General features: G+C 40.5%; 5 protein-coding genes across 6 annotated transcripts; 3 read left to right on the top strand and 2 right to left on the bottom strand.

Annotated features, from left to right (window-relative positions):
* Positions 1–31495: 31495 nt before the first annotated feature.
* On the bottom strand, positions 31496–32330 carry LOC122003974 (PRA1 family protein F3-like). The gene has a single exon (XM_042558930.1). It carries the CDS (start codon positions 32252–32254, stop codon positions 31649–31651), a length of 606 nt encoding a protein of 201 aa, XP_042414864.1. The 5' UTR covers positions 32255–32330; the 3' UTR covers positions 31496–31648.
* A 1124-nt stretch (positions 32331–33454) lies between these two features.
* LOC122006495 (aspartic proteinase-like) lies at positions 33455–38337 on the top strand. 2 transcript variants are annotated; one of them, XM_042562024.1, is made up of 15 exons: positions 33455–33475; positions 33554–33608; positions 34314–34673; positions 34845–34905; positions 35207–35301; positions 35394–35506; positions 35601–35769; positions 35860–35899; positions 35979–36043; positions 36885–36998; positions 37074–37138; positions 37234–37387; positions 37470–37589; positions 37815–37903; positions 38024–38337. In XM_042562024.1, exons 3-15 carry the CDS (start codon positions 34329–34331, stop codon positions 38106–38108), a joined length of 1515 nt encoding a protein of 504 aa, XP_042417958.1. In that variant the 5' UTR covers positions 33455–33475; positions 33554–33608; positions 34314–34328; the 3' UTR covers positions 38109–38337. The 2 variants fall into 2 exon arrangements, with proteins under 2 accessions (XP_042417958.1, XP_042417957.1); XM_042562023.1 differs by having other exon boundaries at positions 33470–33608.
* Positions 38338–38757: 420 nt separating this feature from the next.
* Positions 38758–46774, bottom strand: LOC122006494 (GTPase HflX-like). Its single transcript, XM_042562022.1, has 13 exons — positions 46333–46774; positions 45457–45599; positions 44982–45098; positions 43977–44091; positions 43246–43383; positions 42660–42755; positions 42476–42589; positions 40937–41005; positions 39972–40042; positions 39786–39879; positions 39457–39582; positions 39282–39371; positions 38758–39084 (listed from the first exon to the last, which is right to left on the bottom strand). Exons 1-13 carry the CDS (start codon positions 46738–46740, stop codon positions 38989–38991), a joined length of 1677 nt encoding a protein of 558 aa, XP_042417956.1. The 5' UTR covers positions 46741–46774; the 3' UTR covers positions 38758–38988.
* A 1408-nt stretch (positions 46775–48182) lies between these two features.
* Positions 48183–48790, top strand: LOC122003972. Its single transcript, XM_042558929.1, has one exon. It carries the CDS (start codon positions 48278–48280, stop codon positions 48521–48523), a length of 246 nt encoding a protein of 81 aa, XP_042414863.1. The 5' UTR covers positions 48183–48277; the 3' UTR covers positions 48524–48790.
* A 785-nt stretch (positions 48791–49575) lies between these two features.
* On the top strand, positions 49576–58680 carry LOC122006493 (RNA-binding protein FUS-like). The gene is made up of 8 exons (XM_042562021.1): positions 49576–49838; positions 50727–50807; positions 50892–50980; positions 51063–51137; positions 51228–51346; positions 51418–51603; positions 51684–51749; positions 58274–58680. Exons 1-8 carry the CDS (start codon positions 49713–49715, stop codon positions 58372–58374), a joined length of 843 nt encoding a protein of 280 aa, XP_042417955.1. The 5' UTR covers positions 49576–49712; the 3' UTR covers positions 58375–58680.
* Positions 58681–71428: the final 12748 nt, after the last annotated feature.

Raw genomic sequence — 71428 nt, 5'->3', positions numbered from 1 at the left:
GACTCATCACAGCTTAGAAGTTTATTCAAACAATACCTATTTATTGAATCCAAAGCTAAACTTGAATTTAACACAAAGTTAAATCCAACCCTAAAATTCAACTTATCTCATAAAAATATAGGATTTCCTGATTGAAAATGTAAATTGAGTGAGATGATTAAGGATCTAAATTAAAACTTAAATTAATAATTAAAACTTAAAAGTTAAATTAAAATTAAAATTAAATTAAGACTTGAAAATTAAAATTAAATTTTAAAATTAACTTGAAACTTAAATTAAAAGTTAAAATTGATGAATTAAATTAATAATGACTTCCACCTTTTATAAGAAACTAAGTGGATATTAGATAGTAGTTATTTCGAACACATGACTAGGGATCACACCAAATTCACTCAACTTATTTACAAAAGCTTAGGAACGGTTGTCTTTGAAAACAACAACAAACTTAAGGTAATTAGAATAGGTGATATCGAACTCAAAACTGACTATATTATTTAAAAAGTATTGCTTGTTGATAATTTTAAATATAATTTTCTTAGCATCAACCAGTTGTATGATTTAGGATATAATATTAGATTTCTATCTTCTGAATGCTTAATTAAGCACATAGATAACCTTAGCATAAATCTAAAAGTGTTTAGGAAGGACAATATCTATACAATTAACCTAACAATATCTTCAATTAAGTGTCACTTGACACAAAAAGTAGAAACTTGGTTATGGCATAGAAGAATGCCCCCCACACAAACTTTAGAAATCTAACAAAATTAAATGGCTTAGTTAGAGGCTTACCAAAATTGTCTAACTTAGACTCAACAATCTATAATGCTTGTCAATAAGGGAAGCAAACCAAATCAATTCAGAAGTCAACAAATCAAACTCCAACAAACTCAATACTAGAATTGCTGCATCTAGACCTATTTGACTCCCATGGAATCAAGTCAATAAGCAGTGGAAGTCTTTACTGCTTAGTAATAATAGATGATTACTCAAAATTCATTTGGGTAAAATTTCTAAAAAAATAAAGATGAAATATTTGAAGTCTTCAGTAACTTTTGCAAACAAACTAAAATAAAAAAGATTAAAAAATCAAATGAATTAGAAGTGACAACGAAGGTGAATTTAGGAATCATAATTTCAATACATTCTGTCTAGAAAATGACTACCATTATAAATTTTCGTACCCTAAAACACCCCAACAAATAGAATAGTTGAGATAAAGAATAGAACTCTACTTGAAGCCTCCAGAACAATGTTGAATGAATATCTTCTTCCTAAATACTTTTGGACAAAAGCTATTAGTACAGCCTGCTATGTACAAAATAGAACTAAGATAAATAAGAATTATAATAAGACATCATTTGAACTCTACTATAATAAAATACCCAATATCAAATATTTTAAAGTGTTTGGATGCCCAGCCAACATACTAAATACAAGAGAATACTTTGTGATCATGTCCGAATAAAGAAAGCTGGAAAGCCAAGGCCCAAGGATGGAGTGACCACTGACGGGAAGAAGACTTCGATCCTGCAAAACAAAATCAAACCAAGAAAGGGGTCCCTGGCGTTGGTCCTCCAACGCTCAAGCCAAAATCAGGAAGAGAGAGTAATCAAGAAAAATGATAAATCTTGCCTTCCTCATATCTGGCGTACCCTTTTATACCTTTTTATGTGATCATTCATCTACCCTTATTTAATGATATTAATTGCCAGAGGAAGGCTTATTTGTCTTAACTTCGGTGCATTGATGATAAATGTAGTATTTATCTTTGTCTTGGCTTCCTCATATTTAATGATAGACGGTGTGTTCTCTTTTACTTTCTTGTCTCCTCTTGTATAATGTCATTCCTTGCACCGGACGGGCAGTCCAAGTGGCTCATTTCCCTGCCGACCGGCCCATGATGCCCCGACCGGCCGGGTGATGTCCGCTCGGCCACTCCTTTGCTGACTAGGATAACTGTAAGCCCAACGTTGACCGCCTTGACTTTGACCGATACCGTGTCAATTGACCCGTGACAGGTGGGCTCTCCCTTATCGCCACATCACAAGCCTCCCCCTCAAGTCTAGTAGAAGGAGGCTACAGGTCCGATTGACTGGACAACTGGTTCCTTGGCGATTTCTACGTCCGATCGGATGGTGTTCGGTCTCTAGTATCTGATCGGCGCAACAACCAACACCGTTCGGTCGTTGTCCAATCACGGAGAGTGGACGATCAATCTAGTAACTCGTATGCAAAGCGAAACGACGATCGACAATACTTTGAGAATTTTCCAAATATGCTTCATCGAGTGAGCACAGTCGTCGCCGATGTCATCCATATTTCACAAAGCCCGTGCGAATCCTTGAAAATTATGGCCGAGCATGCGACCATCCCTTTTAATTAAGTTCATTAAATGCTACCCGGTGATCGGATGCCACATGTCCCTCATTCTGCTACCAGACACCTGACAAGACAAGTGAATATCCTCTGCTGATGTAACTAGCGCCTTTTTGAATTCCACGGTCAGGTCCTCTTCTAGATTTTTGAAACCATGGATCGGACGGTTGGTAGTCACCGAGCGTGAGGTTTATAAGCCTCGCATGGGTCGTTATCTTCTCCACTTTGCGTCGTCGTCTTCGTCTGCGAGCATCTTGGCGATACCGCGCTTTTCTCCTTCATGATCTTCCTCCGGCGATCTCTACAATCTTTCTAGTAAGTCGTCGTCCCCCTTCGATTGAAGTTATTTGTTGCTCTTAGTGTCCCCTTTTCCAGTCGCATTGCTTCATTGTTTCCCATTGATTTTTAGCTTCGATGGCAAGGTCCTCATAGCCTCATGCTTCTGTCCCTAGGCTCTGGTACACATCCCTTGAGTCCAGGTTCAACGGAGGCGATGCTGAGAGTTAGAGAGATGTTTTTGAAATTCCTTCTGATTACCAAATTGGCCTGCCCTCGGCTTTCGACCGTCCGGATGAACGACCTCCTAGTTTCGTAACCTTTTTTAGGGATCAATTTATCGCCGGTCTATGGTTCCCGATCCACCCTTTCTTTTCTACAATTTGTAAATATTTTCATATTTCTCTCCACCAACTAGTGTCGAACTCCTTTCAGTTGTTATGCGGGGTCATCATTCTGTTCCACCTGCACGGCATTCCCCTTACTCCTCTGCTCTTCCATTATTTCTATTATCCCAAATTGTCCAAGTCGGGGACTTTTCTTTTCCAAGCCCGAGTGGGCCTTGTTTTCTTTGATAAGATGTCATCCTCCAATAAACATTGGAAGGAATAATACTTTTTTGTTCACTTTCCCGAACGGTCGGAGGCGTTGAATCCTCCAGAGCTCAAGAAATGCAAGAGCCAATCGGACTACCTCCACACAGCTTCTCAATTGGTCGGATAGAAATACAGTATACACAAGTTGCTGCTAGAGGATGTTCTGTACGTGTTCGGCCTGAGCCCGATCCGCACAAGACTTCCGTGTAGCCTAGGTACGCTCCTTCTTGGCCTAACTTTTGAATCTAACCGATTTCTTCCTTTCTTTTGCAGCCGAAGTCATGTTGCATGCTCGTCTAGCCAGTAAAGCCAAGCTTGCGGATGCTGAGATCAATGTCGTGGTCGTGGCTGAGTTGGAGAGTCACGGTTTATGGTCGATCGACTCACAAGAAGACCCGCTCGGAGAGAGCGAGAGAACATTTGCACTAGTGGGCAAAGGGATAGTCAGTCGCACACCCAGCGGTGAAGTAGTTGGTACACCAAATCCTCTCTCTGCATGACTACCGATGATTTTAGTCGAGGGGGCATCGAACTCGGCCTCTTCTAGGGAGACACTGATAAGCCACAAGAGGTGTCGGGTGGAGGCAACATCATGATCTGCTTCCTTCGTGGTGCGGACCCCCACCAGAACTAGTCTGCGCCTTCCTTCTGCCGAGCAAGTTGAAACCTCGACACCATCTCCCTTCATAGAGACCGTTCCCCCAACATCATCTGATTAGACACCATCCCTATCAGGTCTACTCCAAGGAACCATTTGTGTGCCGCCAGTTGCCTACATGCCGCCACCGCCAAAGATTCAAAAGTCTGGCATCCGACTGGCATCATCGTCTCAGCCGTCTTGCAGAGTCACCTCGGCCTAATCAGTCCCGAGCGGCCAACGCCACATAACAGCGATTATCCATCTTCCGACTGAGAAATGGCGTGAGTCGGATGATGTTGAATCCCAAGCCCCCAAACACCAGATAATCATTCAAGGGTCGCTCGCATAGATATGGGTGGACGCCCGAGCCCGTGCAACGGTCATGCCTCCAGGGGCGCTCGCGGACAACCATACCCAAATGTCCACTAGGGTAAGTTTTTTTATATATTCTTAATTTATCCCTAATTGGCTTATAATTTCTTGATTCCTCGTAGTATTGGGTAGAGAGTCTGGTCATGTGCCAAAGGCTTACTTTTTTGAAGCATGAAGTTAACTAGCTGCGTGTGTCGAGCGGTCAATCATCTACTTCTCAGGTGCAGCTGAAGCAGATGAATATTGAGATGGCGCAACTAAGGGTCGATCTGGCTAAGAGCGTCGAGCTGCTAGAGACGGAGAAAGGCAAGAGCGCCGAGCAAGAGACACAATTGGCTCATCTCAATAAACAAGCTGCCTCATTTGAGTCAAAAATCCACTCGGCCAATACCAGAAAGCTCCGGGCCATTAAAGATCTAGAGATTAAAAATAAGGATTTTGGGTGTTGTCCCAAAACTTGAAGGATGCTAAGGCTGCCTTGAAGGTAGAGCGGGATGGACGATCGGGCGAGCAGACTGTAGCAAAGGCCTAGCTTGATGCCAAGGATGAAGAGCTGACCAAGCTGAAAGAAGAGCTAGAGGCCTCCTGAGCGGATCTAGAGACTTATCAAGGAGTCAAGTCGAGTAGGTTTGATCTCATGAAGCAAGCCTACATTCGATCGGATGCTTTTAACGAAAAAGTCACCGATCGGGCTCTTTGTCTGTTTGACCTTGCCATCGAAGGGGCATTCGACCAACTTAGAAAAGACATCTACCTCTCCGCTACTCTATCAAGCAAGGCTATCAGTCGAGACAAGCTAACTGAGTCGCTGCCTAATGATGTCTTGGATTGTCTAGAGTAATCTTGCTTGAGTGAATGTTTTTTTTATTATTTTTCATGCATGTTTGTAATCCTTATCGTGTTAATGAATTGTCGTCCGTCTGGCGATCTTTTCTTATTTGTTTATCCCCTTATTGCCTTGCGGTATCTTTTGGTTTAACTTTAAGTGCGACTTTATAACCCTCCACTTAGTGACAAGCAGTCGGTAGAAGGGTCACCATATTTTGAAAACTTGGAGCTTTTTTGGGTAGCGCGTGTTCCTGATCAACCATTTTAGTCGATACTATTCCTCAACGGGTCTGAGTTTAAGATTGACACCTGACCGTTGATGATGACAGGGGTTTAAGGTTGTCGCTCGACCGCTGATAAAGAAAAGGGTTTAAGGTCACCGCTCGACCGCTGACGTAGATAGGGGTTTAAGGTCGCCGCTCGATCACTGACGTAGACAGGGATTTAAGGTCGTCACTCGACCGCTGACGTAGACAGGGATTTAAGGTTACCACTCGACCGCTGACGTAGATAGGGGTTTAAGGTCGCCTCTTGACCGTTGACGTAGACAGGGGTTTAAGGTCGCTGCTCGACCGTTGATGATGATAAGGGTTTATAGTCATCACTCGACTTTTAACTTGGCCTGATCGGCCCAAGAGTCTAGAAAACTTTGATTTTTATTCACGTTGGCCCTGTATCTAGAAGGTATAAGTACATTTATATTTGTTCACGCACCTGTTACCCAGTCTTATAGGATTGAAGATGACCCGCGCTCCACGACCGCTTGAGTCATCTCCTTGAGTCATCTCTCATTTTCGTCTTCTAAGTAATAGGCCCCCAACCAGAGTTTCTATATGATCTTGTAAGGTCCCACCCATGGAGCTTCAAGTTTGGTGACGTCGTCGACCGGCTTGATTTTCTTCCACACTAGATCACTGACCTAGAAGGAGCTCGGGATCACCCTCCTATTCTAGTTTTGCCTCATCTGCTATTGGTAAGCCATTAGCCGAACGACCGCTTTTTCCCACACTTCATCCACCAAGTCAAGCTCCATTAACCTTCGCTCACCATTTCCCTCGTTGTAGAGTCGTACCTAGTTGGATTCTACTCCAATCTCTACAGGAACTAGCGCTTCTCCTCCGTACACCAGCTGGAATGGTGTTATGCTGGTTAGCTCCTTTGGAGTTGTGTGAAGTGCATGCCCACAAGACACTTGAGAGCTCGTCGACCCAGCTACCTCCTGTGTGGTTGAGCCAAGTTTGTAAGCCTTTGAGAATCTCTTGGTTTGTGACCTCCGCCTGGTTGTTGCTCTAGGGGTAGGCAACTAAGATGAAGGCGTACTGGATGTCATAGCCCTCGCACCACTCCTTGAGCTTCTGACCCACGAACTACCTCCCGTTATCAAAGACAAGACGGCGGGGGATGCCAAATCAATAGAGGATGTTCTACCAAATGAATTTAATGACCATCTGCTCACTTATTCTTGCTAGTGGCTCGACCTCCACTCATTTTGAAAAGTAATCCACAACGACGAGTAGGAACCTCCGCTGACCGGTTGCCATGGGGAATGACCCCACAATGTCCATGCCCCATTGGTCGAACGAGCAAGATACAGTGGATGACATCATTTCTTTGGTCGGTCGATGCGAAACATTGTGATACTTTTGGCAGGATAGGCATGTGGCTGCCGTCCGAGTGACATCATCTTGGAGAGTTGGCCAGAAGTATCCGGTCAGGAGAATCTTTCTAGCTAATGAACAGCCACCCGGATGGCTCCCACAGGAGCCTTGGTGTACTTCTTGCAAGATGTACCCTAGAGAAGGCTCTTTTATACAGTTGATCTCCGACCAATGTAAACTATCTGGTCCTCTTCTTTAGAAGACGTATCACTTCCTGGTCGGCCGATGTACTTCTCGATCAGAGAAATTTGATTAATGGTGTTCTTCATTCGCTTGTAAAGACAACTCCCTCCATCCGGTCAATATGCACCACCAAAGAAACATGTTCAATCGGCTGATTGATCACAACCAATGATAATGAACTAGCTAACTTAGTCAGTTCATCTGCTGCTTAATTGTCTGATCGAGGAATCTTCTGGACAGTGACTTCTCGAAAATTTTTCTTTAACTTCTGAAAGGCTTCTGCATATAACTTGAGTCAGGGGTTGCTAATCTCGAATGCCCCCGCCAACTTCTGGGCGGCCAACTAGGAGTTCGAGTGAATGAGGACCTTTGTGGCTCCGACATGCCTCGCTGCTTGCAAGCCGGCTATCAAGGCTTCATACTCGGCCTCATTGTTAGTGGCGCGATAATCTAGCTGAACGAAAAATTGCATTCAGTCTTCCCTTGGAGAAATGAGCAGGATGTCGATCCCACTGCCTTGCCGGGTGGAAGAGCCATCAACATATATTCTCCAAGTTGCTTCTAACTTGTCGCTATGGATTTCTGTGATGAAATCAACTAAGGCCTGAGCTTTTATTGTCGTTCAGAGTTGATATTGAATGTCGAACTCACTTAGTTCAGTGGTCCACTTGATTAGCCGGCCGGATATTTCTGGGTTGAGGAGGACTCTTCTCAAGGTACAATTGGTCATCATGATGATTGGATGGGAGAGGAAGTATAGGCAGAGTCTCCGAGCTGCTAGTACTAAAGCGTAAGCTAATTTTTCCAAACCAGTGTAGGGGGATTCAGCATCTTTCAATATATAATTTAAAAATACACGGGATATTACTCTTGCCCATTCTTCTTAACTAATGTCGAGCTGATCGCATTTTTAGTGGACGACAGATAAATCCAGAACGGTTCTCCTGCGCTCGGCTTAGCTAATATAGGCAAGGAGTTGAGATAATCTTTGAGTTCTTCGAACGCCCGGTCGCACTCCACATCCCACTGGAATTTAGTCGTCCGACGTAGCACCTTGAAGAACGATAGGCTCCGGTCGGATGATTTAGATATGAATCTGGATAGAGCAGTAATATGCCCGGTCAGCCTTTGGGCTTCCTTTAAGTTGCGTGGTTGTGGCATATCTTGTAGAGCCTTGACCTTGCTTGGATTCGACTCAATCCCCCGCTCGGTGGCTATATATCCCAGGAATCAACTGCCTTTGGCACCGAACAGACACTTATTTGGGTTCAGCTTTATTCCATAAGCCCTCAGAGTTTGACTGGTCTCTCCTTGATGTTTGTGCAAATATCAATAGCTCTTAGAGATTTTATTAGTATGTCATTGACATATACCTCTATGTTTCGGCCGATCTTCTTTTGGAACATCTTGTTCATGAGTCTCTAGTAGGTAGCGTCGGCGTTCTTTAGTCCGAATGGCTTGACGTTGTAGCAGAATGTTCCATCGGTCGTGATAAAGCTGACCTTTTCTTGATCTTCTCAGGCAAGCGACACTTGGTGATAATCTTGGTATACATCGAGCATGCAAATCAGCTCGCAGCCAGCCGTAGAGTCCACCATCTGGTATATTCAGGGCAGCGGATAGAAATCCTTCAGGCATGCTTTATTCACGTCGTGGAAGTCTATGCAGACCCTCTATTTGTTATTCGTCTTAGGGACAAGTACGATATTAGCAAGTCAGCTCGAAAATTGTACCTCCCGTATGTGACCGACCTCCAGTAATTTCTCTATCTCTGCTCAGATGACCAAGTTCTACTATGTACTGAAGTCCCTTTTCTTTTATTTTACTGGCCGAGCGTCTGATCGGACATGTAGCTCATACTGAGCCACACTTGATGAAATACTGGAAAGCTCGTGTGTCGTCCAAGCGAATACATCATGATTCTGTCTGAGGCAAGCTACCAGTTCCATCTTTCTCTCATCCTCTAGATCGGCAGCAATGAAGGTAGTTGCTTCAGGGTGGTCAGGATGGATCTAAACTTCTTCTTTTTCTTCATAGACCAGAGTGAGGGGTTTTTCAATGATGGCATTCGCCTCCAGGCGAGGGGTCTTCAGAGCGGCTCTTACTTCCGTTCTGACCATCTCAATGTAACAACGTCGAGCGACCAACTGATCTCTTTGACTTTGCCTACTTTACCGTCAACCGATAATTTTATCTTCTGGCAATAGGTGGACACCACTGCTCGGAACTCATTGAGTGTTGGTTGGCCCAAAATAATGTTGTAGGCCGAGGGTGCATCTACCACTATGAAATTTGTGGTCCTTGTTCGCTTCAGGGGTTCTTCTCCGAGTGAGATAACTAACTTGATATGGTCAATCGACAACACTTCGTTGCCTGTGAAGCCATAGAGCGGAGTCGTCATTGGCAGCAGTTCACTCTGGTCAATTTGCAATTGATCGAATACCTTTCGATATATGATATTTACCGTGCTCCTTGTATCAATAAAAGTACGATGGACTGTATAATTAGAGATCACTGCCCGGATGATTAATGCATCATCGTAGGGGACCTCCACTCCTTCCAAATCCTTAGGGCCGAAGCTAATCTCAGGTCCCTCAGCTTTTTCCTTGCTGCAGCCAACAGCATATATCTTGAGTCGTCGAGCATGCAACTTTCTTGCTCGATTAGAATCTCCGTCGGTCGGCCCTTCGGGGATCATTCCTATCTCCCCTCGAGTGGCATTATTCCTATTCTCTTCTTCCCTTATGGACGGTCTGATCTATTCAGAAGAGGTTCGGGCAAGGGTTCGGTCTCGATGGCGGTGGCGTGGCTCGATTGTCCTTTCCTTCTTCCTTCTTTCTGCAGATCGACTTCGATGATGTCGAACTGGAAGTGCCGATCGGTGGCGGTATCCACGCGGAATTGACCTATTAGCTGCCAGGTCGTAGCAATCCCTGGTGTTGTGCATTGTTGACTGGTGGAAACTACAAAATATTGGTGCCCACCTCTTGCTTCGAGCAACCGCCACCTGCTGTACGACATGTGGCTTAGTCTCCTAGTGTGAAGGGGCTCCCGATCAGACCCTTTAGGCGGTTGATGACTGCTCGATTGGCACCGCTCGGATGCTACTGCGGGAGCGGTGGTCATCTCTTTCTTCCTTGCCACTTGGGCTTCTTCCACATTAATGTACTCATTGGCCTTCTTTTGGAGATGACCAAAGTCCTTCGACGGCCACCGAATGAGCAATCGAAAGAACTCTCCCTCGGTGAGTCCTTGGGTGAAGGCATTCACTAATACATTTGAGGAGACCGCTGGAATGTCCATCGCCACCTGATTGAAACGCTGGATGTAGGCCCTCATGGCCTCTCGGGGCCCTTACTTTAGTGAGAATAGATTCACGCTAGTCTTTTGGTGGTGGCAACTACTAGTAAAGTGGTGTAGGAATGCCGCTCGGAAGTCCTTGAAGCTGTAGATCGAGCTGTTCGACAATTATTTGAACCACCGTTGCACCGATCCAGACAGAGTAGTAAGGAAGACTCGATATTTCACCTCGTCTGTGTACTGGTGAAGGGTGGTCACGTTGCCAAATTTGGCCAAATGGTCGTTGGGATCGGTTGTTCCATTATACTCTCCGATCATCAACGGGGTATAATGCTTCGACAAAGGGTCATTTAGGATCCCTTCCGAAAATTATTGATTGACCCGCTCGGGCGAGTCGTCTTCCCTCGGTGCACGGGCGCCTAATCCGAGGAAGATCCCAAGTCTCTATCCGCTCAGCCTCTTCCTACTAAGGGAGCCCATGATAGCGCTCGGTTGAAGGGGATTAGCGTATTACGGGCGTCCCCATAGGAGTCGATCGGTCTCCTATTTGGCTCCCGAGCAAAAAGTTGATCCTCTCGATCTTCTCTTTCTCTTTAAGTCTGTCGACCTTCTGCAGAGGCAACGGGCTCATGCATTGGCCGATCGGCCAACACCTGTTGTTGTTGCTCCAATATTTTCGTCACTCAAGCTTGTATTAGTGCATCGAGTTCCTTTTGTGTCAGTGTCACTATTGTGAGTTGTACAATGTCTTCCATCTTCTTATTTAGATACAGGCAACGTTCCCACATGCGACACCAAATTGATCCTGTCTGAATGAAGGAAGCTGGAAAGCCAGGGATGGAGTGACCACTGACGGGAAGAAGACTTCGATCCTGCAAAACAAAACCAAACCAGGGATGAGGTCCCTGGTGTTGGCCCTCCGACGCTCAAGTCAAAATCAGGAAGAGAGAGTAATCAAGAAAAATGATAATCTTGCTTTCCTCATACTTGACGTACCCTTTTATACCTTTTTATGTGATCGTTCATCCGCCCTTATTTAATGATATTAATTGCAGGAGGAAGGCTTATTTGTCTTGACTTCCGTGCATTGATGATAAATGTAGTATTCTTCTTTGTCTTGGCTTCCTCATATTTAATGATAAACGACGTGTTCTCTTTTGCTTTCTTGTCTCCTCCTGTGTAATATCATTCCTTGCACCGGATGGGTGGTCTGAGCGGCTCGTTTCCCTACCGACCGACACATGATGCCCCGACCGGCTGGGTGATGCTCGCTTGGCCACTCCTTTGCTGACCTGGATAACTGTAAGCCCGACATTAACTACCTTGACTTTGACCGACACCGTGTCAATTGACCCGTGACAGGTGGGCTCTCCCTTATCGCCGCATCACTTTGGAAAATTTACCTCAAAAGTATAAAATATAATCTTTATGGGGTACTCATTAAACAGTAGAGGTTACAAAGTATATAACAAAAATACACTAAGAATTGAAGAAATCACAAATGTAAAGTTTGAAGAATCTACCCTTAACTTAGAACAAACTCATATTCAACCAATTAATCTTATTAGAGGTAGTACCAGTCAAGGGGGAGAAAGTGAAAATCTGAGTTAAGAACATGAAGAAGAACATCAATCACAAGAAAATGAATCAACTAGGACCATAAGAGTTAATCCAAACCATCCACTTGAACCGATAATTGGTGATCCAGATCTAGTCCAAACTAGGTCAGCCTTAAGAAACCTAAGCCAAACTATCCTAATTTCTAACATTGAACCCAAGACAATAGAAGAATCACTAAGTGACCCAGATTGGATCTTAGCCATGCAAGAGGAATTAGCTCAATTTGAAAGAAATGAAGTATGAGACCTAGTTCCATTACCATAACATAAAAAGGTAATAGAAACAAAATGGATTTTTAGAAACAAACTAAATAAAAAGGGGAAAGTTGTTAGAAACAGGGCCAAATTAGTAGCAAAAGGATTTAACCAGATTGAGGGACTTGACTATGATGAAACCTATGCCCCCGTTGTCAAACTCAAATCAATTAGAATAAAAAAAAATGTGGAACCGCCACATCAGCGGCCCCCCCAGAGCCGATCCCACGGATATGGAGGAAGGCAAATGCAGGTACACAGCTGAAAGCGCATAGCCGGGATGCTAACCCCAGGCAATGACACCCCGAGGATCGAACCCTGGACCTTTCGGCCACGAAACCATGCGCCCCCAACTATGCTACGCCCTGGGGACAAATTTGTTCAAGGAAAAAGAAACTCAAATCAATTAGAATGTTGTTAAGCTATGCGACTCATAAGGGTTTCAAATTATATAAAATGGATGTAAAGTCGGCCTTTTTCAATGGATTAATTAAAGAAGAGGTATATATAGGTCAACCCCCAGGATTTGAAAGTTTAGAACACTCTAATCATGTGTTCAAACTAAAGAAAGCCCTGTATGGTTTAAAACAGGCTCCTAGAGCTTAGTATGAAAGGTTGACCACGTACTTAATCTCAAAAAGCTTCAAACAAGGTCAAGTAGAGCCAATTCTCTTCATAAAAACAATTGATCAACATTTTTTTATAGCCCAAGTCTATGTAGATGATATAATATTTGGGTCAACTTACTCAAAACTTCTACAAGAATTTATAACGCTACTAGAACAAGAATTTAAAATGCGTCTAGTCAAACAATTAATATTATTTCTAGGTCTACAAATCAAACAAATGAATGAAAGAAACTATGTTCATCAATAAAAATATACATTTAAATTACTCAAGAAATTTGGAATGGAAAACTTCAAAGATATTAAAACTCCAATGGCCACTAATGTAACCCTAGAAAGTGACCCAAATGGAAAACCTATAGACCTCAAATACTACAGAAGTGTCATAGGGAGCCTACTATACCTAACAGCTAGTCAACTTGATATTCTATTTACAGTCAGTATGTGCGCTAGGTATCAAACTTGCACCAAGGAATCACACTTGGTAAATGTTAAAAGAATCTTTAGATACTTAAAAGGTACGTCTAATGTAGGAATGTGATACCCTACAATAATCAGTTTCAAACTTATAGGGTATTCTGATTCAAATTATGTCAACTGCAAACTAGATAGAAAAAGTACAAGTGGTGGTTGTCAACTACTTGGATCATCACTTGTCAACTGGTTTAGTAGAAAACAATACTGTATTGCACTATCTACTACTGAAGCAGAGTATATAGGGATAGCAGAATGTGTTACACAATTACTATGGATGATACACACCCTAAAAGACTTCAATCTAAACTTCAAAAACACAAAAGTGTTAATTAATAATATTAGCTCAATCAACTTAATAAAAAATTAAGTGTATCATTCAAAAACTAAACACATTGAAATTAAACATCACTTTATCAGGGATCATGTCGCTAAAGGAGATATTGAACTTAATTATATTGAGTCCAAACCAAACTTAGCTGGCATATTTACCAAACCACTCCCTGAAAATAAATTTAACAATTTATGTCGACAATTAGGATTATGTCTCATAGACTAGGCCTGCTATTTTCAAAATATTTTCTAAATAATTTGCAAATTCTAGGGAAAATTTCTTACTTTCTAAAAAATTTCCCAATTCCTTAGATTTTTAAAAATTGATTTTAGCCTTCATCTAGATCAAATTCATAGAAAGCATGATCTTATAGACGTATGACTTGAGCATCTCACTGCCACACTAGGACTCTCTTAATTGTATATTTAAAAAATTAGAATGGTGTAACATATGTATGTAAATTGTCTGAACTTATGATGCTTATATTAGTGCATCGACATAAATTTGGGCAGAAAATACCAAAACTACAGTAATCAAGTTAGGTAATCCATCTTAGTCAAACACTAACTGGATACGTGTACTTAACTTGACTAAACAAGTGAACACTGCTATCTCATAATAGTCAGCTAGTAACTAACGGCTAGACATTTAAGAATAATTTCTAGATGTTTATTTTCCTTAACATATATCAGGTTCAGAGGGAGAATACTCTCAAAAATATTTTTTTAACTTACAAGAATTTTTAAAAAAACGTGCGATCTTTGAATATCTTTCTAAAATAATGTCAAGTTCAATTAAAGCATAATTTCAAAATTATATACTAAAATTCTATTTTTAAAATTCAATTAAAATATAATCTCAAAATTGTATAATCTCAAAAAAAATACTATTTTAAAAAAAAAATTGAGAACTGTGTTTGAAAATTGCTTTACAATCTTTACTTAAATTTATTTTTTAAATCATTTGAACATATTTCTAATGCACAAATTCCAGCTCAAAATTACTTTTTCTAAAAAATATTTTACAAATTATTTCATACATCAAAAATTGTGCCTAAAATTCATGTTTTAAAGTTAAGACTATTAAAAAAATGTATTTTTTGATAATTTTGAAAACTAAAATCACTTTTAAAACCCGAACAATTATCTTAACAAAAACTTTGAAAATATCAGAAAAGGCTATTTAGACTTTAAAACCTTGACAATTATTTGACAAAAGCTAAACTTTCCCAGCTTGCTAACAAACTTTGGTAGACCTCTTTCAAAACCAAGTACAATTTTTTTTGTACTTCTCCTCTTAATAAATCTAAAAATTTTGTATTTACTTTGCCAAATTCTTTCCAAGCTTATTGTACAAAGCTTACTACATTTCTTCTCTCTCTGCATAATTTTTGATGAATATCAAAGGGGGAGGGTTAGGGTTTAAGTTAGAAATTCAAGAAAATCAGAGAACTTAGCCCCTAAAATGATAAACTACCTTACTCTAGACTTCTCTTACGTCATTCTATAAATTTTTATATATTTTTCCTAACTTTAACTCAGATTGTCATTTCATCAAAAAGAGAGAGATTTACAGTTTGCACTAACAGTCTAATTTAAGTTTTGATGAATGACAAATAAGTTAAGTTAGGTGTATTTGTAATCTAAGTACTTTACCAAGTGTGCAAGAAATGATGGGTTCGGAGGACCTGACACTAAGCTGAAATCCAGCTAAGTCTGTGGGACCGGATAGCTGATGTGAAGTCCAGATAGGTCAATGGGCTGACCTAATATCTGGTAAAAAGTTTAGTTGGGTTCGCGGGACCTAACAGCCAGCAAAAGTCCAATTAGGTCTACAGACCTGACAACTAGCATGAAGACCTGGTGGGTCAAGAGACAAGTCAAACCGACTGTGAGTTGATAAGTAAAGGTAAGTCACTGGAGGAAAGTGACTCAGTGAGGATGCGTCTCGATTGAGGGACAGTAGGTGTCGGCCCAATTAGGTCAATTTCAGACCCCTAAATTGAGACCTTGACTAGATCCTAGTCTCAGGGAGACAGAGTCTAATTACTACTCAGTATTATTGTGCTAACACTTATCTTGCAGGTTATTATTTGGTTTATTGGACTAACATACTTTGCAGGACAAGAAGAGCACAAAAAATCTTGGGTGAACAATACCCAAGGAGCCTTCCAAGGGAAGGAAGGAGCCTTCATGAAAGGCGCCTTCAGGCATTGAAGGTGCCTTGGCACTATTCATAGAAGGCGCCTTCAGTGCATAGAATGCAGCTTCCGTAGGATAAAAGTTTTGAATTCATCAAAGATAAGGACCGACCTTTTGGGATCAAACTTGCTACATTGGAGGTGCCTTCAAGGCTTTTGAAGACGCCTTCCGTGCTCAATATAAGGGGTGCTCACCTAAGCCATCAAAGTACACACTCATATGAACATCTATTCTTCCGATCGGACTTCCGAACGCTCCAACTTCCTACTACAACTCTGCTATGATGCTTCTACACTCGTCTACTACTAAGAAGTTGTCCAAACATCGAGCTCAAGCTGACCATATTGAAAGAGTGTTTGGTAATCTTTTTATTTGTGTACTTAATTATTACAAAAGGACAAGTGCAGTGTGTTGCACTTGTTTTGAATTCTTTTGTACTCGATTCCCTCTTCCGGAGGTACCGAAAGAGGTATTTTAGTGGATTATCTATCGATAAGTCTGTGGGACCTAGGTCTTGGAGTAGGAGTCGCCAAAGGCTCCGAACCAAGTAAAACCAAACGTGTGCTATTTTACTTGCTTTTCTATTTCGCTTTCTTACTTAGTCTTCCACGGCGCACTTTGTTTTTAAAAAATGAAAAAGATTTACTTTTGAAAACCACGTGATTCATCCCCCCTCTCACGTGTGACTCGATCCAACATCTACTTTAGTAGAAGCTCATTATGCAAAAGGATGATATTCTTGTAACCCATTATACAACTCCTTCACTTTATTACTGGAAAATATTTTCATTCTAGAGACCTATGAGCATTAGACAAACAAAAAAAATATTTATAAAATATATAACAAATATCATAATGCTAGAATATAAATTTCATATTTTAATACTAACCAACTCTACAAAATGTTGATCATATGTATAGTTATAGGACAACGAATTATAATGGTAGAATATTTTTACCTTAGTGTCCATGACCATTAAATGATAATATGCACGATCAGTGTTTATTGGTATAAAAATATCCCGAACTTCTCAATCAACCGGATTTGTTTTGATAATTATACATAAAATTATTTCCCATAAATGTTCATATGATGACTACAAAATTCAATATATAATCATAAATTAGTGTAATTATATCACAAACATAAAAAAAATTATAATATAAAGTCAAATATTTACCATGAATCCAATTGAGTAATATATGGATTTATTATACAACCTATTAGATGAGGAAGCTTCAGACGAGGAAGTTTTCCTGAAAAGTAATGAAATGAATGCATCAATTACTTCTCCGTCGGTAAATATGTTACCTAAGACACATGTGAGGAAGCCATTTATAATCAATGAGTAGTAGCCTTCCTCCCATAGGAAATGGGAAGTAGGCCATTGGTTAGCTCAAACTTATTGTCATGAATGAACTCCAAATTAATAAAACATTGAAAACCCTCTACTACAAGAGAATGATATAGAATATGGCCCAAGTCGAATCTCTCAAGGAAACTAATAGAGGATGTTTGTTCAAGATTAAAGTCATTTTTTGGGGTTTTCTTAATAGAAATAGGGGTTGCTGGATTTTTGGTTTAAATCCTAGATTAAAGAAGAAATTTCAACTAACAAAGACAATTGCAATAAAACGAAATCTGTCCTAATGCAGGAATTAACCCTAGCTTATAACTAAGCAATGCAACAATCAACAAAAGAAGCCTCCATAACATGAATTAAGTTAATTGCACTTAAGAAACAAGTAACTGACATGAATTTATCTAAGCAAAGAAATGCTAGATTATAAAATCAAATAATCAAATGAAGAGAGTAATTTTCAAAACAAAGAGAGAATGAATAAGCAGGAAATTTTGGAATTAATACTATCTAGTCTCAAAGCTAGAATTACGGAAACATAAAGAAGCAAGACTTGTAGTACTGAATTGCATACGAAGTTAATAGAACAAGATCTTCAAAAGCTAAGTTACAGAACAAAGTGCAGATCTAAAATGCGAAAACAAAATCTAAACCATCTCCAAACCAAATCGTTTCTCTAACAAGTCTCTCCTTGTCATATAACAAGTCTCTCTTTGTCATCACACAAGGATCTTATATGAAATCCTCACTTTAGAATTGGAGAAGGAGCACACAACTACTAGACTCAGCTCGACCTTCAACAGTACTAAAGAAAACCCCTTCAGCATTGTTGATGTAGATCAGAACTGCCAAACTCTATCAAATCTGTAATTCTATAATTCTGCAAACTCTACTCCGATGTGGCGCTAGAAGGAGGGTGGAAGGTCGTCGGGAGGGATCTAGTGACACTGGAAGAATGCCTTCGATATATTGTTGCTGTGAGATGGAGTCGCTGGAACACAGGAACGCCGTCGTTCAGTGACTGAAGTAGAATCGTAGAATCGAATTATCACCTGAGGAACGTCTATCAGTAAGCCCAAAAGACCGGAAGTTGGACGCTAATAGCTGAGAACATTAATGTCAATGAAATCTACTAGAAAATGAATTTGGAAATAGAGAAGGGGGTTGTGATCGCAATGGGGAAATGTCGGGGATGAACAGTAGTGCAAGCCACCGTTCATCCACAAAATCTTGGGTTTTATACAGTGGTTTAAACCCAGCTTGAATATGAATTAGGGATTTGGAGTAGGGTTAGACTTGGGTTTCTTCACTTGAATCATATATCAATTCCATAGTCCTACAAGACCAAATTCAAATTATGAGGAATATAACATGAATTAAGAAAGGAAATACAACTGAGCTCAAAACAATTCTCAATTTGTGAACAACCTAAAATGTGTCAATTAACAACCATAATTAGCTCAAAATCCCCCAATATAAACCAAAAGGATGTGTCAAATAAATGTGTTATCAGTCATCTCGAATTTTAAATGAATTATATCAGGTAGGTTATATGTTCTTCTCATTTTTTTATTTTTTTCTGTTTCTTTGAATTTTCCTTTCAAATACTGCAAATAAATCAAACTCAATGTATTTAACATAAGCAAAAGATAAATTAAAGATAATGCAATTAGTTCAAACAAACTTAAATATATTTGCATAAATGTCAACTTGAATAGCACTGAATCTCATAATTTCCATTTCCTTCTCCCTTACTTTTTATTTTATCAGCCTCTTCTTCATCATCAATTTCATCGCCAACTAATATAGTTTTATCTTCTTCTTTCATTTCGAAATCAACCTCCCTAGACTTTATCTCCAAGTTACCCCCTTCTCCCTTCTTTATTTTTCTCCTGGTCCTCTTCCTACTTTGGACCAATGCTAGCCAATTAGGTGTATCTTTAGGGATCAACCTAAGGTTATAGTGACTTCTTTCACGTCCTCTCCTCTTCAGATTGGTTGAAACAAGGTTAGGATGAAGATCTTTAGCAAAATGGCTAGTTAGATAAGAATAACCTTCCCTTTCTAGAATGACAACTAATTCTCGATTAACTTTCACTAAGCTTTCATTATCATGGATAAGCTTTTGGATTAGTTTTTCCTTTTCAATACAATAAGCACATCTAATTTCTTTCTTTGAGTATATGTGAAATTATGAAGTCGATGTCTTACCTTGTTATGGTGTAGACTTAAATTTAATAAGGAGGGGTGCTAAGTAAATTTACTTCCTCGGTGATGAATAAGTGAATAGAGAAGAAATGGAAGAGGAAAGAGGCTCCATTGTGAATGAGACTTTAGTCCCACATTGAAAGTTTCAAGGCAATTTTGTTGGTTTATATTGATTCACATGCATTGAGGTTGTGAACAAATGCATGGGGAGAGACTCTCCCTCACGCGTGGGTACGCAGGGGGGGTGCAAATCCAATGCCCGGATTTGCACTGAACCAAGTTGACTCATGTGCGAGCGCGACCTGCGCACACGAATGTCAGACCAGTCAAGGCAAAAATTTGCCCAAGTGATGCATTAAATTCGAGATTAATGTAGAATAAAACCTGCCGAGTAATAATAAGTGAAACGGTGATCGTTTCACTGCTCGGCTAATAATGACCATTAAGGTCATTAACTCTGGCCACTGATCCGAGCTCCTATATAAGGCGGCTCCAATCATAGGCAGAAGACACAGAAAAGCAAAGGCTCTCCATTTTTCCCCTCCTCCTCTATCGTGCAACTCCTACTCGGCGGAGTGTCCGTGATAGCAATCGGGTGTCACTCAGTTCGCTGTGACCACCAGTGCTTGGTCAGATTCACGGTCGGCCATTGTATCCTAAAAAACAGACGACCCTTGTAAGCCTCGAAGCATAGCTGGAGGTGGGGAAACTGCGACTCTCGCAGGCCTCGGTCAGTTTTCTCGGTCAGTCAATCTCCTCGCCCGATCTGTCTTTTGCCAGATCAAGTGACGCTCTGGTCTGCCGCTCTGCAGACCTACCTTGCTGCTCTGCAGACCTGCCCTGCTGATCTGCAGACCTACCCTGCTGCTCTGCAGACCTGCCCTGTCGCTCTGCAGACCTACCCTGCCGCTCTGCAGACCTGCTCTGCTGCTCTAGTCTTCAGCTCTGCAGATCAGCCCTGTCGTTCAGCTCTGCAGATCAGCCCTGTCGTTCAGCTCTGCAGATCAGCCCTGGTTTCCCGCTCTGCAAACCTGGTCTTCCACTCTGCAGACCTGGTTTCCCGCTCTGCAGACCTGATCTTCTGCTCTGCAGACTAGCCCTGTCGTTCCGTTCTGCAGACCTGGTCTTTCGCTCTGCATGCCTGCTCTACCTCTCTGATCTTCTGCTCTGCCTGCAGACCTTGTCTTCCACTCTGAAGATCTGGTCTTCCGCTCTGCAGACCAACCCTGTCGCTTCGCTCTGCAGACCTGGTCTTCTGCTTTGCAGATCTGGTCAGCCACTCTCCAGACCTGCTTTGACGCTCTGGTCTGCTGCTCTACAGACTTGCTCTACCGCTCTGTAGACCTTCCCAACCGCTCTTTGGCACGTAGAAGAAACCATCCCCTGATGGCAGCCTGAGATTATCCGCTCAAGTCATTTCGACTGTAAGTTAAATTTAATTTAGTGTAGCTTAAATTCAACTAATACCCATAAATCTCCGGCATTAGATTGTTTGTGTCCAACAATCTTGAAACATATTCGACTCTATTGAGATGGCCACAGAACGAAATGTTGAGGTGCAACAGACTCAACACGTGCATGCCCCCTCCGCCCCGATTGGAACTGTGCTAATCAACCACGGGGAAAAGCCAGAGAAGTTTAGTGGACTGAACTTCAAGAGGTGGCAGCAGAAGATGCTCTTCTACCTGACCACGCTCAACCTGGCTCGGTTCTTGACCGAGGACCCTCCCAAGCGAGCTGAGGATGCTAATGCACAGACCATCAATATAGTGGAGGCATGTACTCATTCTGAGTTCCTTTGCCAAAATTACATCCTCAACTACCTAGCCAACTCGCTGTACACTGTGTATAGCATAAAGAGAATGGCTAAGGAGCTGTGGGAGTCCCTGGACAAGAAATACAAGACGGAGGATGCAGGGGCAAAGAAGTTCATCGTAGGTCAATTCCTGGACTACAAGATGGTTGACTCCAAGACAGTGATAAGCCAAGTCCAAGAGCTTTAGGTGATCTTGCACGAGATTCACTCAGAAGGGATGGTTCTGAGTGAAACCTTCTAGGTGGCTGCTATCATTGAGAAGCTGCCTCCCAGCTGGAAGGACTTCAAGAACTACCTAAAGCACAAGCGGAAGGAGATGAATGTGGAGGAACTCATTGTTCGACTTCGCATCGAAGAAGACAACAAGAGTTCAGAGAGGAAACTGTTCTCTCAGGCTACTGTGAAAGACAACGTGGTCGAGCATGGTCAAAGCTCAAAACGGAAGAACCCCAAGTCTTCCAAGATGGGACCCAGAGGAGGCATCAACAAGAAGAAGTTCTCTAGGAAGTGCTTCAACTGTGAGAAAGTGGGTCATAAATCTTCGAAGTGCAGAAAGCCGAAGAAGAAGCAAGAGGCCAACCTGAACGAGGGACCAGAAATAGACGACCTCTGCGCTGTGGTCTCTGAGTTGAACCTGATCGGTTCAAACTCGTGACAATGGTGGATCGATACTGGAGCCACCAGACATGTGTGCTGCAGTAAGGAGCTGCTCCATAACTTCGAAGAAGTCACTGGAGACAAACTGTTCATGGGAAACTCAGCAACCTCGGACATCATGGGCCAAGGAAAGGTGGTGCTGAAGATGACCTCGGGCAAGGATCTCACTCTGAACAATGTGCTCTATGTTCTGGAGATTCGAAAGAATCTAGTGTCTGAATCACTGTTAAGCAAGCATGGCTTTCGCATTGTCTTTGAGTCGGACAGAGTTGTATTGTCCAAGAATGGAGTGTTTGTAGGAAAGGTCTATGTATCTGATGGGTTGTTTAAGCTCAATGTAATGGTGATTAGGCCTAAGATAAATAAAACTGAAAGCTCTTCCACTTATATGCTTGAGTCTTCGTGTTTGCTGCATGATAGACTAGGACATGTTAACTACGATGTATTGCGTAAATTAGTTAATATGCAAAGCATACCTACATTCCACCTTGGCCCAAAACACAAGTGTGAGATTTGTGTTAAAGCGAAAATGACAAGATCATCATTTCAACATATTGAAAGAAGTAATGAACCACTTGACCTAATCCACACTGATGTGTGCGACCTAAAAAGTACACCAACACATGGTGGTAATAAATACTTTATCACTTTTGTAGATGATAACACAAAATATTGTTATCTATATCTTCTCAAAAGTAAGGATAAAGCTATAGAGAAATTTGTTCTCTATAAGAATGAGGTTGAAAACAAACTTAATAGGAAAATTAAGATGGTTTGAAGTGACCAAGGCGGTGAATATGTGTCACCGTTCACTAAGTTGTGTGTTGAACATGGGATCAGACACGAAACAACAACTCCTTATACTCCTCAACAAAACGGAGTTGCTGAGCGAAAAAATCGAACTCTAAAGGAGATGATAAATGCTCTTCTATTGAGCTCTGGATTACCAGATTCCATGTGGGGGGAAGCTGTGTTAACAGCTAATTACCTTTTAAATAAGGGGCACCGAAAGAAAATAAATAAGAGCCCTTATGAGTTGTGGAATGGAAGACAACCATCCTACAAATATTTACGAATGTGGGGGTGTCTTGCCAAAGTGTTGGTGCCTGATCCGAAAAGGATTAAGATAGGACCAAAAACTGTTGATTGCATATATATTGGATATGTACAAAACAGTACCACGTATAGATTTTGTGTGTATGAGTCACACAGACCGGAGATACACAAGAACTCGATAATCGAATCGAGAAATGTCTCGTTCTTCGAGCATGTGTTTTCGTATAAGACCCGAGAGGATGCTAGCTCCTTAAAATGGGCAAACGAAACACAAGGCGAAGAAGAAGATGATGATGACGAGGAACCCGTGGAGGTTGAGCCTAGACGGGGCAAAAGAGCTCGGGTAGAAAAAACCTATGGATCAGATTTTATCACTTTCATGTTGGAGAGTGAGCCCCGAAGTTGCTCAAAAGATGTAGGCTCTTTTGATAGACCTCACTGGAAAGAGGCAATTGCATCTGAGATAGAATATATCTTGCAAAATCACACTTGGGAACTTGTGGATCTTCCTCCGGGAAGTAAACCACTAGGTTGCAAGTGGATCTTCAAGAAGAAAATGAAATCAGATGGCACAATCGATAAATACAAGGCCATATTGGTATTCAAAGGATATCGACAATGAGAAGACCTTGATTACTTCGATACATACTCTCCGGTGTCGAGAATAACTTCCATTAGAGTATTGTTGGCTATTGTTGCTCTATGAAATCTCGAAATACATCAAATGGATGTAAAAACAGCCTTTCTAAACGAGGATTTAGAAGAGAAAATCTACATGGACCAACCTGAGGGGTTTTCTGTGCCAATACAGAAAAACAAGGTCTGTAGATTGGTGAAGCCATTATATGGCTTAAAACAAGCACCAAAGCAATGACATGAGAAATTTGATAATGTCATGAAGGAATGTGGATTCAAGATCAATGAATGTGATAAATGTGTCTACATAAGAGTCATAGAGAGTGACTATATCATCTTATGTAGATGATATACTTATCATTGGGAGTAATGATAAGATAATCAAATCCACTAAAGACATGTTGAACTCAAAATTTGACATGAAAGACATGAGCCTAGCTGATGTGATTCTAGGAATCAAAATTCTTAGAATGACAGAAGGACTTGTTCTTAGTTAGTCTCATTACGTGGACAAGATTCTTGAGAAATTCGCCAAGGGTGATACTGCATTGGCACGAATGCCGATAGATACGAGTCAATATCTATCGAAAAATCGAGGTTGTTGGTTGATCCTAGGAAGATCGTACTGATTCCACTGTACAAAAATTTTGTACAAGTGTCGAACCTTTCCTAACAACCTATTGTGTTCTTTAGAAATTAAATTCGGAATCACAAATGGAACTTAACATTATTGATTCCAAATTTAACTTATCTGTTCTTAATGGTTTAGACTTGGATCGCAAGTGGAACTTAACACTATTGATCCAAATATACCTATGTTACAAATTCAATTAAATATTTATTTCAGAAATTGGCTCCCAGGTCAAACATGGCGAGGCACATGACCTTCTTGGGTATGAGAGCATCCACCACTGCCTTGACAAAGCCTCTTAATGAAATTCAATATTTAATTTCTTAAAATAACATTAGGTTTAACAAAAAAAGAACAATCGAATCACAAGATCGAAAAAATTTAAAAAAAAAACACACAACTTCGAATATCTAATCCGAAAATCTAGAATCATATGCCTCTTGTGTTTGAAATTCATACAAAGAAAAACTAGTATGATGCGGAAAATAATTACTAGTTATACCTTTCTTTGTATGCAGCGACCTCTTGATCTTCTATCGTATTCCTCTTCTTATCTCGGGCGTTGTGTGGACAACGATCTACCGAGATGAGAACCACCCAAGCCCTTCTTCTTCCTCACCAAGTTTCGGCCACCAAAAACTCCTCCAAGGATGTAGAGGTTCGGCCACCACCACCAAGCTCCAAGGGATGCAAAAAACAAAGCCTCCTTTCTCTCCTTCTTCTCCAAGCAATATCCGGCCACCTTCCAAGCTCCAAAGGATGAAGAGTTTCGGCCAAGGAGAAGAAAGAAAAAGGAGAAGGGAGGACTAGAAGGGCCGGCCACACCACCAAGGAAAAGAGGAGGAGAATAGAATAGAGTTCTTATCCATGAAGGCACCCCTACCCTCTCTTTTATAATCCTTGGTCTTGGCAAATAAGGAAAATTTAAATAAAAAACTTCCTTATTACTTTGCCATGAAAAGGAAAATTTAATTAATTAAAACTTATTTCCTTTTCTTAAAACAATATGGTCGGCCACCTCATAATCCCAAACAAGGAAAGTTTTAACAAGAATTAAAACTTCCTAATTTATTTCCAAAAATTTTAAAATAAAAATTTCTCTAATAATTTATCCCTTTATGGTTGGTTATAAAAGGAAATATATAAATTAAAATTTCTCTATTAAAACATGTGGATGATTTCCAAAAAGGAAAGTTATCTTTAAAATTAAAATCTCCTTACAATCTACAAATAAGGAAAGATATCAAATCTATTCTTAATCTTTTGTAGAAACTTATAAAAGGAAATATTTAATTTTAAACTTTCTTTTTAAATCATGAACATGGTTACAAAAAAGGAAAGTTTTATTAAAATTAAAATCTTCCTTTCAATCTACAAATAAGGAAAGATATCAAATCTTTTCTCAATCTTTTGTAGAAAGCTATAAAAGGAAAGATTTAAATTTTAAACTCTTTTTTAAAACCATGGAATCCACATAAGAAAAAATTTAAAAATAAAAATCCTTTTAATTTTCTTAGGGCCGACCACACCATGCTTGGGCTCCAAGCATTGGCCGACCACATACTTGGCTCATCCTATTGGTCTTGGCTGGCCCCTAGCTTGGGTTCCAAGCTAGCTTGGCCGGCCCCATTAGGATGGGTATAAAGGTGGGTATAGGTGGGTATAATACTTTATAAATAAGAGGCTACGATAGGGACCGAGAGGAGAAATTGGTTTTGGTGTCCCGATGAAATTAAGCTTCCCGTGTTCGCCCCGAACACCCAACTTAATTTCATCAATAATAATTCATACCACTAAATAATTATTATTGAACTACCGCACCAATCCCAAATTACGTTTTGGGCTCCTTCTTATTATGAGTGTGTTAATCTCCCTGTGTTTAAGATGTCGAATGTCCACTAATTAAATGAGTTACTGACAACTCACTTTAATTAATTTCTTAGTCCAAGAGTAGTACCACTCAACCTTATCGTCATGTCGGACTAAGTCCACCTGCAGGATTTAACATGACAATCCTTATGAACTCCTCTTGGGGACATTATCAACCTAGATTACTAGGACACAGTTTCCTTCTATAATCAACAACACACACTATAAGTAATATCATTTCTTAACTTATCGGGCCTATTGATTTATCGAGCTAAATCTCACCCTTTGATAAGTCAAAGAAATAAATACTAAATATATGTGTTTGTTATTATATTAGGATTAAGAGCACACACTTTCATAATAACTAAGGTCTTGTTCTTTTATTAAGTCAGTATAAAAAGAACTTACCTTAAATGGTCCTACTCAATACACTTAGAGTGTACTAGTGTAATTTATTAGTCAAGATAAACTAATACCTAATTACACTACGACTATTCCAACGGTTTATTCCTTTTCATCTTAGTTGTGAGCTACTGTTTATAATTCATAAAGAACTGATAACATAATCTTCTGTGTGTGACACCACACACCATGTTATCTATAATATAAATTAATTGAACAACTACATTTAGCATATAAATATAGATATTGACCAATATAATTCTTATTTCTAAGTAAATGTTTATACAAAAAGCTAGGCTTTTAGTATACATTCCAACAGAGGTGAAAGTATCTCTCAGATAGAGTACTCTCGAGTAATTGGAAGTCTGATGTACTTAATGAGTTGTACACGACTAGACTTGGCCTACGCAGTAAGCAAACTGAGTAGATACACGAGTAATCCCGGTGTTGAGAACTGAAAAGGGATAACAAGAGTACTAAGGTACTTGAGGTATACTCATGAATATGGACTGCACTATACAAGATATCCTGCTGTGATCGAAGGATACAGCGATGCGAGTTGGATATCTGATATAAAAGACTCTAAGTCTACAAGTGGATATGTCTTCACTCTAGTAGGTGCAGCCATTTCCTGGAAATCTTCTAAGTAAACCGTAATAACCAGATCCACGATGGAATCTGAGTTTGTAGCTCTTGACAAATGTGGTGAAGAGGTTGAATGACTACGACAATTCTTAGAAGATATTCCATGATGGCCGAAACCCGTGTCGGCGATTTGCATACATTGCGATAGTCAATCAGTAATCGATCCGACACAAAGATATCTGTATAATGGTAAGTCTAGACATATATGTCGTAGACATAATACCATTAGACAACTACTCTCAACGGGAGTTATCACTGTTGACTATGTGAAGTCAAAAGATAACCTAGCTGATCCGCTAACCAAGGGGTTAAATTGAGAGTTAGTTGCAAGCTCATCAAGAGGAATGGGCTTGATGTCGTTGTTAGCGATCAGTGCAGAGGGCACCCAACCTATGCTGACTGGAGATACCAAGAACTAGGTTCAAAGGGACAACTAATCTGCACTGACTAGACACACTGTAGGGGGATAGCCTAATGAAACAGTGACTAGACCAGGGTAAGCCGATGGGCTTTTAATAATTAAGAAGAGTAGATGGAAACTCTTGAGGGATCACCTATGTGAGAAAAAAGTGGGGCTGCTTCGAAGAGAATTGGAGGCACAATTCTTAGAGCTTCTCATAGAACCAGGCGTGTTTATGGCCAAGAACGAACACACTCATGAGAACTGAGTTGTATCAGGAAGAGTCTTGGGTGAGATTTGTCACTGCTTACATAGACGACAGTATAGTTCAAGGACATCATGTCTATTATCATCTAGTAACCAACCAAATCTTCACAAGGGAAGGTTCAAAGGGTAAAACCTACCTATCCTATACTTGACTCAACTGCTGAATGCTATCACTTACCCTATCTTCATTCATGTGGGGGATTGTTGAATAAGTGAATGGAGAAGAAATGGAAGAGGAAAGAAGCTCCATTGTGAATGGGACTTTAGTCCCACATTGGAAGTTTCAAGATAATTTTGTTGGTTTATATTGATTCACATACATTGAGGTTGTGAACAAATGTATGGGGAGAGACTCTCTCTCATGCATGGGTGCGCAGGGGAGGTGCAAATTCAGGGCTCGGATTTGCACTGAACCAAGTTGACTCGTGTGCGAGCGCGACCTGTGCACACGAATGCCGGACTGGTCGGGAAAAAAATTCGAGATTTTTGCCACGTAGATCTTTTGCTGCTATGAAACATACATATTAAATTCAAGATTAATGCAGAATAAAATCTGCCGAATAATAATGAGTGAAACGGTGGTCGTTTCACTGCTCGACTAATAATGACCATTAAGGGCATTAACTCTAGCCACTGATCCGAGCTCCTATATAAGGAGGCTCCGATCATAGGCAGAAGACACAGAAAAGCAAAGGCTCTCCATTTTTTCCCCTCCTCCTCTGTCGTGCAACTCTTGCTCGGCGGAGTGCCCGTGATAGCAATAGGGTGCCACTCAATTCGCCGTGACCACCAGTGCTTGGTCGGATTCACGGTCGGCCATTGTATCCTGGGAAACAGACGACCCTTGTAAGCCTTGAAGCACAGCCGAAGGTGGGTGAATTTGTTTCAGGGAAACTACGACTCTCGCAGGCCTCAGTCAGTTTTCCCGGTCGGTCAATGTCCTCGTCCGATCTATCTTTTGGCAAATCAAGTGCCGCTCTGGTCTGCAGAACTGCCCTGATGCTCTGCAGACCTGCCCTGATGCTCTGCAGACCTACCCTGCCACTCTGCAGACCTGCCCTGCTGCTCTGGTCTTCCGCTCTGCTGATCAGCCCTGTCGTTCCGCTCTGCAGACTTGGTCTTCTGCTCTACAGACTAGCCCTGTCGTTCCGTTAAGCAGACCTGATCTTCCTCTCTGCATACCTGCTCTACCTCTCTGGTCTTCCGCTCTGCCTGCAGACCTTGTCTTCCGCTCTGCAAATCTAGTTTTCCGCTCTGCAGACCAGCTCTGTCGCTCCGCTCTGCAAACCTGGTCTTCCGCTCTGTAGATTTGGTCAGCCGCTCTCCAGATCTGCTCTGCCGCTCTGGTCTGCCGCTCTGCAGACCTGCTCTGCCGCTCTGCAGACCTGCCCAACCGCTCTTTGACACGTAGCAGAAACCATCCCCTGCTGGCAGCCTGAGATTATCCGCTCAGGTCAATTTGACTGTAAGTTGAATTTAATTCAGTGTAGCTTAAATTCAACTAATACCCATAAATCTATGGCATTAGATTGTTTGTGTCCAACATTCGGGAGTAGGGAGAAAAATCAATAGTAATCTACAAAATCAATAACGATACATAATTAATTAAAAATCATTAACTATATAAGATGAATTTAGCATGAGTTGAAATACACATAATGATTACCTGGCTAGGTAAGACTTTTGCTAACTTAGCATTTATTTTATTTCTATGAGAATAAGTAGACATCCACTTACTTATTCTCAGTGTTACAATGTTGTCTACCACTAGAATAGGGGCATGCTTAAAAAACCAAGCATGTGTCATAGTTCAACGATTAGATACTATTAAAATATTTATGAAATATATTAACTAACCAATAAAAACTTACAGCAAGTAAACCAGCAAATTCCTTCATATAAGGTAGTGAGAGGGTACGCCTAGGAGTCTTCGATGCAAAAGCATTTCCAAATATTGGGTGTTAAGGAGTCATATAATTATATATAGCCTCAACCCAATTATAACTTCCTAGATTGTCGAAATCATCAACAATATCTATAATTCTGAAAAGGTCGCTTATATGTACTAGAAGCAAATAAAACAGAAGAAAAAAGATACAAAATATAAAATTTATAAAATAGCAAAACATCTTAATTTGAATCGACTCAGAGACAATATGTCCTCATTAGATTTTCCAATCTAGATCGATTTACGTCTTTACTTGGAAAAAAATATTTCGAATAATGCACCAGAGGTAATATTGAAATCCATCTCGACATGTCTATCTCTATTTGGAATTCCAAGAAATAATGCTACATCATTGGTTGTGAAGGACACAACCACGTTGGCGAATTTAAATGTCTCCTTTTCGCAATCCCAACTCTCAAATATGTTCACCAGTAATCCCCTAAAATGTTGAATTTCTGGTATGCTTAGGAATAATGAAAAGGGGTTACTTCTTATAATATTTATGTGTTTTTCGTGGAGTATAACTCCTGAATAACCCTTTGTCTTTCCTTTTATGAAAATATTAGAACAAAAATCTATAAAATGTCTCAACTTGCTCATCCAATATAATTTGTTCTGTAAATTTAATAATTGAATTGCACTTCCTGAACTTGATATATTTCTTTTACTTTCCTGTCGTATAACAAAATAATAATCAAGATTTGTAAAATTCAATAAAATATCAATAGTAACATAAAGTTAAACTAAATTTAGTCACTAACTCTATACAACGAATGAAAACATAATTAATAATTATGAAATTAGAATGAATGTAAATATAAATATCATAAAATCTAAAAAAAATATTAAATTTGTTGATAACCTAAACTAAGGAAATGAACTAAGGGTTCTATATACAATATAAACTTAAAAATATTAAATTTTTTGAATTTGTTAATACTATGAGTTTTATGCATATAAGGTAAGCGGTCTAGAGATGATATAACCTATTTAAATTAAGAAATCCTTAGCACATTTTAGATGCAAAGTATGACAAATATTAAACCAAATTATATTTTTTACCAAAGTTAAATAGTATTAACAATTCATCTCGATAATATTAATTTATTTAGATAAAGTAATTGTTGAACAATTCATCTATTAACAAGTTTAAATCTAAAAAATGTGTTTTCATAAATAAAGCTATAAAGTTATAATGAAAAATAAATGAACACTTAAAAAAATACTTTTACTCTCAAAGATTTTATCTTTTAAAATAATGATGTATACTTTGACATTTTCATAGATGCACTGATATGGCATGATGGGAGTATAAGGAGTTAACGTGGTGAAGAAGGTAGTGAAACTCAGGATAATAATGAGCTAACGTGATGAAAAAGGTAATGAAGCCGAACTTTGATCTAGGTCGTGAAGTTTCCGAAAATATAATAGTCGGTGATGATATAATTTAGACTTCACGTGGAGGTGAAGAAGTTAGATATGAGGAGGATCAATCAGGACTTCGCAGGTGAAATGTTGAACGATAGGAACGAGCGACTAAGTTCGAGAGGGGTTCAAGATTACATTTTCGAAAATAAACGAAAGCTAGCAGGTAACGTCGAGAGGAGAGGAAGAGTTAAGGCTCGGGATTAAATTTTAGCAGAAGCTGGAGTTTGCGAAATTAAAGTGGGTCGAGATATTTTTTCATTTTACTTCAGACAATCACATGAGGTGAACAGCCACATGGATAAAGAGTAAAATCGATATCCCACGATTTGATCATTTTGAAAGTTATGTATATGAAATAGATATTTTACAGACGTACGCGGTTGAATAAAAAGTAGACGAAACAGGCTGAAGAAAGCATGGTTCGGTCCAGTTAAGATCAAGCAAATTGTTTAAAAAAGCAAAAATACACGAAGTTCTTTTCTCGATACAGAGATATTGAAAGAGCAACTAGTTCCCAATTCTTCATCTCGAATCGTAACGAGAAATTACATTACCGATCATTTCGAACCCTAGAAAGCAATATTCACACTATCCGAGGACGGATCTCCGGTTTTGCTGGCGCAAGCAATCCGCCACTCGCCGCCGCTTCTTCGTCGAGGAAGAGATCATCCGTTCCGCGGAGCACGGCGTGGAGGCAGACGACGGCGGCACCGACCGCGACCGCTCCGAACACGGTCGATCCGACGCTGGAGAAGATGAGGGCGACGACCGTGACGACGCACAGAACGCCGAGGACGGTCCCTTCGTCGACGGATCGGCCGAAGAGGAGGATCGGCTGATCGCGGCCGAAGAAGAGGAAGATCCAGGCGGCGGCGAGGGCGACGAGGGCGGCGAGGGCGACGGGGTGCCAGAGGAGGGAGACGGCGAGCACGGCGAGCACCGCGAGGACGTAGTTGGAGCGGAAGTAGGCGACGTTGCGGGGGAAGCGGGCGGCGGCGAGGGTTGAGTTGGCGGGGAGAGAGAGGGCGCCCGGGTCGAGGAGCTGCGCCCAGGGGCGCTGGGAGGAGATCAGGGCTTTGCCCTGCTCCTTGATGCCGGAGACAAGGTCGGTGGCTCGGGCGGTGGTGGAGGCATAGTGCGGCGGCGCGAAATCGGACGGCGAGGCGTCGACAGCTCCTCCGCCTCCCATAGAATTCCTTTCCCCCGTCGCTTACCTTCAATGGTAGAAACTAGAAAACAAGTACGCACTCCAATGGGATTCTGGGCAAGGTATCGGACAGCGTCAAAGTGGGGCCAACAGCCACCGAAAAAAAAACTATGGAGAAGGAATAATTAATTAATTAATTAAAAAGATTAATAAATTTAATTCATCGATTAATTGGAAAAAAATCCCCAATTATAAACTCAATATAAAAAAAAAAACTTTATTTTCACTCTCTACTACTAAAGTTTTATTTGCTCCCTCATATAAATATCAATATCTAATTACTCCTTATATTTTTTAGGTAAAAAAGTTTTAAAATGCATATAATTTTTTTTAAAAATTTAGCACTTTAAATGATTATATTTTCTATCAAAATTGTCTCCCATATTTTTTAAATACGAAAAGTCTAAAAATGAATATAATTCATGTTAAATTCAACACTTTAAATTAGAATTAAGTATATTTTCTATTAAAATTGAGGTATAAAAAATATAAAAATAAGTATAATTTCTGTTAAATTCAATATTTTAAATTAAAATTGAGTATATTTTCTATCAAATTGAGCACAGTTTTATTCCTGCTTCATATAATTCTTTCTAAATTCAACATCATTTAAAGAAAATTTAATATATTTTTCATCTAATTGAATACTAATTAAAAAAAAATTAGTATATTTTTCATAAATGAAAAAAAGAGTCATGTTTAATTTAATAAAAAAATATACTATATTCTAATATAATAATGTGTTGAATTTAAGTAAAATTATATTTATTTTTAATTTTTTTATCTAAAATTATAAAGGATAATTAAATAAATTAATATCTATTATATTTAATTAGAGATCAAAAATAAAGATTTTTACCTATCGAACTACATGTAAAATTAAAGTTTTGATTGGATCCCATCTATTTTTTATTTTATTCCCAATAAAACACTGAAAAGGACAAAAATAAAAAAAAAAATAGAATAAAATAAATTTACGCAAATCAAAAAACACAAAATAACTATCTTTCTTTTTCCATCTAAACAAGTTAAATGAAAATTATAATTATAATTTATTTTTTTCTTGAAAATAACAAATAAACAATTCAACATTGACAAAGTTGTGCAAGGAGTATGACTTACGGCATCCACCATCTACCCAACGGTTACCTTCCAAAGTAACGTTCCCAACCATCTCACTGCCAGTTTGGGTGCACAATTCGGGTAAGAAACTCTGAAGAACTCGCCTATGGTGAAACCTACCTGCTCCCTGTCACTCTTTCCATCTTCTTGCTTGTGCAGTTGTGCTGCTTCCTCTCACTTCGAATCTCCGCTCTAGGTCGTAGCTTCCGGCAAGGTATGAGATGATCCTCCTCCTTCCACTTGTCTGTTGCAATTCTTTGGATTTTCTGTTCATAGATCGAATCTTTTTTGAAGCTTAATTTCCAAAGACTTTTTGCTTTCCTTACCTTCCGGGTTTCTCTAGGTCGTAGCTTCCAGCGAGATATGAGATGATCCTCCTCCTTCCACTTGTCTGTTGCAATTCTTCGGATTTTACGTTCATAAATCATATCGATGCTTTCTTCAGAATCTTTTTTGAAGCTTAATTTCCAAAGACTTTTTGCTTTCCTTACCTTCCGGGTTGTGGGTTGGGGTTTCTTGTGTTATTGTTGTTGTTTCTTTCGTAGGCACTGTTGTATTTAAAAAAAGAAGAGATGAATGAAGAATTTTGGATTTTTTACAAAATGGAATTTTGTACTTGTTAGCAGAACTACCACAGTTGAGATGCACAGTTGCCTTTATTTTTGCAATACAGTATCAATCCATAAGTAATACAATAGTTTTTTCTTGCGAAACGCAATAGCTAGAAGTTCCAAATGTGCTGCTTATTCTTGCTTTGATAATTTCTATGTCCTTGGTTCGTGGTTCTTAATATCATATCATCATCAGGTAATATTACTATTTACTTTCTCCTCTTGGAAATATCTTTATGTTTCTCAGTAATATATTTTATCTTTGTTGTTGTTAATGCAACAATTTTACTGTTTTCTTGTTTCTCCAGGCGATTTCTTTGAAAATGGGACAGAAATATCATTTATGTTGCATTTTTTTCTGGATTGCTTGCTTGTTACTCTGTGCCTCATCAGATGGCTTAATGAGAATCAATCTGAATAAGAAGTCCTTGGACCTTGATACTCTGAATGCAGCTAGATTAGTGAGAAAGCAGAACATGTATAGCCAATATAATGCTATCCATCATAATCTTGGAGATTCAGATATTGACATAATATCCCTCAAGAACTACATGGATGCTCAATACTTTGGCATCATTGGTATTGGCTCGCCTCCACAAAACTTTACAGTCATCTTTGACACTGGAAGTTCAAACTTGTGGGTCCCATCATCCAAGTGCTATTTCTCAGTAAGTTCTGTATGCAAGCCTCAACAAATCATGAATGCCTTCTTTTCGTTTTTGAAGGAAACCAAAGGCCACACTCCCGCCAATGAATGTCTTGGCTGCTTGCTTTTTTTGTAATTTATTTTTTTATAAATCAAATGTGGACTAAGTCTATGAAAGCTAATGTCTTTGCAGCTTTCATGTTATTTTCACCATAAGTACAAGGCAGGCAAATCAAGCACTTACACAAAGGATGGTACACTTCTAGTCTGTGCACATTTTGAGCTCGTGCTGCATTATTTATCGTTAGCTTTCTTACACAACTGGCCTACAATTTCTCTTTCAGCCTTTTGTTTCTATGGCTTGTTGCTTATTTGATGATCAGTATTGTTACTAATATTCAAAATCCAAGCTCTATCTGGCCAATGTATAACCAACATGTCATATTTCTGTCATATGTTCAGTCTCTGTTATAATTTTTTTTAGACAAGGCAATTTCTTTGTTTTCCTTCTATTTGTATGAAAAAAAATCTAAGTTGTATCGCTTTTCCTACCAGGAAAATCATGTAAAATAACTTATGGTTCTGGGATGATTTCTGGCTTCTTTAGCAAGGACAATGTACTAGTTGGTGAACTAGTTGCCAAAGACCAAGTAGGTCCTTTCCTCTCTATATATCTTCATCAACTGAAGTCATTTATCCTTTGCATCTTAAATTTCCAACCTAAATATCTATTTATCCTCAGATTTTCATTGAGACAACTAGAGAAGTTGGTCCAACATTCTTGCTGGCTAAGTTTGATGGAATTGTCGGCCTTGGTTTTCAAGAAATATCAGTTGAAAATGCACCACCCCTATGGTATGGTTTTCTTTATGTCACTTTCAGGTACAAGGATATTGCAAATGTGTTCCTAACATTAAGCATAACTGGTATTATTGTCTGCACATTGCAGGTCTACCATGCTCAAGCAGGGTCTTATTGAGAAGGAGATCTTTTCTTTCTGGCTCAATAGGAATCCTGATGATGCAAATGGCGGGGAACTTGTGTTTGGAGGTGTTGATCCAAATCATTACAAGGGCAATCATACTTATGTTCCTGTTACACGAAAAGGATATTGGCAGGTAGAAGAAATATGTAACTGAAGGGAAAAAGTTATAGTAAACTCCTGGTCCTCTAAATTCTTTTTGACTCATTTGGCTTGTTTGTATCAGTTTGAGATGGGTGATTTTCTGATTTCTGGAGAATCTACTGGTATGATGCACTTCCTTCAAATAAATACTATATGCTGAAATTTCTTGCTTCTTGATGTTTTTGGGGGAAAAAAATCTAGGCTACTGTTCTGGAGGTTGTGCTGCTATCGTGGATTCTGGAACTTCATTGCTCGCTGGTCCCACTGTATGTTTTCAAGCTTTAAATATTGGAAGTTGCTTTAGATGCTCTAACATTTTTTAGGATACATGTTTGTTGCTTGCAAAATAAATTTTTCATGCTTGTTCGATGTTAATAACAAGTCGACGATTGTTTTCTTGCATGGACAAAGTTTTCATGTTTCTGGTTTGTCTTTCAGTTTTGTGAAAATGCTTGCACTATTTTTATCTTTATTGGATCTCATTGTGGCAATTCCTTTCTGTGATAAGCTTTACTTGTTCAACAGATATAATCATGTGAACCAGGAGGGTATACCTTATCCTCTTTTTGTATGAACCATCTTCTACTTCCTTGATTGTGTTGTATGCCTTTACCTTGAATTACATGCCCTTCCTGACAAACTTGCACCTAACTGTGGTTGTTGGACATGCCTCCTGTATGTCCCATTCAACTAGGGCTGTAAACAAGCCATTGTATTCAAGTTTGTACATTAGATAACCAAATGACCTCAAGCTGAGTCGATATTAATTTGATTCACTTTTTTTTTATTCAAGCTTGTTTCTAAAAAATTTATGGAACTTGAATTGAGTCTGGCTTTGACTGAGCCCAACTATAGATATGATCATTCACTTATGAAATCAAGCCCAACTATAGATACGATCATTCACTTATGAAACCAATGCAATTTATTTTCCATTTCTCTGATTTGCTTGCTGGCATATGAAAGCCAATATCATGGAGCATACTTTTGTCAAATGTCTAGATGAAGTTCCTAGAGCATAGAAGTTGAATATGGACCATTCATCAATTTTTTGGCTACCGAGTTAAAATGATTAATGTTTAACATTGTCTCTTTTTTTGCCTTTAGACCATAATAGCTCAGGTCAATCATGCCATAGGTGCAGAAGGAATTGTTAGCACAGAATGTAAAGAAATTGTTAAAGAATATGGGGAATTGATACTCGAGTTGTTGATAGCACAGGTTTTTTCTTTATTCTTTGCCACTTCCATTGTCACCCAGGTGAAGTTTTATGAACATGAGTATGTTTGTTTGCAGACACGACCAGAAAAAATTTGCAAACAAATAGGCCTGTGTATTTTCGATGGGGCTCAATATGTTAGGTTTGCTAAACGCAATGTGTTCCAAACTTATCAAATTTTGCTTTAGTAGTTTGATTATTTTCTGTCTGTTAGTTTATATTTAATGAATTTTGCAGCACTGATATCCAATCTGTGGTTGAAAGAGAAAAGAGAAAAGCATCTGCTAACGGTGATGTTCTATGTACTGCCTGTGAGATGGCTGTGGTATGGATTGAAAACCAGCTACGAAAGAATCAATCTAAAGAACACATACTAGCCTATGTAAACCAGGTTTGTTTACTAGACTATTAGAGTAGTCTCTTCATTTTGGATGTTTTCAAATTTTCACACAAGTTTTTAACGGTTTCTCCAGCTCTGTGAACGGCTGCCAAACCCTTTAGGAGAATCAACTGTTGGTTGTGATCAGATTGCAAGCATGCCAAATATCGCATTTACAATTGGAAGTAGAAAGTTTAGTCTAACTCCTGAGCAGGTATGGTACTTATGTATCTCATCTATTAAGTCTCAGTTTAGTTACTTCATAAGTTTCTTTTGTAGATCTAGAGTGGTTCGTCTGCCTTTTAATTCCACCCTGATGATTTCGTCTCATTCACTTAGAAAAAAAAACTACCCTAGAGATTACTTGTATTTTATTTCCTTTTTTGGTTACATCGTTTGGAGCACAGCTAATTGCTGCTCTCTCATTTTTCATTTGCAGTATGTTCTAAAAGTTGAACAAGCAGGCACAGCTGTATGTTTAAGTGGCTTTATGGCATTTGATGTGCCTTCTTCCCAGAGTCCTCTCTGGTATTTTTCTTCTCTTTTTTTTTTCTTTTAATTCCAACAAAATTAACTACAGATGAAATCTCAAATTCCAATTTGGAGATCAATCATCAACATATTCTTATGACAAGTTCTTTTGTGCAGGATTCTTGGAGATGTTTTCATGGGCGCTTATCACACTATATTTGATTTTGGTGACGACAGAATAGGATTTGCTGAGAGTGCTTAAGAGGTTAAATACTTTGATGTGCCTCTCTCTATATTATTTGTACCATAACAGTGCCAATAACTATGGGCCAAGATTGCATCTCAACAACTAGCCTTATGTATATAAATACGTATGCAAGAAAATGAGACAGCCAAATGTTGGTTACGTTGCTACGTACGAGATATTGTACAAACATGTTTATGTATATCTAGAAGTTTGTAGCAATTAACTTATACGTATTCATACTTTACATGTCTGGTTGAATCATCCTTTCTTTTCATGTTTAGAAAAATTGTGACCAGATTTTGAGGTGAATTCTGATCGATGCATGGTACATGCAAACTGCTTTTTCTCAATCTGTACATGATCTTGTTGGAGCAGGTTTTGCAGCGAGTGAGGTTTGAATATGAAACAACACAGCCACAAGCAGTCAATCATTTCTTAAGTATAATGATTTCTACCTACTTGAAAATCCACGTGACTAGTTTTTATTATTATATATCCATATTCTAGATTATTTTTAATACATTAAATAAAGCTTTCATCCTGTGATTATCAAGACCATAACAAAATGTTTCATTTGCAAACATTTGAACCAAAACTAGGACTGGTACAATCTGATTCTAATGTATAAAATGGACACAGGAAATTTCTCGGACAAAAAAAAAGGTTAAGTATATAATCTGAATCTAATATAAACAATAACACAGAATTCGATTTACAAAACATTAAGGAAAATGTAACTTACTCCTTTTACAGTCTTAATTAAATTATCAAAAAAAATTATCGCTGTTATATCATTGGAAGTACTTTTTTTTTATCACTGAGAATACATATTACAAATATAACTCAATAGAAGAATATAAGAACTACCATAAGATTATAACAGATTATAAGAGAATCATTGTGCTGCAGTTAGTTGCCTCATTGGAGTTAGTAGCCTTGCAAGTGGAAGAGGAACATGTGCTATCACCAAGGTCCCATTCTCCTTGTATTCCTTCATCATAAAGAATGGATTATGCGTAACTCTTGGGTGTTAAAATACATGAAAACTCACTTGATAAGTATTATTTGGAGTGAATTCATGAATCTAGAATAATTTGCAGGCAAACCAACTATGGGTGGTGCCAAATATTTCTTCACGTGGATATCAGTTCGACGTCATTCATAAAAGAAAGCATGTTGGATACTTACAGTTCTCTCAACCAGTCCAACCTGATGTATCGAGTTAAGGAGCTCGCCTTTTTCGTAAGGAATTAAAGCTTCCACAGGAACCAATGAGTCCTATCAAGATAAATTATAGAGTTCAGGGGAAAAGCAATTTGACCACACAATTCTCATAAAAGATTATATGGAAGCAGAATGATACCTTCAGTTTTGCTTGAACCGCACTGCAGAATTGCTCCAATCCATCACCATTAATTGCTGATATGCATACAGCACCTATTTTTTCTGCTTCTGACTTTAATGTGTCAGGACCACTGGTCTTGTCGATCTGTAATTAACATAAAACATCTCAGTGTGACCTAGTTACAAAGTACTCCTTCAGTTGCAAAGCATTTCGCTGAACACCATCTATACTTCTCTGTCAAAGTAGATATTATAAAAGGGGAATTATGTCCAACTGGAAAAGCAAGAACCAATACTGTGCCTGAGAACAAAAAAAATTGTCACAATAAATGAGATATATTGCCATACCTTATTCCACACAATTAGCTTTGGTATTAGGGCCACATCCAGTTCTTGAAGTACTTTATTAACGGCATCAATCTGCTGATTAGCTAGGGGATGGCTGTAATTAATAACAGCATGATATTATCCACGACAAACTATTAATAGAGTTCTCAAATGAAATAAAAGACAGACACTACAATATAAGCATACCTGATGTCCACAACATGAACTATAAGGGATGACTCGGATATTTCCTCTAGTGTTGCTCTAAATGCAGCTACCTGTGAGATAAAAAGAACTTTGGATTAAGGTTATTGATATATTAAGTCAGAGGATCAAGATCAACATGGAGAAGGCATCCCAACTTTTCGGGGGTCAATTATATGGATCTTACCCCACCCCATTGAACTGTATGCAAAGTTATATCACTACTAATATATGCGATAAAATTATACCTTAATTGGATAAAATAATAATAAATCAAATGATTGTGCAATGTGAATGGAGGCATATGATTGGTGGTTGTGCTCTGGATCAACTCCCTGAAGGTTTAGGTATTTTGTTAGATAGCATTCTGCTCAAAGTGCTCATAGCTTATCTGGCAATTTCATGAATTAAACATCAGTAACTGATCTTTTTAACCCTTCATTGTGCCATATCCCTCCTCATCAATTCAACATCATTCAACCCCTCACTGGCAGTTCAAACTATGCCAATTTTAAGTTCCTAAGCCCTTCCATTTCCTAGCATGATTTTTTCTTTCAATGATAGTGAGCCACTGCCTTTCTATCTGGTGCAGAGTTTAGCACCGATTTTGGATCCAGCAAAACATTTTTCACAGTATAGGACAAAGCAGTTGATGCCCTGGATTATTACATAGCAATATTACTTATGTGATCCACACAACACTCCACCATTCCACAAAGATCTTTATTACAATCAAATTTCTTGAAACATACCATGCTGCATCATATCTCTAGTATCAGCATTAACTAAGAATCATGTATCTCTTGGTACCAAATATTTCAGAATCCATATTTACAGAGAGTTCTAATGTTTGTTTTGATCCCAAGAGATGATGCTTCAGTGTGATATTGTATGTTTGCAACTGTCATTGCATAACTCAAAATTTTAAAGAAAATCATTTTTCAACGAGAGATTCACAAAGAACTTACCAACATCGTAGGCAGCTTCTGAATGAAACCTACTGTATCAGTCAAAAGGAACTCTTTTCCATTTCTCATCTGTTGAACATTTCAAACATGAATATTATTTTGGAATTGTCCCTGAACTAAACAAAATGTTAGACAGTCAATCTTCCAGCTTCTATCAGAAGAAAGTTGCAAACAATGGTATAAATCAATAAATATTACAAAGAAATGACATGACTTAAATTACCAAATAAGAAATTTAATCAAAAAAAAAAAGACAGCCCAGTGCACGAAGCTCCCGCTATGCGGGGTCCCGGGGAAGGATCCATTGTACGCAGTCTTACCCTACTTTTTGCAAGAGGCTGTTTCCAGAAATAAGAAATTTAATCAACAACGAAAAAAATCTGTATAGTTGGTGAGAGTTAATCCTTTAAATTTTTTATTTTTCCAGGTTAATTAGGGGTCATTAGAAGGTGAGGGCATAATGCGTGTAAACCACACTTGTGGAGAAGCTGATAATAAGATTGTGTTATGGCATCCTTACTGGTGTTTGTTTGCAGATTATTGAGTGGATGCATGAGGTTTAAACTTTTTGGGTGCATTGTTTGGATTGGAGAAGAGAGATTTGGGTGATGGTTGGTATGGGAGTTGAGAGGAAAAAAGGATGGTGATTCAATCTTGCAGGCGAGGCTGTAAGAGTTGTCTATCCATTGATTCTATCCTGGAAGTAGAGTTACGTTGAGGATATCTTATATGTGGATAAAGTTAATTTAGTGTTCCAATTCTTATAGAGAACTTTGATAATCCTTGTCTCCCTACTTGCCTTGCTCATGATATCTTGTTAACTTCTGGTGGTGCCCCAGGGTATAGCACAGACGGTGGACGCATGACATCTCTGGCATAATGGTCAAGGGTCGATTCTTAAGAACTAACGACCTGAGATTTATCACTATACGCCTAATGCATGTACCTGCATTTACCTCCCTCCATATCCGTGGAGCCGACACTAGGGGGGTCGTTAAGGTAACAAATTTACCTTTTTGTTAACTTCGGGTGGTTTTCCTTTATTCATAAATTATATTAGCTATTATACAAGAGGATTATTTGTGCAGAATATATTTATTTTACTTGGTTGTCTTACATGGTGATACTATTTCAAGGTAATTTTAATATGCAAAGTTGTAGGATAATATAAATTATTCTTGATGTATAACAAGGTAATTTTTATTGCTAAAAACGCTGGCACTCCTTTAAAATGGTGGTTGGCCAGATTCATTATCCTAGATAAGGGCATGGTGGACATAAAGCATAACATAGCTTATTATTGGATGAGAAAACTGGTGGATTGTTGAGTCACTTGTTGACGAAGAGTCATAAGGGTGTATCTGAATGGTATAGACTATAGAGATCACGCAGTGTCCTTGTTTAGTCATATTTTTTTCCTTGTATTTTATTCTTTACTTAAGATGCTTTAAGCAGTAAAATCAAGTGGCAAATTCTAAGCAAATTGGAGCATCATCAGACACTAAATGCCTAGTTTAAGGTAACTATTAAAGGCAGTACCTGCACCCTTCTGGTAGTTGGATCCAGTGTCGCAAAGAGCTGATCTTCAGCAAGGACATCAGCACCAGTCAGGCGATTCAAGAGCGTACTTTTGCCAGCATTTGTATAGCCAACCTAGATACTAAAAATCTCAGTCTTTTGTCACCTAATAGTTAAGATAAACAAATTATTCATCTGTCATTACCAGGGACACAACAGGAACAGGTACTGATAGACGCCGATTACGATATTGCTTTCGATGTTGCCGTACAGATTCCAATTCTTTTCTCAATGCACTAATCTGCATCATGGATGTTATACAAATGAAATCAAGATTACAATTCTCAGTTTACAACCATGTAAGGCACAACAAATTTTGATGCAGCCAATTAAAAAAGTCAAGAGCAAGAAAATTACAGGTTAGAATCCAAAAATTTTAAAACGGTATTCATCAAACTAGTTTCTGAAGTCGCACTAGTAGACGTGAAAGAAGAAAGTAAGTAAATTTGTCTGTTCAGAGTCAGAAGAGAAAACATGGGATTATCATACTAGCTTTTGAGCCTACAATTGAAGTAACTAGCTAGCAATTCAAGAAGAAAAGTTGAAAAATATTGTTGCTGTGGCCTTAGTACAGAAAGGACGGACAGATTGATTACTGAAGATTCTTGATTGAGCAATTGCACTAAATATTCTAGTATCTTTATGCTTCCAATTTAAGTAGGTAGTTTGAATCACATGCTTAATACTCTGCAGCAAAGTAAAATGGAAGCAGCAACTTATTTTAAACTGACTTGTGTGCGTAAGATACGCTTGTCCACTTCAATTTGTTTCTCTCCCATTCCCTTAACCTTGCCTCCAGCTTGACGTTCAAGGTGAGACCACATTTTTGTTAACCTGGGAAGTTGGTATTCCATCTGTGCTAAAGAAACCTACAAATACAAAAATAAATCCTATTAATACAAAAACCAAAAAGGTCAATTGTATACATTTTGTTACTAAAATGTTGAGCTTTGGAGGTATAAGAGTTAGCAATGCCAACCATTATGGTATAAAAGAAATTTGAAAAAGATAAATTCTAGAAATTTGAGAAGTTTTTAGATAATGAATATTAAAAAAACTAAGATATAGAAAACTATGAAGGGCATAAACTAGAAGAGTTATATTGTAACAAGAAAGCAGTGAAAGAATATTTTTGTTTATATATATTTTTTCCTTTTATGGTTGATTGCAATGTCAGTAGATATCAAAATTCATTGCATGGTTTTTAGAATCTTTCTGACTTGAAACGGAAGTTAACAGTTGTTTGATTGAATATATTGCTGCTTACATTAATTAAGACTCATTGGACAACATATCTCATGGTCAACCTACATAGGACTGACATGTTTTTCTAGAACACTATGAGATGAACAACACGGGATCTAATGTACAAGAAACAAGTGCTTAAAAAATGACTAAATAAAGCTATTATTTCAACCTCCATGTAACCCAAATAAGTACAGGTAAGAGCCTGAGTACATGCCTGCAAAGCTGCTTCATGAGTAGCAGCCCTTTGATTAAAGATATCAAGAATCAGAGCAGTTCGATCACATACACGAACATCTCCACCAAGCGCTTTCTCCAAGTTGCGGAGTTGTCTAGAAGCATAATGTCCCATGATACCAAGACTAAAGTTTAGTAACATCTACAAATTCTTGATGAATCATTTGTATTAGAATGAAAAGTAAAAAAATAACAGGAACACTGGAATGCTTATTTTGACCAATGTATTAGAGCAATATCCCAACCCAAACAAGAATTAGCTTCTATGAGAAAATTAACCGCAGAAAAGTTGGCAAAAATCAGAAAAGCAACCTTTATTTTCAAAATCATTAAATGAATGCCTCTGTTTTATTATCATTGGGGCACCACATCACTTGTGATAGACCTATTATACCCCTTTTTATTCTGAGTTACTGAAAAGTGAACAATTTCAATGATAATATTCACCAAAAATCATTTTAATTTCTCCTCTATTTCTAATTCTTCTACATGAGAATATTCATACATTGAACAAGGATATATCACAATTTACATATGAAATTTGAAAACTAACAAAATTAAGCAATTTCAATGAAAATGTTTAATTTTGCTAATTTAAGGCAAAAATATTCCTGACTCCTGTGAATTGCCAACAATTTGGAAAGTGAACATTCACACATATTTTGATTCGAATTATGATAACTTTTGCCTCAAACTGGCAAAAGTAAATAGCTTCAACGAAATTGTTCGACTTTCAATAAATGGATAAAAGAAGGATATCATGGAGCTATTGGTGATGGAGTGTCTCTTTCATAATAATCAAAGGAGGGCTCTTTTGATGAGTTGAAAATAAAGGACACCCTTCTATTCTTCAGTCCTCGCCATAACATTTTTGGCTTTTGCAACTATTTTACGATTTCAATTTTTCAAACAGTAATTCACTATGCAAACTGACATAGAGAATGTGTTGCTAGCTGGAAAAGTAATAAAATCAAATGAAACTTACCCTGCTGACAACTCATCATCAAATATTACAGTTTCAACATCCAGTGCATGAATTGCACTCTTGATTTCAGCAACCTTTCCAGAGCCAATATAAGTCCTCGGATTGGGATTGGCAAGCCTAAAGAAATACAGTCAGCATACCCAACTAAAATCAAAGTTATCTTCAAATTACTCTAAAAAAACTACTGAAAATTTGGCACTCACATACCACATATCCTAAGAGCAGAAACCATGAAAAGTCAGCATACCAAGAGTACACACCACATTAGTATAATATCAACAACAACAACCATCACCAAGCCTTATCCCCACTAGGTGGGGGCATTAGTATAATATCAGAAGAATGAAAAATAAAATATTATGTTGAGGATAGAAAAGGAGACAAATGTAACAGCTCTATTATGATTTCAACAGAAAAAGAAATTCATTTAGCCTATCCACTAAATCATGTTCTGTAGGGCAAAAAGGGAACTAACTTTTGATAGGTAGAGTCAACAACCCACAGTCCAGCAGTATCAGCTAATTGTGCAAGCTCTTTAAGTGACTCCTCGATACTGAAAATGTTTGCTTCAGAACCTTTACATTCAACACCTACAAGGTACGCTTTCTCTTGAAATACCTACAATCTTAAGATGATAATTTGTCAGATTTTTTAATTATAAAAAAGAATTAATATCAGTTTGTAATAGGTAAGAGATTTTTTCATGGAAAGTCCAAAAAAAATTGATAAAAGGAAAAGAGCACAAGGCAAAAAAAAAAAAAAATGAAATGGAATGCCTCAAAACTTTGTCATGACTCATCTGCAACAAATCAGGATCAGGATCCATGCAAGAATTAGAAATTGTTATGCATATTATAGAGGAACATCTATGCTCATTTTCACTACAAGTAATTAGCTTAGTATAATAGTCATATATAATTCTGTGAACATTTCAAGAGGCATAAACATCTATGTGTCAGTCAACTAGTCAAAGCAGAAGTAGAGAACTAAGATAATACAGTTAAGATTACTATAACGACATATACATACATTGTGTATGTGGAACACCGCTGATGAGACATTTATTTCTTACAATAACTTTCATGGTCTTCATATTTCAGTTCTCATGCCCAATGTTAAGGAGAACCTACATATAAGTTTCCTAATAAGTATAAGGAAATCAGGTTGTATCCTTGGGATTGCTCGTACCGGGACTTGAATTTTTCTCAACTCTGCGTAAGTTACATTAATCTAAAATTCTATGTTCTCTGTCCTCCCAATTCTTTGATTCACGATTCCCAACCTCGAACCGATTCCAATAACCCAGTTTCATACAACAACCAAGAAGGAAAGAAAGGGATTGAGTACCCACCTCCCTTCCGTTGCGCATAGTGTACCTATCGTACTCTTGTTCATCCTCGTCGGCCTTTCTCCTGCTCCGCACGGCATCCCTAATAACCAAATCCAAACTGCCCTCGCTCGCCTCCCCCGCAACGCCGTTGGCGACGAGCCCATCGGTAGCATCTTCTCGAAATCCCCCCTCTGGAGATGGATCTCCCTCAGAAACGTTAGCGTCCACTTCGTTGGCTTCCTTGAGGACTCCGATCGGGCGGGTCCGGCATCTCCAGAGCGTCGACGAGAGGCGAACGAAAGGCACACGGCGCCGAAAGGGATAGTGGCTCTGGTGGTGAAGCGATCGTCGTGGGGATGAGGCGATCGAAGGGGAGGCGGAGGCGGTAGCGGCGCGGTGAGGGACGATACAGGAGCAGCAGAAGCTCATGCCAGGCAGGCCGCGACTCCGCTGGTGCGAGCAGCAGTGTGAAGGATAATGCAAAAAACCAAAGATATTAAAATATCTGAGGGCAATTTCGTCCATTCGTCATGAAAATATCTTTTAACAGTTTGGTTTTTTTATAGGAATAGTAATTGAAATGGGAATCATTATATTATGAAATGAGAATGGTATGAGTATAGATATCACTCTTAAAAGTAATATTTGGTTAGTTACATATTTTCTATCAGAATAAATCAAAATTTCCTTTTTTACCCTTAAAAGAAAATAAGAGAAAAAAATTAGATGTGAGAGAAAAATAAATGTGAGGGAAAAATATGATAAAAGAGAATGATAAGAAAGAAAGTGTGATAAAAAGAATGAAGAGAGAGAAAGTGTGATAAGAGAAAATGAGAAAAGAGAGTGTGATAGCAGATAGCATGATGAGAGAAGATGAGAGAGAAAATATGATGTGAGAGAAAATATGATGGGAGAGGATGAAGAGAGAAAATGTAATGAGAAAAAAATGAGGAGAGAGTGTGTGATGAGAGAGCTTGAGGAGAGAGAAAGTATAGTGAAAAAGAAAGTATGATGAGAGAGAAAGTGAGGAGAAAAAAAAACAGTGAGTGAGATGGAAGAGATTAAGGAGAAAGAAAGTATGATGAGAAAAAATGTGTTGAGGAAAAAAAAGAGAGAGTGTAACAAGTGAGATTGAGGAGAGAGTGTGTGTGATGAGAGTGAAAGTGTGATGAGAAAAAAAAGAAAAGAGAGTGTGATGAGAGAGATTGAGGAGAGAGAAAGTATGATGAGAGAGAAACTATAATGAGAAAAGAAGAAGGAAAAAAGTGCGATGGAAGCGATTGAAGAGAGAGAAAGTGTAATGAGAAAAAAAGAAGAAAGAGAGTGTGATAGGAGAGATTAAAGAGAAAGAAAGTGTGTGATAAAATGATGAGAGAAAAAATATATTGAAAGATAACAAGGAAAGAGATGTGATATGAAAGAAAAAATAAATAAATATATTTTGATATTTGATATTAAGAGAGAAAATTTTAGTTTTAGGTCAAGGGTATTTTTGGAACAAGAGAATATTTTGATTGATAAAAATAGGGTAATGACTCATTGAAGGGGAGATATCCTATAATCCAAATATTAACAATGACAATCAATGATTCTCATTCCTATTCTCCACTCTTATTTCCCTAAATCAAACGCCCCCTTAATCTCTTGAGAATTTTTTTTTGGCAATTTTATTTTTTTATAAACAGATAAATTAAGAGGTTAGAATTGAATATTTCATGCCAAAGAAAATTAAAACGTTGAACAAATCCACCGCATGCGCAGTAGCGAGGTCAAACACTCAACCCTCCGCGTAGGGACCAAGCCACAACCAGCGGAGAAAAGGGGAAGGAAGCTGGGCAGAAAGCGCACAGCGAGAGAGAACGAGCCAAGCTATTAATAAGCAGCGCCTCCGCCTCCCCACTCTCAGCCCAACAGCCTCTGCCTCTCCGATCTTCCTTGGCTTTCTTGTATCAGGGAGAGATCGCCGATGGCTAAGTACATGGAGATGTTGGATTTGGGCGTCAGGGTCGCTGCTCGGTTCCACTCGCACTGCCCCCAGACGGCCCGCATGTACTACAAGCCGCCGCCGCCTCCAGCTAGCACCCCCGCTCAACAGGCCAACGGGGTGCTCCCGGTGGATGCTCCCCCTCGGTCGCCGGCAGCAGCTTGCCGTCGGAATGGCGTTGGTTTCAGTTTCGATGCGGCGGAAGTTATTCGGGACGCTGTTTTCTGAGGGACGACACGCGATCAAGCAAATCTTTTGATTAACAATTCTTTAGTTCCTTGCCACGCTTCATTTTTTTTTCCTTTGAGTTTCTGTCTCAATAAAAGTTTTGGCCTTGTATCTGATCCTTTGTTTGCATCACAACATGCAACAAAAGGGAAGATGGAGAGAATCTGCTTGTGGAACTCGATGCCAGCGGATTACAATTCATTACAATCATTGAAATGTTGTAAAATTTGATAGTTTTGGAAATATTTTAAAGATTTTATTAAAGCATTTCTATGTTTTTTTTATTGTTTAACGATAATCTTTGGTGCATGTTGAAAATTATCAACGTCACGCCTAAAAATCCGTCCTTTTTCTTCGAGACGCGATCTCTCTTTCTTCGTCCCCTCTGGTAAATGACCGATGAAACACTGCTAGAAGGGGTTTAACGAAGCAAAGCAGATCAGAGGAGCATCTGTCTGCTTTAAAGCTTCGATATCGCAGGCATTGATTATCCATGGAGGCCGGATCTCCTCCTCATGATTCATTCGACGGGTTATTCACGCAAATCCAGGGCCGCGACTCCGACGCTTGCGGTTACGAGTTACGACGATGAGGACGAGTCTGCCACCGCCTCCAATTTCTCCTCCTGCGACGGCGGAGGCTCCGAGGTCGATCGCTTCTGCAGCGCCAATTCAGCCCTCGCCAGCGCCAGTCTCTGTAGCTTCGTCGGAAACTACGGCGATCTCCCTGATTTCGCGGAGATCGATCGGTTTAATCGGTCGGTGGATGACGGAGGCACCGCGTCGCCGAGAGAAAGGGCAAAGGGGATCGTCATCTCGGATCGAATGGGATCGTTTTCTAGAAACCAAAACCCGTTCTCCTATAATAATATTAAAATCAAAATAAAAGATATTTTTAAAATAAAAATAAATTCAAACGGACAGATGTTATTTTTTGTTGATAAATAAAAAAATATTCTTTTGTTTTTTTTTCAACAAAACAAAAAAAAAACATGCCAACGACGAGATGACGTGGTTCCTCTCTCCGCTGTACTGCTGTCGGATAAACTGGTTTGCGTGCGGACCACTGCTTCGCATCCGGCCAACTTGTAGAAATAGCGACACGCGATCGATCTCTTCTGGGTGTTGTGTAGTTCGAGAACCCTCTCCAGCCTCCTCCCGTCCTCGGTCTTCTCGAAACCCTAGCTGCCATGGACAGATACCAGAAGGTGGAGAAGCCGCGCCGCCAGCCGGCCGCCATCAACGAGAACGAGGTCCGAATCACCACTCAGGGACTCGTCCGTAACTATGTCAGCTACGCGACGAGCCTCCTCCAGGTGCGGATCCCTCTTCGCCCGCTGCTGATTTCTTGTCGTTTGACTATTCGGTTAGGGAGTATACCGATGGTTCGCTTCTGTAAGCCTCGAGCATCTCCATCTTTCGTGTATAACATCTAATGTGGATGTCATTGACAGATCCCATGAATAGGAAGCTAAAAGCGTTTGTTAAACTTCTATTGTCACTGAAGGAAGCTAAAGCCTTTGAGATTTAGGAATTGATAGTATATATCTCATGGTATTGCTTAATTGATAGGCCATTTGGTGTTTGTGATTGTTATGGTATGCACGGAAGGAGTTCAAGTCTTGTCTAATTGTAGGGTAATGCGCTGTGGGTTAGGGTACATATTATTCATTGAGTCATGTCTATGGAGGATAATATTCTTTAATTTTTTTTCAGATTGTCCATTCTAGTTCCCATGAATCTAATTTGACCCTCTGTGCAAGTGCAAACGTTTCTACGGTAGTCACTCCTAACAGCTATATCCTCCAATATTTCTGAATTTTCTGTAATCAGGAGAAGCTTGTTTCTATGGTTGTTTCAGTTTTTGGTTTCATTTATTTTGCAGCTTAAAATCTGCTTTGGATGTCATTAACATGTGCAAATTGGTTCAGCTAATTTGGGATATATTCCTTCCAAATCAGCTAATTTGGTTCTGCTGATTTGTTGTTTCCTTAAGCTTGGTTGTTGTTGTTCTATTATCTGTTGAAGGAATGGTCATAAGAATTATCCACTTGTTAAATTAAAATTTGAACTTTAATGCAATATTATTACTTTATTTCTGATTGTTATTCCAACTGAAATGTGCACGCTTACTATCTCTTGTGCCTATCATACATTAAAGAAGCTAGCTTCTCTTGCATGATTATGATCATGATGTGACGCAGGAAAAGAATGTTAGAGAGATTGTCTTAAAGGCTATGGGACAGGCAATTAGCAAAGCAGTGGCAATTGCTGAGATTATTAAGGTTGTCTTTTGCTCTTTTTTTCTTTTTCCCTTTTTTTAATGTGATATCAGTCTTCATCACCATTTTTTTTTTTTTGGAATGCAGAAGAGGTTTCCTGGCTTGTATCAAGACACTGTAATCAGTTCAGTCAGTATCACTGATGTATGGGAACCTATTGAAGAGGGTCTTGAACCGTTGAGTCTCTATCTGTTTTCAGTTGTCATGCATAATCAATGTTAATGTAGGGTCTCATTAACTTATAACTATTTCATGCAGTCTGGAGATGACACGCCATGTTTCAATGATTTCAATATCATTGTCAACTAAAGAGCTAGACACAAATTCCCCTGGGTAATGTTTTTCTATATCATCTACTGCCTTCTATACGTACTCAGGAAGGTGCTTTGCTTTAATCATGGATTGGCTTGCCTTTTTTTGTAGGTACCAGAGTCCCTCGTATATAGAACCACCTAAGTATCAACAAAGATACCAACAGTCACGACAGTCTCAACATTACCAGCAGCATCAGTCAAATCAGTCACTGATTCAAATTCATGAAGGTATGCATGTTGATCATATTTTATCTATGATTGGATACATTTTATTGATTATTTTCAAATGCTTGGTAAAGATTCCTATGTACGAGGTCGTGGTAGAACTAGAGGTAGTGGTAGAGCAGGAGGAAGAGGAAGAGGAAGAGGTTGGGGAAGGGGATATGACAGATATGCTGGATATGACTACAATCAACACGGATATGACAACTATGAAAATGGATATGACTATCAAGGTGGATATGGTGAATATGGTCATGATCAAGGTAGTTTAATTCAACATGACACACCAAAAACAACTATGTTTGCCTTCTCAAATTTAGCTAACAAATCTTGTGAATATTAGATAATGGTGGATGGAATTCTAACTGGGGCCGAGGCAGTGGACGCAACTCTGGCTGGAATTACCGTGGTAAGATCATCTATCCATCTATCATGTTATGAAGTTGTTTTATGCAGGATACTTGCCAGCACAATCCTACTGAGATTTTGTCATCTGTTGATAAGACCCACTATAACTTGAAATAGTACATTTTTGCTAGAGTGTATGTTATGAGAGTCACTTTTCACAAATTTAAGCTTTAGAGTTAAAATTGACCAATCGTAACCACCAATTCTGTTTCAAGAATATGGATGGATATAAATCTGCTTTGCCTTTTATACTTCCTCTAAGAGGCTTTTGTGTCTCACAGCCCATAATGTGCAATTGCCTTAAGCTCAATCCGTTTCTAGGTCTCCCACAAAGCTGATTGTTGCACATTTATTTAGGCGATTAGATGGCTGCTGAATATTGTTTTCCAAATTGGTATGCGTTAACGGAAGAGGCTAGAAATATGGTTTTTCCAATATCTGGTTCTTGTTCTGTCCATTTTCTTGTCTTGTCCAATAACTGAAGAGGGTAAAAATATGGTTTTACCAATATCTAGTTCTCATCTTGTCCATTTTCACCTTTATTATATTCTTCACCAGTGTATGTGGCAATGTTAAGATGCTCATACTTGTTGAGTCTGTAATTATGAGTCTGATATCAAGTATTTTGAGCAAGGTTTTTAATCTTGTTTCTGTTGCTTATTATATGCATGAAATAAATTGAAAATAAAATTGTAGGCACTCACAGTAATCTCCCGAGAAGAAATTGAAGAAGATGTCGGCGAAGACGTTGCTGCTATCGCTGAGAAGATCACCGTTTGGAACCTCCTCAGAATTTTCACGAACCAAATCCCGACCACAAGACGTTCTCTTTTGCTCACTGTCACACTCACCCCTTTTTTTTTCTTCCTCGATTGCACTTGGACGCCAGTATAAATAGGAAGCAAGCATCGGTTACAAACTGATGCTTTAATGGAGGAAGATGAAGGTGAATGTGTTGCAACTGATGTTACGTCCAACATCTCCCACTCATCCAAGTCAATCCAAAAAAGTTATCTGGTCACATAGACCATGTCAGTCACATAGACTACAAGATGATCATGTCGCAATGCCAAAGCCAAACATTAATTGGGCACAAAGACCGATTAAGTCATATAGACTATTTGACGATCAAATCATGAAGATTAGAGCAAAATTAATTAGTTACAAAGACCAAATAAGTCATATAGACTTTATGATTAAGTCACGAAGACCAGAGCATAAATTAATTAGTCACAAAGATCATATAAGAACATCCATTTCATACTTTAGGGAAAATGGTTCGTGCAACAGCAAACACACTAAGTATTCAATTGCTAAGAAGATTGTCACATTTAACTTAGTTGCTCCATAGAACGAATCAGAGATATCAAAACTTGCTTTTACCCCAGATTAAATTATTTACATCAATATAAACATCTCTAATCCCTCATATTGACTATTATGTCAAGAGCATGTTCACCATCTCCAATCAAATATATTATTCATAATTACATTTTATGTACTGAACTAAAAATATAACTGGTACTAGTGAATAAAAAAATGTCAGATGTAAATCAATCTTAATCTTCCTTTTTAGCTAGAATCTATTCATTCTAATCAGTCGTTTTCATAGTTATACTCCATAGACCAAATCATCCAAAGCCAATCGAAAACATGCTAAAGTAGCAAACACTGATCAGAACTTCAAGCAGACAGCTAAATAGTCACTTAGGGTAAGATTGAAATTAACTTATAATCTCAAGAGTCTCAGGTGGTAGAGAAGCAGGGATCCATTCTCCTACTACCCTTCTTGGCGTCGTATGAATCACATACTACGATGTTATTCTCATACCTAATGTCTAATCCTGAATTCAACATATGAATTCCAATCTGGCCTTAAGCAGATTCAGTAAATGGTGGGTGCATTTACTCTGATCATTATATAAATGATCTCATCTTGACACAATTATCAAGGCGACCTTAACTTACAGGTATGTCTCCATTCATAGCTACATAAGTTGTTCCATAAGCAACGGTCTTACCTCTATTTGTACTTAACAAATAGAGATGATTGTCCATGTGAGTGGATCAATCTCAATCTGCCAACATGCTTATCGAGGCTTTTATTCAAATGTAACAAAGACATATACACTGAATAGATCATGATATTTTTTATTTATCAAAATGTCTTTACAATAAGCTACATTCTTCAAAGTCCCAAAGACTTCATGAAATGACTCTTTAGTCAATGACTTAGTAAAAGGATCAGCAAGCATATTTCATGTAGGGATGTACTCAAGAATTATCTTTTTCTTGTCAACAATATCCTTTACAAAATTATACTTAATTTCTATGCTTGCCTTTGCTGTGATATTTGGGATCTTTGAAAACAACTATTGCAGCTTGACTGTCACAATACATTGTAACAGGACTCCCACTATCCTCAGCAATCTTCAGATGATTCAGAAACCTTCTTAGCCAGACAGCCACTTGCACAGCCGTTCCACAAGCCACATACTCAACTTCCATTGTTGACAAAGCTACACAAGCTTGTTTCTTGCTATTCCATGATATGACGCCACCATTCAGCAAGAAGGTATAGCTAGATGTGAATTTGATGTCGTCAAGGTCCCTGCCCGATCTACATCTGTGTAGCCACTTAGACTCATATCTGATCCTTGGAAATAGAGGCAATAATCTGTTGTTCCTTTGAGATATCTAAATATCATCTTCACCGCTTTCCAATGTCTCGATCTTGTGTTTGACGGGAAACGACTAACTAAGCCAACAGCACAGCTTATATCAGGATGAGTACACAATACACTGTACATCAAACTACCAATAACACTGCATATGATTTTTTCTTCATTTCGGCTATTTCGTTAAGAGTCTTAGGATACATACTTTTGCTCAAAACAGTACCTCTCTCTTCTTGATTTGGTTTTTAACAGCAACAACACTAGCCTCTTTTCTTTTTCTCTTTCCTTTTTTAAACCATCTTTTCTTATTCTTGGAACCAAAACCTTCAGCTACAAAAGCTTGACCAGAAATCCTGGCGAATTCAATCCTCTCCGCCTCAAGTTCTACATGACGTGAGACATCAGTGAAAGTCTTGATACTCTCACTGTGGGTCAGATTTTGTTTTATCGTTTCCCAAGAATCAGGAAGGGAACGAATAACTGCCTGAACTTGTTGTTCATTGGTCAACGCATGACGAGCAGTTTTAAGCTCTCGAACCATGTTACCTATCTCCGAGATGTTAGGCCATGGTAACATTCGAGCGCTTTTTACAGCTATCAAACTTAATTGTTAGCTGACGGAGCTTATTGAGACTTACTCTACTGTACTTTTCTCTAAGGGTTACCCAGACAGCATGAGCCGATGGCAATGACTCATACTCAAATACTAGGTCATCCACCATTGAACTAATCAATATTCCCTTAGCGAGTCTTTCCTTTTCCATGCCTTATAGGTATTAAGGTCACGTCTGTGTTGTGTTGTAGAACCATCAGTCGGTTCCTCCATGAATTGATTTACAGCCTCTAGAACTTCTTGTTCGTCAAGAACGTATTGTATATTGAGGTGCCAGATTTTGTAATTATCCCCATATAATTTCTCTCCCTTATTGAGTTTAGCTATGATTTTTTAGTTGTCATAATCTACAATAAATAAATACATTATTTATTATTTCAATGTAATTCATATGCATATAATTAATTATTGACTCACTGTAAATTAGAATCGGTTTACAAATTTAAGTGATAATTATATTTCCACTCATCATTTGTACGTGTCATTCTAATCAACATTGATCAATTATATTATACACATCCCATCTAATGAACGAATCATTTGATATGAACGAATCATTATTAAAATGAACTAATCATTTTCACATAAACTAATCATGGGCAAGTTAGTTAACACATAACATAATTGTTTTTATAACATAACTCTCTTCATACATAACGATAGAAATTATTACCTGACTCAAAAACTAAATGGGCTAATACTGTTCGTACATAACGACAGTAAACAGAACACTAGTAATATAGATAAGCTAGCACCACTGCCACTAGGATAAATGCTAGCGTAGTGGGCAATTGTATCTTGTTCATCTCGGACTCGATGATGGGTGGATCGAGTATCCATTAGATCCATTTTTGGATCTTCTACACACTCTTCAGAATCCAACTCTGATTTTTTGGGATCCATCTCTAGATCCTCCTCAAGATTCATCTCTGGATCCTCCTCAAAATCTTCAGAATCCATTTCTTGATCTTCCTCAAATTCTTCAAGGTTCATTTCCGGATCATCCTCAGATTTTGCGGGACTTGGATCCTCCTCAAAATCTTCAGGATACATTTCTAGAGCCTCCTTAAATTCTTCAAAACTCCATTCCAATTGAAGTAACTGCCTGCACATCTCTGAATATGAGATGTGCCTTTCAGAATCATCCTATAGCTGGAATGCTATCTGTCTAAGATGTTCTGATAGTGAATAAACCAGAGTCCATCTTCTTTCTTTGTCCTGGACTGGATATCCTTCTCACTCGAGGTTCTAGAATAGTCAATCGAGCCGACCAATAAGCCAACCGACTCCGTGATCTAGGTCATATTCCATTTTCCGAACTAATTTAATTGGAAAGGGATATTTTATCTATGTTGCTCTAGTTTATATCTAACCCATTTTAAGTCAATTTCAGACTTATTGACCAAACTTAAGTCCGTTTGATCAATCCAATGCTCATTGGATTAAGTCTGATCCATTAGAACAAATCTAATCTTTTTGATCAAATCTGACACAATAGAACTAATCTGGTCATATTCGATCTCCCAACTTATGTAATCAAAATCACCCCAATTAATTCAATAATAAACTGAACTCGTCAAGCCAATAAATGATTTGAACCAGATCTAGGTATCATTAAATCAAACTGGTGTGCTTAAATCAACTAATGATTTAAACCAGATCTGTATTTGATTAGATCAAGCTGGTATAGTTCAATTTTCAATTAATTGAACTTTGATTAATCAATTTCAATTGATTAAATAGTGATGCAATCGGTTCACTTATGATAAGCATAATATACTGTTGTTTTAATCTATTAAGATTTCAATTATTTTCTCAATCAAAACAGTATTTGATGGATGAACGGTAACTAATACTGTTCATCCTCTTTTAATCGATTACCAAGATTGATTAAAAATCTATTTAATCGATTACAGTGCTTGAATCGATTACACTAATCGACTACACAGATTTACTGTGCTTCGTCAGTTTAAGATTACACAGGCTTTAAATCGATTAAGATATGTTTTAAACTGCTTCTTCTCTTCTCTATCGCGATCGCGACACTCTCTTCTTCTACCGCGACGAACGCAGTTGTCGTGATTATCGATTGTCAGCCTCTCGACGTGGTCGCCGACACTCTCCGGCCACGGAAGCCGATAACCATCAACCTCTCGAGGCTCGACAACGGTAGCAAATCGCGATCCAATCGCGATCTTGCCTAGCGATGACAACAGAGACATTTTTCAGACGAAGAGACAAGTTTCATGCATTAGGGATTGCTCTGATACCATTGTTGTCTATTATATACATGAAATAAACAGTTCTATTGATCTCCCGAGAAGAAATCGAAGAAGATGCCGACGAAGATGCTGTTGCTGTCGCTGAGAAGATCACCATTTGGAACCTCAGATTTTTCACGAACCAAATCCCGACCACAAGACGTTCTCTTTTCACCGTCGCACTGATCACCGTCGGACTCACCCCTTTGTTTTTTTCTTCCCCGATTGCTCTTGGACGCTAGTATAAACAGGAAGCAAGCATCAGTTACAAACCGATGCTTTAATGGAGGAAGATGAAGGTGAATGGGCTCCCCTTCATCTTCCTAACGTTGCAACTGCATCCAACAGTTACCATCATAATGTGTCAATATAGGCTCGTGCCTTGTACATTACAATAGCGCTTGACCCACAATACAGGTTGCAACAGAATGAAATTCTTATAGATTAAATCAGTCTCAAGTGTTATGCCTGAGGGACAATCACAATACAGGTTCCAATGGCATTTCTGCTTGACTTTGCTGAAAGCATTGGCAACCCCTCATTCTCAACGTTGAACTGGCTGTGATTTCTGTGATAAAGAAAATGCGAAGAAGAAATTTAGGGAAGGCTTAACAATATTAGGAACGATATTGTCAAATTGACGAACTGTATCCACAGAATCTTATTGGGAATATTATTATTCCTCTATGTATGAATGTTGAATTATCAACACTGAAGAGTGATCTTCATGATCTAGGATCATCTTCCAAAAAGATTCTCAAGCCAGGCGATTGTTGTTGACCTATTCCACTAGTCTTTTAGTATCGTGATATCTTGAGATTTCGTCTGTGATTTTTAGTCTTTAGTCAACTAGTCGTTCTATTTTTTTGGAGTATGTATTTATCTTGTTGAATACAACTAGCTATCTTTTTAGATATGTAATCTTATGAACGAAATGCTAAAACCTGTGTTTTGTATTGTTCAAAAAAATCAGGCAGAGAATACAGTGTGAGAGGAAGTGGAAGGGCTGGCGGTAGAGGCTACGGTCGCGCACGAGGAAGGATAGGCAGCCGGGGAAGAGGAAACCAGTACTAATATCCGTTCACTTCCGTAAGTCCCTAAGAGCTGTGGAATGTGGTTGTGCAATAGCAGGCTTTGATGGTAAAAAAGAGTGGAATGTGTGTTTTCTCATATATTTGTCTATGCTGCTGGTGCGTATGCAAATCAGATCATGGTTCCCCCACATGATTGTCGAGTTACAACGAAGAGTGATAATCTGCTCCTTCTCTTTGTTCATATACTTCAACCGATCGGTATTGTTGTATATGAAAATTCTAAATATGTAAATATGAGTAAGTTTTGCTTCCCAGTCTTATAATTTGATCATACGCTTGCGTTGAATATTCGTCTTCTCATTTATAAACAATTTAAAGCCGATAAAAATTGAAATAAACAAAAATGATTTTGTCCTAGTGTTGAGTCGATGGGCATTGGGGACGTGGTGCTCTTGTTGATTGGTCGAAGATTCTAAAGACGTAGATTCCTTGCAGCCGTGGACTTGCAAACACAGTGCCGAGCCGGGGAGGGGTCCCCCAACGATGATCTTCCGACGCTCAAGTCAAATCTCCGGCAGAAAGAAAGAAAGAAGTAGAGCAAAAGCGAGAACTGTAGCTACAGTAGATATGTGTATATATCTCCGTTGAAGTCTGAGGGTCCTTATATAGGGCTCTCCAGAGGTGTGCGCACGTTCCCCGAGGCATGCGCGCTCCTCCAAGCATACTTGGAATGGATGTGTCAGGAAAGCACATCCAACACCCTACCTTAATAGCACGAGGATATCTCTGACGTGCCAGTGGAAGTTTTCACCGTACGATTCTCTGTTCGACCAGGCCGCTGGCCATGCTTCTTGTCGGCGACACTGGTTCTTAGGAAGATCTCGCCACCTGCTCCCTTTGTCTTTTACTAGGTCGAGCGGAGGAACCGCTCGGCTAGCGCCTTTCCCGAGCCGAGCAGAGGAATCGCTCGGCTAGTACCTTTCCCGGGGTGAGTGGGATGCCTGCTCGGCTTTCATTTCCCCTCGCTTTGCCTTGTGAGCGTCGGAAATTCGGCGTCAGGCAGAGCTATCGAAATGTCGGGTCGGTCATTCCTCCTGCTGATCAGGAGGGTAATTCGCCGGGTCGAATGGCTGTCGGGTGTTGACTACTTTGACCTCCTGTCGGGTGAATCTCTTCTCTTACCACCGGATCACATGTCCTCCCTTCAAGTCTAGTCGAAGGAGGCTAAAAGTCCGACTAACTAGACGAATAGCCTGGTGAGTAGTTGGCCGGCCGGCTGATAGATGGGTTGGATCCCGCTCGGTCCTTGTAGGATTGCTCTTTCTTCCCCGGTCGGTACTTCGTGTCTTCATACTTAGTATCTTGGGTGCTTTTCCCCACCGATTTCGAAGGGATGCGAGCCAGTCAGCTAATGCTGATGCCGTCCGCATCTCCTCGTGATGCGTGGAAATCCTTTCCATTAAGGTCGAGCACGCGCCCATTAAATGTCATCCTGTGGGACGATGCCACGTGTCGTTGGCGCAGTCGCCGCACATCCGAGGTGACAGCCGTTGATATGATGTTTGGCGGTTCGAATTCAACGGTCGGATGTGCGCCCTGATTCCTGCGCCCTAGATCGGACGGTTCCGCTCGGCCGAGCCAGGTCTTTATAAAGTCTCCGCATCGACTTTTGTTTCATTGCTGCCTCTCTCGTGTTCGCGTGCTCCAACGACTTTGCGTTTGGCGCTCCAACGATCCTTCGTTTAGTGCGCCGATCTCCAACTTCTCCTCTCCCTCAGCGCTTCCCTATCCAATAAGCTTCTTGACCTATCGTCTCCGTATTTGCTGTGGTTTCTTGTCCTCTGTTTCTTTTCGCCATTTCGCTTGGTGAGCTTTTCCCTTTTCCTCTTGCTTTCTTGCTTGTCCCGACGATTTTCTTTAGTGATCCCTCGGCCTCTCTATTCCCCCACCATGGCTAGTTCCTCGCAGCCAGCCGACCCTGCTCCCGGCCCATGGTACACGACCATGGAGACTCAGTTCGACGCACATGATGCGACGAGCCTGGGTAATGCCTTTGACATCTCTTCTAATTATGAAATAATTTTGGCCTCGCCTTCCGACTGGCCGCATAACCCGCCGCGCGGCACAATCTGCTTTTTTCATGACCAATTCGTGGTCTGCATGCGATTTCCCATCCATCCGTTTATTATTGAAGTTTGCAACTTTTTTCGTCTTCCGCTCGGCCAACTTGTCCCCAACTCTTTCCGCCTTCTGTGCGGGGTCGTGGTATTGTTCACCGTCCACAACATTCCTCTTAGGCCCCATATATTCCATTATTTCTATTATCCCAAGCAATCCGAGCTGGGCACCTATCTCTTCCAGTCTCGGGTCGGCTTAGTCTTCTTTACAAAGATGTTCACCTCCAATAAACATTGGAAAGACTACTTCTTTTACATAAGACTTCCCGAGCTGCCGTCTTTCCGAACCAAGTGGCAGGTCGGGCTTCCCCCTCCTCCCGAGCTGAAGAGATACAAGACCCAGCCAGAGTACCTTCATGCGCCTAATATGCTAGCCGGCCTGAAGCTGGATATCAACAAGTTGTTACCGGAGGGCGTGCTATACATGTTCGGGTTGAGTCCGATCCGAACGTATCTCCCGGGCGGCTTAGGTGAGAAGTTTCCTTTGAGTTTTTTCTTTGGATCTAACTGATTTCCTTTCTTTTTCTTGCAGCTAACACCATGATGAAGTCGATGGCGCTCGGCCTGCTGAAACTTAAAGCTGCCGAGGCTGAGGCAGCTGCTGTGAAGGAGATGGAGAGGCTCGGGTTGACGCCGGTCAGCTTCCATGAGGGTGAGAGCGAGGAAGCTCCGACTACTGGTGGTGGGTCCGCTGCCCGGACTTCACATATTGAGGTTGCTGGGGAGGTGCCCCCTCCGGCGTGCAACCGGGCGCTCGACCTGAAGAAACCGAGTCTGTTGGCGACGAAGAGCCACTGAACAGACGCAAATGACGCCAAACGGGCACGCCCACCCGTTCGGCTTCCTCGGCGGTGAGAGCGTCCGAGGAGACGGGTGCCCCTCCTTGGCCACGAAGCCCGTGGAAGCTATCTCCTCCGATAGGACACCCTCGTAGTGCGACCTCCTGTCTGATCCAGTCGCCGCTCTGCGTCTTGCCCCCCACTCGCAAGAGGATTCTTCAATTAAGAATCCATTCCACTCCTTCGGCCCCTCCTTCGGCCCGACGGTATCTACTACGTCCACCCAGAGCGGTCGTCGGTCGATAAAGGCGACCTTGCATCTCCCGACTGAGGAGCTTCTGTTGGCTGCCGATCAGCCAACCTCCCCTGAACATTAAATAGTTATCCGGGGGCGGCTGGCCAAGGTTTGGGAGGAGGCTCGAGCTCGGGTTGCGACCATGCCGTCGGGGCTGCTCTGCAATAGCCATATGCAGATGGCAACCAGGGTAAGTTGTTTATTTTATGATTTATTTTCAACTTGGTATTAACCTTCCACCGATTGGCTGCAATACTGGGTGGAAAGTGTGGCGGTATGTGTTGGTGCAATTTCCCCTAGGTCAAGGTTGACCTAGTTGACCAAGCGTAAACCTTGGTCATGGTTTCGATGTTTGACAATACAGAAAGATATGTAGACATGGACAATGCAGGTGCAGTTGTCCATGCGGAGAGATACTGATCAGGGTCTGATCAGGTTGGATGAAGAAGAGTCAAGTAGGTCAAAGTTGACCGGATACTTGACTGGGAAGTCCTGGTGAGTGAAGCCAGGCAGTTCGGAAAGTCCTGGTGAGTGAAGCCAGGCAGTCGGGAAGTCCTGGTGAGTGAAGCCAGGGAGTTGGAGAAAGTCCTGGTGAGTAAAGCTAGGCAATTGGGAAAGACCTGGTGAGTGAAGCCAGGCAGGGGAAAGACCTAATGAGTGAAGCTAGGCAGTTCAGAAGTCTTGGTGAGTGAAGCCAGGCAAGGGGAATCCAGATGGGTCAAGGTTGACCAGACATCTGGTGAAAAGTCCAAGTATGGAGACTTGCACGTAAAGTCCAAGTATGGAGACTTGACGGAAAAGTCCAAGCAGGGAGCTTGGACGGGAAAAGGCAAGTATGGAGACTTGGCACGGAAAAGTCCAAGTATGGAAGCTTGGCATGCGAGTCGGAGAGGGCTCGTAGCTCGTTCTCCGGACTAGGTCGGAGAGGGCTCGGTAGCTCGTTCTCGGACCCGGACAGTCGGTAGCTCGTTCTCGGGATCAAGTAGGGTTTAGGGCCGAGTTTAAACCGGATCGGTCCGTGACCGATCCGATGATATCTTGATTATCGATCGGTCGGTGACCGATCGAACCAAACGAAGCATTCTTTATCCGACGGCCGCCAGACCGATCGCTGATTGATCGAAGGAGATCACCTTCGAGGGAAAGGTCCGATCGGTCATGGGACTGATCAGGAAGGACCTGATCGGTCCTCATGACCGATCGGAAGGGCCTGATCGGTCTTGTGACCGATCGGTACCTTTGTGAAGATCGGGATGAAGCCCGATCGGTCCACGCCCTAGCCGTAGCAACGGGTAGTCTCTTCTGTGTCTTCTTCGCAGGTTATAAAAGGGGTTGAGGAGCTACTGTTCCAGTGAGTTACTTCTTCCTTCTTGCCCCTACTTCTTGCTGCACTTGAGCTTTGCTGAGCTCTCTGATTCGTGAAGCTTCGTGTGAGCTTTCCCGGCTGGTCAGCTGCTGCTGTTCTTCCGTGAAGTTGCTGCTTCGACAACGGAAACCAGTCGAAGGCAAGCAAGGTGCTTTACATTCATATTGTTTGTATTTCTTGCTGTATTTCTATCTTGTTGTTGCAAGTTATTGTGGCGAGGTTTCTCCACCCAGAAGGAGTTGTTATTAGCCGGTTTTCCGGGGTCTCATCCACCGACGGATTGATAGGTTTCGTCCACCTTACGGACACGCCGAGGAGTAGGAGTATCATCTCCGAACCTCGTTACATCGACGAGTTTGAGGTTTGCTATTCTCCGTTGTCGTTTCTTTTGTTTATTTTCGCTGCGCTAACCCTAATCGTAGGAAGAAACGCGAAGATTTGGGGTCGGCTATTCACACCCCCCTCTCTAGCCGCGATCATCGATCCTAACAAGTGGTATCAGAGCGAGGTCGCTCTTCGCCGGATTAACACCCGAGGGAGCACAAGCTAGAGATGGATCAACTCGGAGAGGACATCACGATTCCACCCTTCTACGATCGCGACGACTTCGCGTTTTGGAAGGTAAGAATGAAATATTTTCTTATGACTAATCTTGAGAATTGGAGGTGTGTGCAAGTAGGTTTCACTCCTCCGGAGGATGAAGAAGGAAAACCTCTCAAGAAGAAGAGGTGGACGAAGGAGCAAATCCACCAATCAACCATCAACGATGAGGTAACGAAAATCATTAAATTTTCTTTATCTAATGATGTTTTGTGTAGGATAGGTGGATATAACGATGCCAAGGAGTTGTGGAATAACTTGGCAAAGCTCCATGAGGAGAACTCCACTTCAAGTCATGAAGAGGAGTCAAGTGAGCCAAGGAGTTCACTTCATGGAGGAATAGATTTAGAAGTTGAGGGCCACTCAACATCTAAAGAAGAAGAGGAGGAAAGTTCTTCTTCAAGTTCGGAGCAAGAAGAAGAAGCTTCTACCTCCGGAAGGGATGAAGGAGAGAGCGTTCATCCATCCTCAACCCTAGGTAACTCAAGCCATTTAATTTCAAACAAATTACACATAATGTGCTTTGAGTGTAGGGAATTTGGACATTACAAGAGTAAATGTCCAAAGAGGGTTAGGAAGACTCCACCGGCGCCAAAGATCAAGGAAGCCGGAGTCCCAACACGCAAGAGCAAGGAGCACGTGGTGTGCTTCCAATGCAAGCGATTATCGGAGCCAATGTCCGAGGGGGAGGCAACCTCACAAGGACAAGAAGACGAGCACATCGATAGGGGGAGCTAAGGCAAACCCTAAGGTAATCTCTAAGGCTCATTTTTGCAATTCAAATAGAACACATGCTAGTAGCCTTATTGCTATTGTTAATAATGGTAAGTATAATAACATTAGAAATCGATACACATGCTTAGGTGCCAAACATGTGAGCCTAGATAAGGATAACACTAGGAAAGCCAACCCTAGAATTAACCCATCTAAGGCTAAGGAAAACCTAGGTAGGAATCCCAAAACAACTAGACACATGCCTAGGAATACCTCAAAGAAAAATGAAAAATTAAAAATTGAGGTATTAGAGAAGGAGAATCAAGTCTTGAGGTCAAGACTTGACACTTTAGAAAAGACCATTAAAAATTTAGAGAAGTCAACTCTAGGGTCTAAGGGTCAAAAACCCAAGTCCAAGGACATGAAAGGTTTGGGTCACAAACCTAAGTCCCAAATGGTCAAACTCACTTATCACAATGTTCCATTCGATTATGGAACAAAATCTAGGGCTAGGAAGACCATCACCAAGGTCACAAGGGGAGTCACCCCTAGAGTTAATCTTGATGAGTCCCAAATGACCAAGGCTTCAAAGCCTAGGAGGGTCATTAGAAGGGTTGCTAGGGAAGTCATCCCTAGTGAATACTTAGTGAACCCAATGAGCTCAAATAGGTATTGGGTTCCTAGGAGCGTGATTTCATCACGCTAGATGAGTTAGGGTGTGTCAACCTTACTTGAATAGGTAGTTAACCTAATCATGGCAAAAGGTGGCACTTTAGGAATTTTCAAGGTGTAATCAAGCCTTGAAAATGAAATGGAAAATTATTCCTAAGGTGATTAGGATGTGCCAATCTCATTTGAGGAGTTTTCTAGAGCCAATCTAGTTGGCACATAGTGATCTAAAAGTCTTGAGGATATGATTTTAGGTCTATTGCACTTAGGAATATAGAATTTATGGCAAAATGATCAAAATTATCAAAAATGGCAACTAAGGCTAGAATTAGGTATTTTCTATACCTTTATATGCTATTTGCCATGTATTGTTTGTCATATGCCATGTCATGACATCATATTTAATTTATGATCATTTGAAATGTCATGATAATGCTTAGGTTAGTTAAATGTCATGATTTATTTAAGTTTCTTACTTTATGCCATGACATCATGACATTGGCACATGTTATTATGTATGATATCATTTTATGCCATGTCATCATTTCTTGCATTTATAATCAATGAAATTGATTTAAGGTTAAAAACACAATTTGATATGGAGATCAAATTGTTGTTTAGAAAAATGCATGAGACCTTAGCCTAAGATAACCTAAACTCATATCTCACATCAAAATTGACTTGAATGTGTTTGATACACCTTAGATGTGTGTGAGATATTAGGATTATGAGTTAGGATCAAGGTGCATAGTTCTTGTACCTAGATGAGCCTAATTCGAAATTGGGGATCATAGGGAAAGCTTATGTACAAGTCATGTACATTTAGCCCTAAGATTGTGGTCCTAAATTAAATGGTTTAAAATCATTTCAAAATTGATTTGAAAAACCTTGATGAAGCTTTTCTAGTAATAGCATTCATCATTGAGCAAAGTGATACAAAGATGAGTTAACTTTGAGCTATTTCAAAGACTTGTGAACTTTGTATCAAGATTGAAAAATGGAAGCTATTTTCATAGAAAACTATTTTTCCTTGATAATATATGTTATGAGGAATGTATCCTCAAAGTTTTACAATTTTCTGGAATTTTCTAGGAGTTTCTGAATTTCGGGAGGAAAATCAGAAATTCTGATATCAGACTTGTGGACCGATCAGAGAGGATTCTGATCGGTCCAGGTCTGTGTGGATCGGTCACTGGACCGATCCAGAGGAAGCCTGATCGGTTCGGTGCCAACTTGCTGAAATTCGACTGGTTGTCTGAAATTTCAGCTCGGGAAGTGGTGTTTTAGGTTTCTAAAGGTTTGGAACTCTCCAAGACATTGTTGGTGCAATGGTCAAGGGGGAGTTGATCTTTAGGGGGAGTTTTACCTATTGGTCAAGGGGAGTTGACCTTTAGGGGGAGTTGTCATGAGTGATATGGGATTATCACTAAATTGACTATTGACATTAGTATCAAGGGGGAAATTAAGGGTTTCAATGAAAGGTATGAGACTTTCATTAGGAAGAAACTCTTGACCTTAATATTCACTCTTTTTGATGTGTGTCAAAAAGGGGAAGAATGTTTAGAGAATGTTCAAGGAAGAACATTGGAGTTAGTGGGAGAGTTTGTTGATCACGACGAGTGAAGTTGTGAACAACGATAACTTATTCTTCAGGGGGAGAGTTTGTTAATGTGTGCCAATAGGGGGAGAATGAAGGGTTTAAGTTAGGCCTTCTTTATCTAAGAAGGAGGTTGCCTTCTTAGAAGGAGAATGTAAGGTTGTAACTTATGTTTCATTACCTAGTGGCATGAGGAAAGTTGAGGCTATTGGATTAGCCTAACTTAAAGGTATTGTCAAACATCAAAAAGGGGGAGATTGTTGGTGCAATTTCCCCTAGGTCAAGGTTGACCTAGTTGACCAAGCGTAAACCTTGGTCATGGTTTCGATGTTTGACAATACAGAAAGATATGTAGACATGGACAATGCAGGTGCAGTTGTCCATGCTGAGAGATACTGACCAGGGTCTGATCAGGTTGGATGAAGAAGAGTCAAGTAGGTCAAGGTTGACCGGATACTTGACTGGGAAGTCCTAACTGGGATGTTAGGCAGTTCGGAAAGTCCTGGTGAGTGAAGCCAGGCAGTTCGGAAAGTCCTGGTGAGTGAAGCTAGGCAATTGGGAAAGACCTGGTGAGTGAAGCCAGGCAGGGGAAAGACCTAGTGAGTGAAGCTAGGCAGTTCGGAAGCCCTGGTGAGTGAAGCCAGGCAAGGGGAATCCAGATGGGTCAAGGTTGACCAGACATCTGGTGAAAAGTCCAAGTATGGAGACTTGGCACGGGTAAAGTCCAAGTATGGAGACTTGGCACGGAAAAGTCCAAGCAGGGAGCTTGGCACGGGAAAAGCCCAAGTATGGAGACTTGGCAAGGGAAAAGTCCAAGTATGGAAGCTTGGCATGCGAAGTCGGAGAGGGCTCTGTAGCTCGTTCTCCGGACTAGGTCAGAGAGGGCTCGGTAGCTCGTTCTCTGGACCGGACGAAGTCGGAGAGGGCTCGGTAGCTCGTTCTCAGGACCAAGTAGGGTTTAGGGCTAGGAGCTCTAAACCTGGATCGGTCTGGTGACCGATCCAGTGATACGCTGGATTATATGATCGGTCTGGTGACCGATCAGTAACCAAACAGAAGCATTCTGTTGCTTGTCTGATCGGTCAGCAGACCGATCAGTGATTGATCAGAAGGAGATCACCTTCGGGAGGGAAAGGTCCTGATCGGTCATGGGACCGATCAGGGAAGGACCTGATCGATCCTCATGACCGATCAGGGAAGGGCCTGATCGGTCTTGTGACCGATCAGGACCCTTGTGGACCGATCTGGATGAAGCCTGATCGGTCCACGTCCTAGCCGTTGCGTAGCAACGGCTAGTCTCTTCTGTGTCTTCTTCGCAGGTTATAAAAGGGGTTGAGGAGCTACTGTTCTAGTGAGTTACTTCTTCCTTCTTGCCCCTGCTTCTTGCTGCACTTGAGCTTTGCTGAGCTCTCTGATTCGTGAAGCTTCGTGTGAGCTTCCCCGGCTGGTCAGCTGCTGCTGTTCTTCCGTGAAGTTGCTGCTTCGACAACGGAAATCAGTCGAAGGCAAGCAAGGTGCTTTACATTCATATTGTTTGTATTTCTTGCTGTATTTCTATCTTGTTGTTGCAAGTTATTGTGGCGAGGTTTCTCCACCCAGAAGGAGTTGTTATTAGCCGATTTTTCGGGGTCTCATCCACCGACGGATTGATAGGCTTCGTCCACCTTACGGACACGCCGAGGAGTAGGAGTATCATCTCCGAACCTCGTTACATCGACGAGTTTGAGGTTTGCTATTCTCCGTTGTCGTTTCTTTTGTTTATTTTCGCTGCGCTAACCCTAATCGTAGGAAGAAACGCGAAGATTTGGGGTCGGCTATTCACACCCCCCTCTCTAGCCGCGATCATCGATCCTAACAGTATGCACCCGCCTGGCGTTGTTGGAGGAGGAGCTCAAGAGGCTTAAAATTTCTGGGGCAGGTCCCTCCCAGGGCCCTACACATGCTGAGCTGCAGGCAAACCTGGCTAAGACCCAGAAGTTATTGGAGGAGGAGCGGAGGAACTCCTCCGGCCTGCAGACCATGGTGGGTCGGCTCGAGACCCAGGTCAAGTCGTATGACCAGAAGATCGATCTAGCCACGACCAGGAAGAATAGGGGCGTCGTCGACCTGGAGGCGAAGAACGTGGAGGCCCAAGCTTTGGATCAAAAGGTTAAGGAGCTGATGAGTCTGTTGGATGCCGAGCAAAAGGGTTGCTCGGCGGAGGCGGTTGCTCTTCGAGAGGACTTGAAGACCTTCCAGGACTCGCTCGAGGCCTCCCGTCTCGCCTTTAAGGAATACCAGGACGCTGAGTCGAGCCGTTTTGCTGTAATGAGGCAAAACTACATCCGTTCGGAACAATTTGTCAAGAAGAGTGCGAACGGCTTGTCAGTGCCTTTGAGTTGGCCATCGATGCCACAGTTACCTACTTGAAGGCAAAGGGTCACCTTCCCGAAGCCACAACCATTCTGGTTTTGGACCGTGCCGAGCTCCTCACCACCATTCCTGACGAGATCTTCGATTACTTTGAGTGAGGAGTGGTATTGTAAAATTTATTTGATGTCTCGTATGTATACCTGTCGCTCGGCAGGGATTTAGACTAGTTAATGGAGTTCCTTTTTAGTTTTTCGTATGTCCCTTGCCCTTAGCTGACTCTATAAGCCTGGGCGGATCACCTACTCGGATCTCGTTCCCTGTCATATTCGTTATCTCTTGTCCTTTGGGCGACCGTTCGACCTTCGATTTTACACACTCTCCATTTGTACCTGAGCCTAGAGTTGTCATTTTGCTCGGGTTTATAGTTATGAATGACCATTGGTCTTAACATCGCTGCTCGACGGGTTTCCAGGTGGGGTATTTATAATCGTCGTTCCGACTCTAGGGTTTAACGCCGTCGCTCGACGGTTTTCGGGGTGGGGTTTTTATGACCACCTCTCCGACCCTGGGGTTTAACGTCACCGCTCGACGGTCTTCAGTGTGGGGTATTAATGGTCGCCACTCCGACCCTGGGTTTTAACGTCGTCGCTCGACGGTCTTCAGTGCGGGGTATTTATGGTCGCCACTCCGACCCTGGGGTTTAACCTCACCACTCGACGGTCTTCAGTGCGGGGTATTTTTGGTCGTCGTTCCGACCCTGGGGTTTAACGTCGCCGTTCGACGGTCTTCAACGCGGAGTATTTATGGTCGCCGCTCCGACCCTGGGGTTTAACGTCGTCGCTCGACGGTCTTCAGCGCGGGGTATTTATGGTCGCCGCTCTGACGCTGGGGTTTAACGTCGCCGCTCGACGATCTTTAGCGTGGGGTTTTTATAGTCGCCGCTCCGATTCTAGGGTTTAACTTCGCCGCTCGACGGTCTTCAACGCGGGGTTTTTATAGTCGCTGCTCCGACTCTAGGGTTTAACGTCGCCGCTCGACGGTCTTCCGAGCGGGGTTTTTTATAGTCGTCGCTTTGACTGTAGGGTTTAACGTTGCCGCTCGACGGTCTTCCGAACGGGGTTTTTATAGTCTCCGCTTTGACTCTAGGGTTGAATGTCGTCGCTCGACGGTTTTCAACGCGGGGTTTTTATAGTCGCCGCTTCGACTCTAGGGTTTAACGTCGCCGCTCGACGGTCTTCAAGGCGGGATATTTATAGTCGCCGCTCCGACTCTAGGGTTTAACGTCGCCGCTCGACGGTCTTCCGAGCGGAGTTTTTATAGTCGCCGCTTCGACTCTAGGGTTTATTGTCGCCACTCGACGGTCTTCAAGGCGGGCCAGCCGCTCGGCGATAACTTTATAAACCTTTGATTCTGATTTTAATCCTGTAGCCGAAGGACGCAGAAGAAACGAAGATTACATGGTATAAATTACATCAACGCACCTTTCATCCAGCTCGGTACGACTGGAGGTGGTTTGCGCTCCATGGACGTTCGAGCCTCCACCCCTCTTCGTCCTCTAGGTAATAAGCACCCGACCGGAGCTTTCCCACGACCTTGAAGGGTCCGGCCCAAGGAGCCTCCAGCTTAGTGACCTCTCCGACCGGCTTCACCTTCTTCCATACGAAGTCGTCGACCTGAAAAGATCTAGGTATTACCTTCCTGTTGTAGTTTTGGTGCATCCTCTGTCGGTAGGCCGTTAACCGGACGACTGCTTTGGCGCGTGTTTCGTCCACCAGGTCCAGCTCCAGGAGTCTCCGCTTGACATTCCCCTCACTATATTGTTGTAGACGATCGGACTCAATTCCCATTTCAACAGGGATGATGACTTTGCCTCTATAAACCAAATGGAACGGTGTCACTCTCATCCTCTCCTTTGGGGTCGTGCAGATTGCCCATAGCACGCCTAGAAGCTCGCCCGCCCAGCGGCCTCCGACGTGGTCGAGCCGAACTCGAAGAATTCGCAGAATCTCCCGATTGGCCACTTCAGCTTGTCTGTTGCTTTGGGGATACGCCACGGAAGTGAAGGCTTGCTGAATCCCGTAGCCTTCGCACCATTCTTTGAGATGTTGCCCGACGAACTGTCTCCCATTGTCAGAGATGAGCCGACGGGGAATTCCGAATCGACATATGATGTGCTGCCAAATGAATTTCTGAACCATCTGCTCGGTTATTCTTGCAATCGGCTCAACTTCGACCCATTTGGAGAAATAGTCTACCGCGACGAGCAAGAACTTTCGTTGGTCGGTCGTCATGGGGAAGGGTTCCCACTATATCTATGCTCCACTGGTTGAATGGGCAGGATACTGTGGACGTCGTCATTTTCTTCTGTGGGTCGGTGTGAGAGATTGTGATACCCCTGGCAGGACAGGCATGTGGGCACTGTCCGAGCGGCATCCGCCTGGAGGGTTAGCCAAAAATATCCGGCCAACAGTATCTTCCTGGCCAACGACCGACCGCCGGGGTGTCCTCCGCAAGTTCCTTGATGCACCTCATGTAGAATGTATTC

This window comes from Zingiber officinale, chromosome 7B (assembly GCF_018446385.1).
Source record: "Zingiber officinale cultivar Zhangliang chromosome 7B, Zo_v1.1, whole genome shotgun sequence".
In the NCBI taxonomy this organism is placed as follows: Eukaryota; Viridiplantae; Streptophyta; class Magnoliopsida; order Zingiberales; family Zingiberaceae; genus Zingiber; species Zingiber officinale.
Note: the sequence above shows the minus strand (reverse complement) of the source record. Positions and strands in the feature narration are given on the sequence as shown.

Coding starts and splice junctions, on each gene's coding strand:
- LOC122003974 (XM_042558930.1), bottom strand. CDS start 32,254: ATGGGAGGCGGAGGAGCTGTCGACGCCTCGCCGTCCGATTTCGCGCCG.
- LOC122006495 (XM_042562024.1), top strand. CDS start 34,329: ATGGGACAGAAATATCATTTATGTTGCATTTTTTTCTGGATTGCTTGC. Junction 34,906..35,206: donor AAGCACTTACACAAAGGATG/GTACACTTCTAG, acceptor TTTTCCTACCAG/GAAAATCATGTAAAATAACT. Junction 36,044..36,884: donor CATTGCTCGCTGGTCCCACT/GTATGTTTTCAA, acceptor TTTTGCCTTTAG/ACCATAATAGCTCAGGTCAA.
- LOC122006494 (XM_042562022.1), bottom strand. CDS start 46,740: ATGAGCTTCTGCTGCTCCTGTATCGTCCCTCACCGCGCCGCTACCGCC. Junction 41,006..42,475: donor CAACTACCAGAAGGGTGCAG/GTACTGCCTTTA, acceptor AATGTTCAACAG/ATGAGAAATGGAAAAGAGTT. Junction 39,372..39,456: donor CGGTTCAAGCAAAACTGAAG/GTATCATTCTGC, acceptor TTATCTTGATAG/GACTCATTGGTTCCTGTGGA.
- LOC122003972 (XM_042558929.1), top strand. CDS start 48,278: ATGGCTAAGTACATGGAGATGTTGGATTTGGGCGTCAGGGTCGCTGCT.
- LOC122006493 (XM_042562021.1), top strand. CDS start 49,713: ATGGACAGATACCAGAAGGTGGAGAAGCCGCGCCGCCAGCCGGCCGCC. Junction 50,808..50,891: donor CAATTGCTGAGATTATTAAG/GTTGTCTTTTGC, acceptor TTTGGAATGCAG/AAGAGGTTTCCTGGCTTGTA. Junction 51,138..51,227: donor CTAGACACAAATTCCCCTGG/GTAATGTTTTTC, acceptor CTTTTTTTGTAG/GTACCAGAGTCCCTCGTATA.